We start from the raw sequence: 72,089 nt of genomic DNA on the forward strand, positions 1-72,089 counted from the left end.
CCATTTTCCTCAGGATGTCTTACCCTTCTGGTATAGATGTGTGGTCATACACAGGGAGCACTGCCAAGCTGGGGTGTTAACCAGAGCTTTGCTGGCCAGTGTTTATTGGGGCTTTATTACATAGGCATGGTTGATTGATTGATTGACTGCCCATCAGTCTCCAGTCTTTTTACCTCACCCTTCCCACCCCAGTTTGGACTGATACCCATGGCCCACGGGGCCCACCAGGAAAAACAAAAACACTTCTATCACTTGGGAAATTCCAAGAATTTAAAGGTTACTTCTCAGGAGCTTTGGGTCAGGCCAGTCTTTTTACTTTACAATCCATCACAGAGTAAGTACTCTCCTAATGGGTATGAGTATCGTTATTGATTATCATTATTAATTGTTCTCTTTCTTCTGTAAGAAGATCAAAGAAAAACACTGTTTCCCCACTTCTTTTCCAACTTTTTATTATGAAAATATGCAAGCATACAGAAAAAAATAGTACAAGGAGTTCCTGTATACCGACCACTAGATCTGACAATTAATATTTTGCCATGTTTGTTGTATCTACGTAGATGGATATATGTATACATATGTGTGTATGCATCTGAATTATTTGAAAACGTTGCAGTTATCACAACCCTTCATCCCTAAAACACTTCAGAATCTATTTCCTAAGAATAACTATAATACCATTTTACACCTTAAAAAATGAACAATAATTCTGTAAAATGCATTGTCCAGACTATATTCCAATTAAAGGGAAAATTTGGGGTGATTGAGGAGCCCAGTGAATTGCCAGACTCCTCTTCCTTGGACACTGTGCTCATCCCGTCTCATCTCTGTGGAAGAATCCAGGGTGGCTCCGTGTTTCTTGCCGAATCAGGTCCAAACACTGGTGACTGCCATTCAGTGCTTCTGTGACCATGCAGACCTCACATTCCTAGCCTACAATATCACATTCCCCCATACATTTACACCACATTTCCTGAGTTGTTACTGTGTGCTAGGCACAGTGCTGAGTGATTTATGTTCCTAGTCTCAGTTCTCTCTGCTTCCCACCATCAACCTTCTACTCCAGTCATCATGTATCCCTGTCTTTCTGCACAAACTGGGCACGTTGCCGGTTGGGAGGAGGAGTCATCTGGTCACCCAGGCCTTAGGAGATCCCCTGGTTCGATAGTCTTCAAATAGTGTTCCATGGGCTCAGTCAATGAACATTAGGAGCTGCCCCAAGGGATGAGGTGATGGCCAAGAGGGTGAGTCATACACCCCCTGCAGTTTCCCCCACCACTATCAAGAGAGAATTATTGGTATCTTACTGCTTTAAAAATGGCTTTATAAGCTATTAATCAAATCTAACCCAATCATTTTACAGAAGAAAGGGAGCAGGCAATGGCTAATCAATTTATTCAGGTATCCGAAACATAGTTTTGGGAGATGAACCTACTCCAGATATATTTGACTCTAGCCTTCTTCAAGGCTGTTCCCTTGTCTGACAGGTCCTTCTGCTCCTCTCTGGCTCATCCAGGACTCCTTAAGAAGTCAAGAGCCCTCTGCTTTTCCCACCATTGAACCTTCCCACGGCTGCTCAAGATAGTTCTGAACTGAACATGTTTAACCCTTAATATTGCATGCTAGAGTCTTTTCCTCTTTTATGTGCCATAGTTTTGCCTTCCTTTGAGGTCAGTAGTACTTTGAAAGTGCAGAGAGCAGTTTGGACGTTTAATTTAGTTCACCTAAACATTTCAATAAACATTCATTAAGTATCTACTATGTACTGAGCACCAGTTAGGTGCTTTGGAGAATAAGGATGAAAAACTCCCTGCCTCCAGATGCTCAAGTTCTACTTGAGGAAATAGACAAGGAAACATCATTTTACAGTAGCAGACAAATAAAATAAGTATGGAATATAAATCAGGAAAGGTGCTATGAGAATGCATGGGAAAAGCAGCGCACTGTGACAGGAAAGGTCAGTACAGTTTCCTTTTGTTGCGATCCACCATGGGACACATTGTAGACATTCAACAGTTGTTGATTAATGGAGGATTTTACTGAAGCTCAGTTTTGATGAACCAGTATTCAACTTCTTAGAGAAAAAAAAAAAAAACCAGCAGAAATGCATAGCCTGTTTTATCTCTAAGAGCAAAGCCAAAATTCACATCTCTTTTTGGGTTTGTTAGTACTTCTGTAGCAACGTTCTCAGAACACGGTAGTTGCGTGACGGTTGCTAGGTCAGTGCAGCTCCTGGGACTCTGTATGTGCTCAGTAAACCAGTTTTTAAGCGTATCATGAATTACCAATTCCTTTTGTAAAATTTCTTTAGTTTTTTTTAGAGGGGGAAAGAGAGGGGTGTGGGAGAGAATCTTAAGCAGACTCCATGTTCAGTGCAGAGCTCGATGTGGGGTTTGATCTCATGACCCTAAGATCGTGACCTGAGCTGAAATCAAGAGTTGGACACTTAACTGACTGAGCCAACAGGTGCCCCATTCATCACCAATTTCTTAAATTGAATTCCATCACAAAAAGTAAACATATATTTTTAAAATCCCCTTACTCTGATTTAGAGCCTACTATTAAAAGACCTCAAAAACTGTGCAGAAAAAAAAAAGCAATATTTTTAGAATTCAAAGGAGACTTGGCTCTAAGAGGAAAGCTACATCAGATGCTCACAAAGGTCAATCCAGTTCTGTGATTCCCCGCTCTGAGGCCACTCTCCTCCCATCCTCTATTCCTTCAAAAATCTGTTTCACCTGTAGAGTCATTCAAATTCCCCCAGTGATTTGTGTGACTGGGGTCTTTGAGTCAAAAAGACATCAGTGGAAGAGCCATGAGAAGTACTCAGGACCAATTATTTCCTGGAAGAACAACTAAATATTCATTATGCCAAGCCCAAATTGTTATTTTTCACAGGCACTTTATAGCAACCAGGTGAATTAATACTTTAAAGATGCTATTCAATAAGTTGGCCTAGTTTCTTGTGGGATTGTTTGCGGCTAACATCTTTCTCAAAATGGAGTCCATTAGAGGAACTACATGAAGGGTTTACCATGAGGAGATTAGAACTTTGTAATGGCTCTTGTAAATACACATTTATATGTGTTACTAAGTAATTAATGTTGGTTTCCACTAGATTCTAAGCTCCTTAAGAGTAGGGACACTGACCTTCTCACCACTGAATCCCTAGTGCCTCGCAAAATGCCCAGCATTTAGATGTTGAATGTATTTTTGATGAATGGATAAATCTGGAAGACACTATTTGGTGCAGTCCCAAAGTGCTCTTTGCCCTGTAAACATTCTTATTAGACATCAGGATGAACTCATTAATCAAGCTTCCAAAAGGGGGAAAAACTGAGGAAAAGTATAGGTTGAACCATATGGAATCACTGTTTTTGAAGGTCTGTAGGACAGGAGAAGATAGGCATTTCATATAGTTCAACCTAATGTCATTGTTTTGAAAATTTTCTGCTTGCATTTCTCAACTATCTGAATTTATGAGACTAATTTAAATGCATTATATTTTTAAAAAAGGTCTATGTCCTCTGACCATAATCCCTAAGGATGTGTGAGAGAGACCGAGGTGTTTCTGAGGCAGGGGTGTTTTCAGATGTTTGAGGGATTGCTGGGTGAAGAATTAATTAGTTCTGTGTGTCCCTGGACCTGGTGAAATGTACAAGGAGATGATTCTTGGCTCAACAATGAGAAAGTACTAAGTCTTGGAGATGTTTGAGGGATAACTCTTTTATGACCAGATGTAAGTCTGAGGAACTCTTTGTTGGTTCTGTTATAAAGGGGAATCAAGCCACATCGGAGAGGAGCTAGATGACCTCAGGTATTCTTCCCATCTTCAGAGTTGATGATTTGGCTTCAAGGAACTCAACAAGACCCATTAACCTAGGTCCAGGTGTATTTACCTCTAAGCGAGTATTCCCTGTTTAATTGTTAAGTGCTTTGTGATCTGGAAATAAAGGCATTACCTATTGTAGTGTATTTTTCTAGAAAAGTGAAGTTGGGTCTAAATTAAAAGTATGTGAGTATACAGCTTAAATAGGCATTGTTATAAGAATAATACCACAACCAACAGAAAAATGTTCTTTAAGTTATGGTATTGGTGTTTTAAAAGGCGTTAGCTTAAATACAAACTAAGTGAAATAAAGATGGTTTAATTTTTATGTTAATTTCAAGGAAGACTGGCCCGAATTGTGTTTTGTATATTTGAGTTAGACCATCCAATTAGCTTAATTTGGAGATGGACATAGCAATGGTAACAACCCTGAACTTGGTTCTTCCCTGTCTCTGGAAGACCACATCCATTAGGCCTCTACTATATGTCGCAAAGGAGAATGAGACAATGATCCCTTCTTCCAGGACCTAACATCTCATCTGCTTCATGTTTCGACCAAATATAATACTTCCTGAACACTTACTTTGTACCATTAACATATAACACCCTAGACAGTAGGTGCTATTTTTATTTCTGTTTACAGGTGAGAACTCTAAGATCTACCGAGTATAGAGAGACTGAGTAATCTGCCCGTGGTCACACGGCCAGTAAGTAACAACGAGGATCTGAACCCAGGCAGTCTGATTTCAGAGTTCATAAGTTTTACCATTACACTATATTGCCTTCTAAGTGGAACACGATTCTTCCTTTTGCACTATTCAAAGGAGACTGACTGGAGGCTGACTGCCTACAACGAACATACATGATATACACTCATCTATGCCTACTCGGCTCCTTTGTATTCACCCAATTTCAGTTCAGTTGGCATCTACGGAAAACCTACTGTATTTTAGGCACTGCGCTAAGTGATTTCACAGTGACCGTCTCATTTGATCCTAACAGCTTTGTCAGACAGATATTAATTCTATTTTGAGGATGAGAAACTGAGAGGCAGAAGTTAAATGACCTGTCGGGTTTCACACAATTAGTGAGAGAGAGTGCTGAGATTTAAAACCAGACCTCCTGATTCTAAGTCCTGTGCTTACAGTAGCCTTGCAAACGTCAGTTTTTAAGTGTACACGTCTGTGGGTTTTAGTATATTTTCAAGGTTGTGCAACCATTACTACTATTCCAGAACATTGTCATCACTCCAAAACAGAAAACTCTGTACCCATTGGCAGCCATTCCCCACTTTCTCCTCCCTCCAGTGCCTGATAACCACGCATCTACTTTCTACCACTATGGATTTGCCCATTTGGGACATTGCATATATATGACATCCTATAATCAGTGGTTTTGGGTGACTGCCTTCTTTCTCTTAGCATGGTGTTTCATCCATGTGGTAGCATATCAGTACTTCATTCCTTTTCTTGACTAATTTTCCATTGTATGGATATACTTACTATATTTTGTTTATGCACTCATCAATTAATGGACATCAGGATTGTTTCCTGATGTTTTTGGCTTTTTTCTTTCTTAAAATTTTTGTGATGCTGATTTTTTTACTTGGTTGCTTGTACTTTTGGTGTCATACCTAATAAACCATTGCTTAATTCAAAGTCATGAAGTTTATATATAAATATCATTTTAAAACTTGGATTTCAAAGACTTTCTCTTCTCCCGTGTAGGAGAGATAACCACAAAGTTTCCTTTGCAGTTTTAAATTAGCCTGAGCTCTATTTGGCACTGGAAAATTGGGTTCATTTCACTAGGGGATGAGAACATTAAAATACAGAATTCATAAGTTTTCTCCCAAATTAATTTACATAAAGTACTTATCACAGGGCATTAAGTAAGTTATAACTATTATCTTAATCATTAAAATTTTTCTGGGAGATTTAAATCAACATTCTGAATAAAATAATAAATAGAAAATAATAATAAAATTTTGGAACTCATGATTAAGTGAAAAGCATTCCGAAGACATGTTAGCATATGTGACAGCTAAAAGTGGAGATGACTTCCCTATGCCTGCTGGGTTGGCAAAAGGGTAGTGCTTGTACCTCGAGCCAAGAGTGAAGTCCCCTAAAATTTGGGGACAGGAAAAAAAGCCTTTGTTTGAAATTCCTTAATTATGTAAATGTACATTCAAGATTTTATGGGACAGTTCATCTAGTGTTGGACTTGACTTTCAGATTATCTTTTCACATGACTTAAAAATGGGAATTTCAGGGCCACTTGTCTCCGAGCCCGCTCTTATCCCACCACAATCCATGGGGCCAACTCCAGGGAGAATATTAGGACTAGCATGTATGATTATACAAGCAGCGCATTGCTTAACTAGAGGGGATGCCAATGACTCAGTCATCGTAGATTCATAGGGTTATGATTTTTCCATCAGATTAGCAGACAGGTGTTTTGGAGAAGGAGGCCACTTTATAACATGTATAAGTTCACTGCTGGGGTAAGCAACATGGCAGTCATGGGTATGACCAAAATTTCCATCTGTTTGCAGGCAGTGTATCCATCAGGTCAAATTATGGGGAACCAAACTTGGGCTCTTATGTTATTTTGGTAGTTGTCTGCTCTACAGTATTCCCTCACTTTGTTAATATGGTAATGATAATGCCCATAAACTATTTATTTTTTAAAAATGCGGGGCTTGAACTCATGACCTCGAGATCAAGACCTGAGCTGAGATTAAGAGCTGGATGCTTAACCAACTGAGCCACCCAGGTGCCCCAATACCCATAAACTTTAGTAGACACATACTAATGACTTAAGAATCCCTGATCTTTGTGTATTGGAATAAAATAGCTTCAGTGGTCATTGTGAATAATGATATTTTTTCACGAATTATTAAAACATACTGATTCCCTACAGAAAAGTAGTAAAACCTCATAACTCACAGAAGAAATTCAAATGACCACTAAATATATGAAAAGTTCAATTTTACTGGTAATAAATCTAAAATTAAAGCAGTGAGACATTATTTTTCATTTACTAGGCTGACCAAAATAAGACTGCTGGCAAAGGTAAGAAGATGGCATTTATATGCTGTTGATGGAAGTGGATGGGTACAACTTTTTGGCAATAATCAAAATGTCAAATGTACACTTCTTTTGATCCAGACATTCCACTTCTAGGAAATTATTTAGTTGAGTAGAAATATCTAAGTAGGCAAAAGGTTTGTGCCTAAGAATGTTTATTGCAGTATCATTGGCAGCACTGCAGTATTAGAAATAATCTTTATCTCCAACTATAATTTATTGGTTGAATAAGTTCAAAATAGAATGTATATAATACTCTCTCCTTTAAAAATTACATGTGCATATGTGTGTGTGCATGTATGTTCATATATATATGTGTGTGTGTATATATATATATACAGAGAGAGAGAGAGAGAGAGAGAGAAAACGGTGTGCGGTGTTCCCTCTAGGACACAAGAGTGGGAGAAAGGAGGACTTTGACCTCTCTCTTTATGTACTATTGTTATGTCTATTTTAAAAATATAACTTGTAGCACTTTTGTCATTGTTTAAAAAGTAGACCTGTGAAGTTTATACTGCATTTGTGAACTGGAAGCAAGCCAGCAATATAGTTCAACTGTGTACTGACTGCACACTGAAAATATTTTCATACAGCATTCACAGGGTACAGCTATTTTCCTTTGGGTAAAAGTGGTGTTCAGCATGTCCAACACGAATTAAGGTGCATTTTGTAATGAGAAGCCAAAAACAACTATGAATAAGACTAGTCTGTACATAATATGGCTGGTAAAGGCAGTTGATTCACAACAGACTTGGGACAATTACACAAGTTCTGAGCCCTCCACTATAGGCTAAGGCCCCGAGGAACAAAGGGCTTGCTGCAAGAGAGTCCTAAACAGTGCAGGTGCTACTTTCCATCTTAAAAGATTCAAGTCTTCATCTAAGAGGACTCCCTAGAATTCAGCTTTCCTGGGGTGCTCATGCAGTCTCCAAACTTCTCAGGAACGCAAAGAAATAAAAAAATTACATTGACAAAGTAATTCCTCTGTCCCTGGCACTCCTATGTCCTTCCAGAAAGAGGACCCCGGTATGGTCTGAACGCCTGTGATCCCCCCAAGTTCCTATGTTGAAATCCTACCCCCAGAGACGATGGTATTAGGAAGTGGGGCCTTTGGGAGGTGCTTCCAAGAGGGTGGAGCCCTCATGAATGGGATTACTACTCTTAGGAAAGAGATTCCAGAGAGCTCCCTAGCCCCTTCTGCTAAGGGAGGACATAATGAGAAGTCTGCAACCTGGAAGCCAGCCCTCACCTAACCATGCTGACACCTTGAGCTTAGACTTCCAGTGTCCACAACAGTGAGAAATAAGTTTCTCTTGTTTATAAGACAACATGTAGTATTTTGTTACAGCAGCCAAACAGACCAAGACAGGCTATGTTTAAAATTCAAAAGACCAGGTTCGAATCCTGGTTTTGCTCATTCCTGAAGGCATATATATCCAAGTCCCTATTTCTTAGCCTAGAAAGGAGCTCTACCATTACCTGTGCCCCCTCCTTTCTTCGGTTGATGCAAGGCTAAAATGTGGTCATGCTGGGTAAAGAGTTTCAAAGTGATGAAGTCCTCAACAAATGCGAAAGTATTTTAGTAAAATGTGATTTAGTGTATTTTGAAAGTGACAGATTTTTTTCTTTTTTTTTAAATTTTATTTGACAGAGAGAGAGAGCACGTGCGCATGCACAAGCAGGGGGAGCAGCAGAGGAAGAGGGAGAAGCAGGCTCCCCGCCTAGCAGGGAGCCCACTGTGGGGCTTGATCCTAGGATCCTGAGATCATGACCTGTGCCGAATGCAGGCGCTTAATGACTGAGCCACCCAGGCGTCCCAAAAGTGACAGATTTTCAAGGTTCAGCCCTCGTTGATGGTTTTTCACCAGCTCTGGTTTAACAGAACTCTATTCTGTTTGTTAAGACCTTTTAAAAAGTAGTGTTTTGTTAAGTTTATTATATGGTGACCATTGCTGACCACTTCTGGCAAGTGTTTTAGATGTAATTCTTCCACGCTAGCACTCATAGATGGCTTTATTAAAATAATAACATTTTTAAAGGCCCAACAATTAAGAAATAATCCTGTTTGACTTATTAGAGATACCGTTATGGCACAAACTGTAACTATTCTTCACATCTTCTGCAACAACAAAGTGAAACACTGCCCAAGTTTAGTAAAGACACTAAAGAGGCAGGTATTTTGCAGGCAAGAAAACCTTTTATTTTAAACCACAAATAGTCAGCAGGTGGCCACAACTATCCACGTTTCATTAAAATCACATAAAACCTAGGTACAAAAGCACCACTGATTATTGCTCTAGAAAAACTGCGTGAAAAATTTAAATACGCACAGAAAAAACACCACAGTATGCACAGGACTCGATTTTTAAAGCAAGCGCATGGAATGCTGAATCAATCTTACACACAGCTTCCAATATCAAACTGGTATTTATTTCACTTGAGGATGATGGAAATTTCCAAAAAGCACGACTATGAGAAGATAAAACGTCCATCCTTATATATTTTTGTATGCCAACTAGTAGAATCCTAAAAAATTAGCATTTACAAAATACTTGGTAAAAATAGCTTTTAAAAGTTGCCCCGAGAGGTACATAAAATCAACCCCAATTTTTCACGACAATTCATTCTCCCTTGTTATCTACAGATTCAGTTTTCTGTGCCTGTGAAAAAGAAAGGGAAAAAAAGAGACACAGTTACTATTAAAGCTACTAGAAGCCAAGGAAAAGTCTACCCAACCAACACACACACGCTTTGAACATCTGTTTTTTAGCAGCTCTAGTGCAAAACCTATTTCAGCTCTGGGTGTAGAACAGACAAGGCGGGAATACAGTACGCAAACGCTCTGCGGCATTGATTGCTTTCTGCTTTTCAAACGGCCGCAGAAGCTTTACCTGCAAGCTCCCACTGCTCTTATACAAAACACCACACTACTATGTGCTTCTAGTCACTGCAAACATGCAGAATTTTCTACTGTACCCTTAACTCTCACTGTTTCGATCTGCCCCTTTACTGACAGTGTGCTGGGTGGGGCACCTCTGGAGGCTGAGACATTAACAGTTGAGCGAGAGATGAGGATCTGCAATAACATTACGGGCAATAAAGAGAGACATTATGAACGTGCTATCACCGGCTGAAGCGTTGAGCAGTTTCCTTTAAGACACTGAGTCAATCAGTGGGAGGTATTCATGGAAAGTACCTCTTCAGCTTTAGTTTCACCATTTTCAGATGGTGCAGTACCTTCCTTTCCAGCTTCTTGCTTTTCCTCCTTCTTCCCTTTAGCACCTTTGTTAACCTTTGTTCCCGGTTCTTTCTAACAGAGGGTCAAAGCACAGGGAAACAAAGCATGTTAGCCAGGGTGTGCGGTCAGTGAAAACCCGCCGGCCTCGTGCAAACCCAGGGTGAAGCGGAGCCACGGCCCACGGAGGGGGGGGAGGGAACCGATTCCGCGGGGCTTCAAGTGAGTTACACCGGGGCTCTATGAAAATGCTAACGGGCTGCTCAGACTGTCCACTGACGTTCTCTTCTGGGGAAAAGAGGGGGGTTCTCCTCGTGTATTTGCTCCGTGGGCCTCCTCTCTCGCTACAGAGAAGTGGTTCTGCCGCGGAGAGCAGCAGCAGTGGGGACTGAAGGACGAGGCGGAAGCCAGGGCAGAAACCAGCAAGAGAAACTCCTCACGTCGGGCCGTGGGGCTCGAGGGACCAGAAGGCTGAGAAAATGCTTGAAAATGAAGCCCCGTGTGAAGAGAAGTTCTTGTTTTTAAGACGAAGCCACAGAAGTGAGTTCTGCGTCAGAATCATCTACTCATGCCACAAATACACGTAGTTTCTTTTTTTAATGAAGATTTTATTTATTTATTTGAGAGTGCGCACGCGCGCGAGGGAAACAGAGCCAGAGAGAGAGCGCACGCGCGCACGAACAGGGGGAGGGGCAGAAGGAGAAGCAGGCTCCTCGCTGAGCAGGGAAGCCCAGGTGGGGCTCGGTCATAACCTGAGACAGAGTCAGACGCTTAACCGACTGAGCCACCCAGGTGCCCCCCATTTTCAAACAATTCACAACAACGCTCTGAAGGGCAGAGCACAGAAAAACTATTTGGGATACGTTTCTTAATAATTCTGTGCTTGTCTCCTCTTTTTCAAAACCGGATGTGTGTACCTACCTCAGTAGGACTGATGTGAGGGCTTCATAAGAAAAGCAATTAGAACAGGGTCTAGCATAGAAGAGCCACATAAATGTTTGCTGATGTTAATTGTTTGCCAGTATTAATTATTGTATGATGAGTCATCAGCCTAGCCCAAGACCAGTTACAGGAAGTCAGATCCCCTCCCCCAACCCCTGGAGCTGCTGGCCGCTGTGCTGCCAGGGCCCAGCCTCATGCCTTCCCAGCCACCATGTGAGCTGCATGCTGCTACCAAAGCCCTCTTGGACGTGAGGCTTCTCGGAGCAACACGCTCTGACTTCCTTCGCCTTTATTGACCGAATGGGAAACACACTCCAGGTAAAGCATAAAACCGTGCTTTATGTCTTTTGAGAAAGACTGTTAACAATGGCGACAATTTTCTAGTCATACGTTTAGCCTGAATCCATAAATGTGATCTTTCCTTGGATGAGTTTTAGATATGGAATCCTAATTTATTCATTGTTCAAAAAGCCAACGTGGGGGAGGGAGCACCTCTTACCTTAGCAGATGTTTTTCTTGGTTTAGGTTCAGGTTTGGGTGGAGCAGGTTTCTGCAAAGATAAATTATACAAATACTGAAAAAGACAACCCTCAGGACCAAAAGGAACGCAGCAAGACTGCAAAAACCAACAGTCCATTTTTTGACTATGATTCTGTTCATTTAAAAATATTTCGTTCTATTTTCAGCATCAGGTAACAGCATAGAGATCTGTGCATTTCATAACTATTTTCATCCTGAGTTCTCAAGTGAACAGCAGGTGAGATTTAAAAGCCGACTCATTATTCCCCAGTCCAGAGTAGCTCTCCAGGAACAGGCTTAAGCGTCCGTCTCTGATGTCTCTGTACTTCCTTTGATCACAGCACAGCAGCAAGAGGAATGACTCAGGCCCTCGGCCAAATGACTCAATGAATTCGGTCATACTAGCCTTCCCAACAGTCTAGAAATCACAGCACAATCGCAGGCAAAGCCCATCCGGTAATGAAGACTGCTGCCTGTGAAGTATTTCAAAATCATTTCCACATCCTTCCACCTCTGATGTCGATTTCCAGTTCTGTAGCCAGGCTTCTTCCTACTTTCATCCTCTCCAATGCCAGCTCAAGGTGAGAGAAGAATCTCTCACCCACCCAGACACTGACTGGGCTCACTTGCCCCTAGAGCTCTTTATTAAGATCATGATTATAATAATAAAATGTCCACTGTTAGTTTCCAAAGTTTAAGATTTTTCTTAAACTTAGCCAAAGAGTCCACGAAGAGACTATTCTCTTGATTCCTGTGGCTCTCTTCCCCATTGCCATGAGTGGTGCCTGCCCTGTGGCCAAGGTTCCCTCCACACCAGGCTTCAGCCCTCTCCTGCTTTCCAGGGCTTCTAGACTGGGGGGAGGGGCATGGGGACACTGGGGAAGATACCGGGGTTAAGCCTCTGATTTTCTATAGCTATTTCAGGGCAAATATTTCTCTCATCAGGCTAGAAAAAAATAAGTGTACTTCTCTCGGAGCACTAGGGAGTATGTTTTTTGTTTTTGTTTTTTAAAGATTTTATTTATTTCTTTGACAGAGATAGAGACAGCCAGCGGGAGAGGGAACACAAGCAGGGGGAGTGGGAGAGGACGAAGCAGGCTCCCAGCGGAGGAGCCTGATGTGGGGCTCGATCCCAGAACGCCGGGATCACGCCCTGAGCCGAAGGCAGACGCTTAACGACTGAGCCACCCAGGCGCCCCGGGGAGTATGGTTTTTAAGCAGAAAACACTGTCCAGGGTCTCCCCCTCTGGAGAAAAATACGCGTTCCTCCCCAATGCCTCTGGGTGGTTCAGGTTCACATTGAATATAGCCCTGTTCGTCACGACATAAAGGAAAATCGTAGATAGTGCAATTCCAGAAGACTGGCTGTTAGACATGACTTTCCGAATTAAAAAACAAACAAACTGGGCTTGAGAAGTAAGGGATGTTTTTATTAATCTGAGCACCCTAAATCTGTAGTCTGTTTCCCAAATACAGCAGCTTGCAGAGCTCCTAAATTCTCAGGATTTAAAAAAATTTTTTTTCAGGCTTTGATATGTGGTATTAACATATATTTGTTTTCACAATTTACAGCAAATCATTTTCTTTTATATTTTCTGTGAGAGACCTCTCCCCGATTCAGCATTCAAGTGTGTTGAATGGGCAGGAGAGGATGAGGTTCTGTAGCCCGTGGTCCCACTGGCCACTGAGGACGCTCTGTGTCAGCAGACGGGCAATGAGCTCAGTGGAAGGTGCTTATACTGCTGGTTCATGGTGCTCAGGAAAAGCCTGGTTTTAAATTTTGGCTTTTATTTGATTTATGAGGTCTATTCCCATAATGGGCTAGAGACCCACGGACTACAGCGGCTTGTAGTATTATCTAGAGTTAAGCCTACAGAAGTTAAAATATAACTACTGAACCATGGTGGAAGTTAATATTGGACAGAGCACACCACCTTGAGGGGGCTTAGTTTAACTGTGTACACATACATGTCCCGGCTCTTAATCCTTCCGGTGGCTCGGATGGCTCTTCCTTAGGTTGGGGTTCTCGTGAAACACTGCCTCACCCAGCCCACACACGCCTATACTTCTGAACTCGTCAGTGCCCTAAGAGCCATTTCTGCATTGAGTCCCTGCTCTGTGCCAGCCACAGGTGTTGGCCGAGGATGAAACCCGCGCTTCCCGGAGGGCCAAAGTAGCGAGCAGCTCTTGGTGGCCAAGACTCCAATGCCTTTCTCCCTACATCTCAGTGCCCAGCATGGGCTGCAGCTATTTTAACCAAATTCCTCCACCAGAGCGCCAGGCGACCACCTGTCTTGGCAGAATGAGGGCTGGGCATCGGCAGGGCAGCAAGGAGCACAGCACGGTGACAAGGGCTGGAACGCATTCATGGCAAGGCTTGCACCTAATGATCTTAACCCCTGTCTTTTCCCCAGGCCTCAACCACAGAGGGAGACTCTGAGTGGCAAAGTGGAATCATTCCTTTCCCAAAGATTCTCTGGTTCTGAAATGAGGCTACAGCACATGGATTCCGATAGCTTTCAGCACATTCTGATGGAAGCTTGCACCGCGGAGACTCCGAATTCTTGTCCACTTTAGCACATCATATGTGGAATCTGAAGGTAGGACTTGGCTTACTGTGCTTCTTTTGCTGCAGACATCTACCCATATCCGACAACTTCCTGGGCTTTACATTCTTGGTAATGGGGTTGGCTGTGTGACTTTTCACTGACCTATCTGATCAAGTGAATTGCTTGGCAACACTGATCACATTTGCTAAAAATTCTGACCCAGGTAATTTCCAAAAAGGAAATAAAAAAACTCAAGGGAAACAACACCTTAATCTTCCTTCTGCTGCTTTGTCCTGAATGGGGGGGGACATGGACTCACAAGAACTAGCGACAAGGGGGTTCTAAAGTACTTACCGCTGACAATCTGGCAGACCGTCTGGTGGGCTACAAAGGAAATGAAAAAAATTATGTATTCTTATTATACCCGACCAAGTTGGTTTTTAAAAATTCACTCCTGGTATCTGACTTTGCTGAAAGAGTATAATGGTATGGCCCCCATCACCGTCTCCAGGTGAGCACAGGAAGGCATATTTCAAGTGCCCTGGGTACCATAACACTCAAGAGGAAGCTTTCTAAAGACATGTATACGCACTGTTCAAAGGAATGGCCTCTCCTAATTAAGGGTGTAAGAAAAAGAAAGGAAGATGAATTTAGGTTCTGACCCATAATGTACTTTTGTGATAAAACGAACAACAGGAGCATTGAGGAGCTATTTAAGAACTGGTTTCAGTCTGACTCTTGTTCCTTACAAATAGAACAAAAACTTGTACATTAATACAAAAAAAGATGTATGTAATTGTGTAGAAACAAAAAGAAGAAGGAGTTCCCTGATGTGTCACTATGTTAGAAAGGAGAATGATGACAAATCTTAAGCAGTTAACAAGAAAGGCTTCCTTTTACTTGTAACAGGTATTTATATTTATTTATCTGCTAAACGTGTATGCTAAATTAAATATTTAGAGTAAAAAGCCCATTAGTCTTTTTTTAATAAAGATTTTTTTAAAATTTATTCATTTGAGAGAGAGACAGAGAGTGAGCGAGAGCACGAGCAGGGGGGAGGGTCAGGGGCAGAGGGAGCAGCAGACTCCTGGCTGAGCAGAAGTGGGGCTCCATCCCAAGACCCTGGGATCATGACCTGAGTGGAAGGCAGATGCTTAACCAAATGAGTCACCCAGGTGCCCCCAAAATTCACTCATCTCTTCTTTTAATTTGGAAGTTTAGAAAATTTAGAAAAACTGGGTTGAGATTGGTATTTTTCAGGAAATCTTTTTCTCTTCAAGGACGGTGCAAATTAAGCAAATGAGACTGCAAAGAAAATTTAAAATAGCCAAACTGTTGTAGGCATTTCAGAAAGAAGCATGCAGAACTGATATTCTACTTACCATCAGTAAAAGATGGCTCCCCAAGGGATCTCCCATTCTGAAAGTACAACCGCCTTTCCCTAAAAGTGTTCCAGAAATAAATACTCCATCCTTTTGTCTGTTGTACTCACTGCTCTGTCTCTGGCAGAACACCTAACATATAGTAGATTCTCAAAAGGAATGTGCTGAAAAAATGAACCCGATTTTTCCCCTAATTCTTGCTGCCTTATGCAGACGCTGCCTCATTACGAGAGCTTAAATGTTTCAAATAATTGTCTCAAGGGGGTCAGCAAAAATGGTCAGTAGGAACCCGTGCCACAACTGCAAGGAATTATGGAATTCTTGAAGCTGTGCTTAGGTCAGCATAGGTCAGCTGGTCAGGCCAAACTGGAAGAAATATTTCTTGCCATCTTCACATCTAAGAACTTTCTTCCTGAAAATAGCCGGAGGAAGCTAAACTCATCTTTCTTTAAACTACAGAAGGAAATGAAGGGCCAGAGCCTCCATGAATAATTTTAACCCTGGGGTCTCAAGGAAAGAAATCAGAGCTGGACTTAAGGCCAGCTAGCAGAATGTGCAGAGACCAGGAGACGGTGCCGGTGAAGCCGTGGCCGTGATGTATTCACTGCACCGAGGAAGAGGATGGCCAGCTCGATGCTCAGTATGGGAGGAACGCCTGTATCAGATTCGCCACAGTAAAAACACCACGGTGACTGCTAGGATCAGCACGGGCACATTCATGACAGTGCACCCAGGAGTCACAGGGAACCAGAACCCAAATCCCGCGATGCCTTTCTTAGGATGGTTAGTTGCAACGAACTGAGTATCACCAAAGAAAAGACAACATCAGCAATTAAACCAGGCAGAAGTAACTCATGCTTCTTCAAAACGCTCTCGGAGCATCCACTAATTACCAAAGAGAGCTCAGCTGTGACTTCTGTCTGGCCTCAAGAACCAGCCCACCATCTCCCAGGTGAAGCAGAGCTGGCAGGAGAGTGTTCAGAAAGAGACACTCTGGGAGATAAAATGGCAGCCTCTATGCTCAAGAGGGGTGCATGGATCTTATCTGAAATCCTCCTCAGTTGGTGTCAACGTATGTGTACCACATCGGCCTTCCCTCACTGTTCACCTCCTCCGTCTCATGTCTGTACCCCTACTGCACGAGACCCTCTTCTGCTGCAGTTCTGTAGCTCCAGTGCCTAGCAGGGGTCCCCAATAAACACCGAGGTGAAGGGAACAGGTAAGCACCAGACATGTGTCGTAGTGTGAACTTGAGGGGAGCCGTGCTGAGGCCACTGCTCAGTTACTGTCCAGGCTGGGATCTGAAAAGAGGCCAAATATATTAACTACTGCTTATAACTGCCTTCCTATCCCCCAAGTAGTGGTCGGGAGTAAAATCTCATTGAAGCGAGGCCAAAGCACACGAAGAATTTCCCAGCTCTGGTGCTGTCGCTCCTTTCCTCTCTATGTGAACCCCTAAGCACACCGAAGAGGCAGACGTCAGAGAGCCCTCTGGGATTTCCAGATGTACTCCAACCCCAAGCAAGCACTATTCTTCAGGGCCCAAAAGCTGTTCTGATCCAAAGGACTCCCTATCTTTTTATAATTCAAAGGCCCAGGACAAGAGTTTCAAAATAAAAAGCCTAGGAAATTAATGCAAAAACAAGGTCTGCCTCTCCAGGCTGTCTAAACCAACCGTCTCTAAAAAGCACATCTTTTACTGTAAAATCATTTTATGACTTTCTGTCTAAAATTTACCAGCCCTTCTTTCTTTTACTATAAAAAAAGGACTTCTCTTAAATTTTCCTTTCCAGTAACCATCATAAGAGATTTTCTTTTTCCCTGCTAACAGTGGAGGCTGAGACGAACCTTTCACTCACAGGCAGAAGCACAGTTATGCATGCGAGTGTGTTCACCTTCCTGGAAAGCTCCATCAGCTTGCACAGTCTTAAAATCTATAAATGATCGGGCTGTTTTATTAGATATAAAATGGACGAGACTGCCATTTTTTCCTCCTTAAAGCACTAGAATTTTAAGTATTCATTTGAGACTCGGACCGTTGGGCAGGACCAGTATGAAAAAAAAAAAAAGACAATAAGAATTTTTCTCAATTTGTTGACTGTGAATCCTTGGGACAAGTGGCCAAAAGAGTGGTTCTCAGAGGAGGAAGGAAGACTTTCAGAATGACACGTCACCAAGAATTAACAGAGACAAGAAATGGGAGGGTTTGTCACTGTGTTGTGTAGGGGCTGGGCACAATGAAATTTTTCAATGAGCATTTGATTAACTGATCATTCCCTGGGTTGGAGTAAATTCTGGTGAAGGCTACTCTGAAAGACAGAGTCTTTTACTTTAGCATCCTGGTGCAAAAGAACATGGAAGTCTAATTTCACTATGACAAAGTTCACCGGGTAGCTGGGTTCAAGTAGAATCACTGGACTTCGCTGAATACTACTTGAAATATATGGGCCATTCCAATGGGATCTGGAAGTATGTTTAGTTTTATAAGATTTCTTAATGCTCCTAAGCCTGACCATGTACAGATCTTCCTCAACTTCCAATGGAGCTCCATCCTCATAATCCCATCGTAAGTTGAAAATATCCCAAGCTGAGAATGCATTTAATATGCCCAACCTCCCAAACATCATGGCTGAGCCTAGCCTCCCGTCAGTGTGCCCAGAGCACGTGTATTAGCCTACAGTTGGCCAAGGTCATCTAACACAAAGCCTGTTTTATAATAAAGTGTTGAATATCCATGTAATTTATTGAATACTATACTGAAAGTGAAAAACAGAAATGGTTGTCTAGGTACAGAAGGGTTGTACACGTATCGGCTGTTTACCCTCGTGATCACTGGGCTGGCCGGGAGCTGCGGCTCACAGCCACTGCCCAGCGCCACAGCGGAGTATCATTCCACAGACAGAGCTAGCCTGGGAAAACAGCAAACTGAAAGCATGGCTTCTACTGAATGAGTATCGCTTTTGCACCACAGTGAAGCCAAAAAATTATAAGTCAAACCATCACAAGTCAGGGACCATGTGTACTCGCAAACAAAAGCCAGAAGTCAAGTTGCTTTTAATTTCCAAAGACAAATGAGGAGCCAAATAGAAATTACCTCTTTGCAAAACTGGGAAGTGGGGAAAGATGGATATCAGTGCCTTGGCTGGGGAATGGAGAGGACAGAGAAAAGGCACAGGATAACCAGATTTATGATTACCACAAAAGTGGCATGAGGATAGAGGATTTTGAATCAGGAGACTCAGATATCTTTCCTGGTTCTGCAATACACAAGTTGTAACATCTGTGAAAAATAATGTATTTTTCTCAGGACCTTGTTTCCTCTAGTAAAGCTGGAAATAATAATATCTGCCTGTTATCAAAAATAGCATTTCTGGGGCGCCTGGGTGGCTCAGATGGTTAAGTGTCTGCCTTTGTCTACCTTCAGCTCAGGTCATGATCTCCAGGTCCTGGGATCAAGCCTCATGTTGGGCTCCCAGCTCAGCGGGGAGTCTGCTTCTCCCTCTGCCTCTCCCCCCACTTGTGCTCTCTCTCTCTCAAATAAATAAATAAAATCTTAAAAAATAATAAAATGAATAGCATTTCTCTGATGTTCATTATTACCTTTCCTGGCTTTATTTTTCTTCATAGCAAATATCCAGTGACTTTTATTTTACTCTCCTTCTCTTTCCACTAAAATGGAAGTTCCATGAAGGAAGGGATTTTGGCTTCTTTTGCTCACTGTGGAATCTGCAGAGCCTACGACAGTGCCTGGCACATTACAGGTGCACAAAACATTTCTGCTGAGGAATGAATGTGCTCTGCCCTCACTTCGGGGCTGTTGCAATGATCAGATAAAATAATGAATGCGAAAGGCTTTGTAAGTTGCATATTATTATATATATATAATATATATATTATATATATAACATATATAACAATATATAACAATATTAACATATTGTTGTGGTCTCTTATTGTCCAAAAACTATACTTTGCACCATGCCCTTCAAATATCATGGCCGTGGAAGAGGATTTTCAAAAGAGGATCCCTCTTTGTAACTGATATCTATTCCCTATGGTCAAGCCTATGCATATGCAATGACATAACTAGAAAATTCAGTCAATTCAGTGGGGAAAAAAATCAATCAATATACTGTCTGACAGTTCTTACCTTAACCCACCAGCTAACTGACTGACCTTTTCACTTTTCACACAATTGTGTTGATGTCCTGAAGACAAATCATAAGTTTTAATCTGGTCTTGGCTTAAATGACAGGGAAAGAGTTTTTTTCTAGGAATGATTTTTGTTTAGCAATAATAGAATACATATAATAACATAAAGTAAAATACTAAAAATAATAACATAAAATATATAAATAACACAAATAATTACAATTCTGAGGCTAAAATAATATGTATAAGGCAGCTGGAAAAGCAAGAATTTCTTACATATATTCTAACCAGCTTGACTGCTCTGTGCAGACGGATCGGAAAGACTGTTTACACTATCCAAGATCTATTGTGTGTAATGGTTTCTAGGTTTTCTGACTGACAGATCAATTTAAATAGCAGTTCCTAAAGAAAAATCCAAACGCATTTTGTGTCCAAATCTAAAAATTACATTAAGATTTGTTACACTTAGCCAACTGTCCTACAAATTACATTTTGCCATTTTCAAGAAAATTCATGCATTTATCATTTTTTGGTTGATTCTAGTGTTTGTTTAGTAACTTGACATGGGACTGTAAACTTCAGCTCCCAAACTTTGTTAGACACTGAATGCTGGGTAAATGGATGGTGGGGCCTAGGTTACAGGCAGTTTTGTGTGTTTTGCTTTTAAATTAATTTAGTTATAGATTCTGTTAAAGATTTTCCATTTGGCAGAACAAATTTCCTTGTACAAATTTTGTGGAGGGGTTCTGCTATCATGACAAACTCCTCTGAATTTTTAAACCACACTATGGAATCACCCAATCAGAGAATCTGTAACCAGATACTGTTGCTGTCTCTCACATGACCCCTTTTAGTTCATAAGTTCAAGGGGAAGAGCTGCAGTTTTTCTACACACTGTAAAGCTCTGTGCCAAAGTGAATGGCTGTCATCAGAGTTAGCATCTAATCTGCTACTTTTTCATCCAACTCCTTTTTGAAGTTCATGATATGACCACGGTGGGTAAAGGCAACCATCTCTCTCGATTTCTTAGCTTTTTGGAGGTTTCTGTACTTTAATATAGAGCTTCTTTGAATTGTTACCTAATTAATTATCCTCAGCCCTAAGAATTCTCCTGATTAAAAAAAAACTTTAATATTTTGACATTTTGTGTCTTTTCACAGTTTTTTACTTTAGAGACGACTCCTTTTAGGCAAATATTCAGAACTAAAAAAAGAAATTTATAATTCACTCAGTGGAGCAGAGAATTTATTAAGTCAACAGTCTTTCATGTCCTTGCTGTGAAAGGCAGCCTTTGTTCTCCTTGATGAATTTACCTATTATCTCACTCTTTGCCCAGAAGGAATTCTCAGTATCCACTTTAACAGACAGCAGGACCGACAGGTAGAAACACAAACAACAGAGTAAGTGGAAATGCCGCATCAGTGTACCCGACTGAAATTTACCGAGGCCCAGATACACTCCACAGTGACACCTGGATCTCTGGGTTATGTAGTCTCAACAATCTTATTCAACACTGCATTCACTCAGACGTAGACAATCCTAACACTATTAAAAAATTCCAGTTAAAATAACTAAATACAGGATGTGGAAGATACACTTACCTCCTGTTTAGTTCCTTTGGATCCATCCTTGCCATCTGTATTCTCCGGAGACTAGAAAGAAAATATTTCAGTGAATTGTATTTAAGAGAGAAAGCACACATTCGAGGCAGATTTGAAAAAAAGAAAAGCTATTTCAATTTACAGGACCACATGTCAACAGGTATTTTGTGGAGAAAAGGTACGTTTCTAAGAGGATACGCTTTACACACACACACACACACACACACACACACACACACACACAGCATTTGTCTGCATACCTGCTCTAATTTTAAAACAGGAGTGGTGCAAGAACTGATAGGAACCCCTGTTTTTATTGTGCACTCACCCTGAGCCATTTGCATTCATTTTTGATGATTCCACCACTAGTTAATGAACAGGGACCCGGGAGCCAGAGGCGGCAGGGCCAGGACTCCAGCCCACGTTCCAGTCACTTTGTTTCTCTGAGATGAGGGCACGATGGTAAGAAAGCTCAGCCTGAGCACAGGAGCGTCGTTTTGTCCCACACTCGCCTCGCTTTGATTTCTAGCCCACGTCTTGATAAGACCTGACAAATGTGTCATGGATTATTATCCTTCCATTATCAACTGCGGCATCTCTAGCGAACTCCCAGCCGGAGCGGGACAGCCCAACGCCCTGCCACCCCAGCTGACTTGTTTCCTGATTTTGATCCACCCCCGGGGCTGCACCTGCCCACTCTGGTGACAGCCCAAACCTGACTCCTTTATGGGAGCACAACAGTGCACACAACTGTGGGAAAAATATCCTTAGATTTGGGTGACACGGTGCAGATCCCAATATATTTTTATTGGCTACAGGCAGTAAATAAGATGGAAATGATGAAACTAATTAGAAAATTAAACTATTTCACACATTTTAAAACCATATAAAGGTGGAAGGTGATTACCCAATCTCTATGACAGGTGGGCAGAAGATATGAATAGAGTTTCCAAGAGAAAAAATACAAATAGCAAACTGACATTTGGTGTAGTGTTTGGCTTGAGCAAAATGAAACACCTACGCGGTAATGCCTATTCTGATAAAATGGGGAAAAAATTTTTAAAAGATCATAAAACCCACTGTTTGATGGGCCTGGTGACACTGTAAATTAATATGATATTTTCAAAGAAATATCAGAAATATCAGAGCAAACTGGCACTCTGACAAAGACATAACAGGACTAATCATATGATGATGCACTAACTCCAGTTTTGGAACCAGGACTCAAAGAAAGACTGTAAAAATACCGTTTTAGTGGTACTGTTTTTAATATGGAGTAAGTGGAAACAACTCATGTGATCAGTAAATAAGAGAGAAACATTTAAGTAAACTATGTAATTCTTAATGTAATGGGATTAAAAATAGGCTATGTGAATACATAGAAAGTCCACATAAAATAATGCTAAGTTAAAAAAACTGAGATTATAAAATAACATGTAAAACACAGATCAGAAGTAGATGAAGTCTTTTAGAAAGTCAAAAGCTTTTCTTCAAGGCAGACGACCTAGTAAACCTCCAGTTCTCCCTGAGGGCTGCCTGTTACCCACAGTCTGTCAGTTCACCTCTCTCCAGAACCTTGCACATGCATCTATCTTGCTTCCTCCCTCACTCCCTCCTTCTTTCTTTCTTTTTAAAGATTTATTTATTGGAGAGAGAGGGAGAGCACGAGTGGGCGGAGGGGCAGAGGGAGACGGAGACAAGCAGACTCCCCACTGAGGAGAGAGCCCGGCGGGAGCCCGGCGCAGGACTTGATCTCACGACCTCAAGATTATGATCTGAGCAGAAACCAAGAGTCAGATGCTTAACCCACTGAGCCATCCAGGCGCTTCTCATGGAATTCTTGTTTCCCAAATGAACCAACCATTTTCCCCTCTTTCCTGAAACCCTCTCTATCATGAAGGGAAACAGAGCTGCTCTTTTCTGTTCCCCACTCTCTTGCACAGGAATTTCTAATTCACAGATTTTGCTGTATCAGCCGGCCAAGTTGGAGACAGCAAAATCTTACAAAGTGTGAGCATATGAAGGCAGTCCATACGTGAACCATTTGGCTTTGCTCAATTCCATGCTACAAACTTGACCCTTCTGGCCACAAACGAGACCCTCTGTTGTCAAGAAGTGCTGGGCTCTTTCCAGGCTGCAGTGCATTAATGATAGCAATACAACTGGGAGATCACTTTCTAAACACTGACGTGTCAGATGCAAATTACTGAAAAAAAAAAGAAAAAAGAAAAAAAGAAACCTGGAAAGATGCCACACACACACAAAACAGGTATAACTGAAGCTGTTAATGACTTCAGCTGAATGAATAGAAGCCTGGAAATGTGAAGAGCTTCAACTCAAGGCAAAGATGGTTTCTTTGGCAATCTCTCCTCAAGTGCTTCCTATTAACAAGCATGTAACAAATTTAGTCAGAAACAAGCCAAATAATCTTTACCCTGGGATCTGTATGGTACTGTAGCATGAGTGCAAGTCAGGACACGGGCTTGAATGCTGGCTCTCGACCTAGGAGCTGCTGTGGTCTGCGCCAGTGAATTATCAGTGGTTCAGTTTCTTCATCCTTGAATGACAGATGATAATGACATTGGACTCTCAAGCATCACGCTTAAGGCCAAGTGAGATGTTAGAGCATTTCATAGATGGTCAGTTCTTATACAGATGTTATGCAACGAAATATGTATCTTATTGAGTCTTTAAATTATCAAATGTCAAATTACATTCAACAGAACCTTAAAGGTGAGCACATCCAGATTCCCAGTAACCTTGTCATCTGTTTTTGTTGAACAGAGTAACATGGAGTAATTTCAGAAGGAATTACCATTTCAGACTGTCTTATCACACACCCTATACACCTTTAACTCTTAGCCATGAGGCTGGAAACAGGAAGGAGGGTACGGTATGAAGGGACTGAAACAGAAGCCCAAAGTTTTTGTCCCAAGGGATTGCGAGGAAAAAAGACAAAGGGGGAAATGGGAATTGGGGGTGTACACTGATTATCTCAGACGTACTTCAACCTTCTAGTGGGCTGATGGGAAGGAAGAGGTGAGTTAGATGGGATTTGAGGAATTCCAAGGCAGAAAGGTTCTCGTCTCACTTCCTAGGACAGGGGAGGCTTGTGCTAATCAAGTTTGAATCCAGAATGGTCAAGAGGGTAGAGAACCATAGTCAAACAAAAAGGTCTCATTCACATATCGGAGGCTACTTTAGCATCCGAGTGGCAAGGGTAGTGAACTGAGAGCCAGGACGGGGGTGGGAGACATACATGCTAGCCGGATGGAAGGCACAGCAGGGATTCCAAAAGTTTGGGGTACCACTGAGAGATGATCTGAGGGCAAGTCAGCAGGAAGGTGGACCACTGAACACCTGGTGACCGATGGAGACAGAGAATCAGCCAAGAAGGCCTGAACTTTGGCAAAAATCAACAGGTAGTTGAACTTTTTTGAATTACAAATTCTGAAAATGAAAGTAGGCTCATTGAAATAAAAAAGAAAAGACCCTCGAAACATAAAGCTCTAGACCAGGGACAGAAAATATAATAAATTGCCATAGACTGTTGAGGAATTAGCACAGAGTGCAAAAAAGAGCAACAAAGGAATGAACACTATGCAAGAGAGGTTAGCAGACGCGGTGGTTAACTGAGAAGTTGCACATATACCTAACAGACATTCTGGGGACTGGTAGGAAGGCAAAGACATGGTGGCTGAGAATTTTCCCAAATTAAAGTCATGAGTCTCCAGATTGAAAACTTACACCAAGGAACAAACTGGAAACAAAACAAATAAATACAATGAAACATGCTGTAGTAAAACTACAGTAAAGTGAGAAAAAATCTTAGAAATTATTAGAATTAAAAGATAGATTATCTACGAAGAATTCTCACCAGCAACTAAAAATGTAAGACATATGGAGTAATGTTCAAATAGTTGAGGATAACTGTCAACCTAGAACCTTATACCCAGCTATCACTTAAGAATGAAGGAAAAATAAAGATATCTCAGAATACAAAGACTTAAGAGAGTTTACCATCAACAGAGCCTCCCTTTCAATAAGGACCTGTTATTAGTAGATCAAATTTAGCAATTAGAAAAATGAATTCAGGGGCGCCTGGGTGGCGCAGTCATTGAGCGTCTGCCTTCGGCTCAGGGCGTGATCCCGGCGTTCCGGGATCGAGCCCCACATCAGGCTCCTCCGCTAGGAGCCTGCTTCTTCCTCTCCCACTCCCCTGCTGTGTTCCCTCTCTCACTGGCTGTCTCTCTGTCAAATAAATAAATAAAATCTTTAAAAAAAAATGAATTCAGATGGAAGCAAAGTATATATGAAGTAATGTCTGGTAAATCTAATTAACTATTATTACTTGTAGATAATAATACCTATTTTTTCTGTGTTTAAAAAAGTATCAATAGAAATCCTAGACCAGTGCTGTCCTATAGAAATATAACATGTAATTCCATATTTTCTAATAGCCACATTAAAAAAGAAAAAATAGATGAAATTAATTTTAATATTTTATTTAACTGAATCTATCTAAAATTGTATCATTTCAATGTGTTATCAATTTACAAATTATTAATGAGGTATTTTACAAAGCTTTCTAATACTAAATCTTCAAAATGCAGCATGTACTTTATACTTAATATAAGCACATTTCCACTCAAATGCTAGGTTTTCACCAGAGTACCTGATCTATATTTAGAGTTCATAAAATTTATAGTAGTCTCACACATCCAGGTCGTTCCAAACATGTTTAAATTTTTTCAGTAACTTAATCTAATACAAGTTTTTGAATTTAAATTGATTTAAGTAGAAATTTTAAAAATTCAGCTCATTCTTTTTTTAAAGAGTGCTTAATTGCCTCATGTAGCTAGGGGCTACCATACTGGACAGCATAATTCTAGACCATAATAACCACAAAAAATGGAAGCAGGATGGATAGATGAGAAGTTAAAGCATGCTAGGGTCTGGAGGATGATACAGACACTGAATCATTTTAGACTTTGTTAAAATAAAATTTAAAAGATAGCCCTTAAAATTTTTACCATAAGGAACAGGATCTATAAACTTCCCAAATCAGGAGGGGTAGAATAAAGCAAATTCTAACAAAAAAAGTAAGGAAAGAAAAGAACAAATAATAAATAAAAACTACAAGATAAGTCCTTAGAAAAAGTCCAAATACATTAGTAATCACAATATACCTAAACAAATTATACTCATCCATTATAATGTCAAGTGATGGAGAAAAATAGAATAATATATGTGTATGATTCCACTTTTACAAATTTTAAAACATGCACAAATCCGTATTAAGGATTTACATATGACACATACATCATAAAAGTATAAAATCATGGACTGGAAGGATACACAACAAATTCTTGATAATGGTTACCTCTAGGGAGGTTGATAAGGGAAGGGAACGAAGAGGATGTTTCTAAGGAAATTTCAACTTTAATGTAACATTTTATTTTGCTTATAATAAAATTTGTGAATTTTGAGAGCTGGGTAAATGAATATTATATTATTATACTATTTTCTGGATTTTTCTGTATTTAAATTTTTTCCAAAAAAAAATTTTAGCAATATTGAGGGAAAAAAAGACTAGAAGCAAACTTGTTCCATTAAGTCTAGTTAATGGAACAGTGCCCTAACACAAATTCCAGGACTAGATTTATCCATAGCACTTTCTGCACTTCTTAAATGACTTATAAATCTGGTTTATATACTGCCTCTTTCTTTTCTCTTCAAGACATACATTCATAATTGCTTCAGCTGGGTTCATAGGAAGGCCCTGGAGTGGGCAAGGTGGGAAGCCAAGAGCACAACCCCATGGATGCAGAACGCTCCTTGGGCTAGCGCAGGAGGAGAGCTGACAGGCGGAGGACGGGTTCCTTCAGCAGCTGACCAACTGTACCATCCCCATTCTTTGCCTACGAAGACATGCCTGAGCCTTGCAACGAGGATGCAAAAATGCACTAAGGGGACACAATTGCAGAACCAGCCGTCCTTATCAGGAAACCAAGAAAAGAAACTTGGAATTTTTATTCCACAGATGATCCATAAGGAACCATCAGGAAAAACTACCCAATTACTGAGCTGCTTTCTCTTCCAATAAATAGCAGTTATCACTGGATTGAGGGGCACTAGGGTGGCGGTGGTGATAGGCCTGATTCTCTCCCTCCAAATTCAGGAAGATATCAGAGAAGATGGGAAAATCCTTATACCCTTCAACAGTTGCTTGGGAACAGTTCAAATGGCATGAGCCTGTGGATTTATAAGTGCAGAGAGATACTGACGGTGCTGCCCACAGCTGGGACGTGCAAGGCTAGCACCTGGCTTGTGCCATCGTTCTAAGCCACACAAGATGAGAAAGGGGAGGGCTCAGGATTCTCAGCAACAAGGGCGGGGCCTTATATTAAACTTCCAAAAAGTTTTTATTGGTAAGTGTCAGCTCTTAGTGATTTTCTTCTAAGATTGTAAGTGACAAGGGATATTGCTTTATAAGTTAAGTGAATTACTTGAAAGCCTAAAGTGTGTATGAAATTCAAGCAACCGTTTTCCAGAACAAATCCAGTCTCAACTCCTGGGTTGTCCATGCCAATGTGGGAAAGCTGGGAACGGATGTAACAATGCAAATAAACCAATAATTACTTCTTTTAACCTGGGTAATGTATTACTTTGAGGTGATTCTTCTCTAACTTGCTGGCCAATATTTTTTTAAACTTCTTATTACTTAAAATTTCTTTAAAAATTAATTTACATTTTCTGTTACAAACCAAGGCTGGAGAAAAGAAGCAGTCTAAGAGTGAGCTGGTTAGCAGAGAAAATTCTGGGAGAAAAGATCCAAATAACCCACCCAGAGAAATGTTCATATAACTAACTCTCTTGTTGTTCTGCTAAAATGAATATGTAACTCAACTATTTAACACAATGTTAATTTCCCCCCCAAATGGGGGCACTGCCCATAAAGTTCTTGAGGTTTTTCAAAGAAGAGGTAGTTCTCTTAAATACAAATATTCCTATGACACATGAAATAGACACTAAAATTTTTATTTAAGCCACAAGGATCATTACTTAACATTAGCATGGTTGTTTTTCATTCATTCTGTAGCTCTATGTTTGGGATCTGCCAATACTGCATTACTTTTTAAAATAATCTTTAAAAACCCAATACTTAGAAATGAATCACATTAAGAGGGATAATAAACTAATGTTAAATTTCTCTGCCACCTCCTTCCTTATGTCTATTAATTTCATCAACTTCTATAAACCTAAATTCATTTACTGAGGTCATGCCAGGCTAGCATGTCTTCCCAAAATGTTATTTTGTTGTTAGAGATAAAAGTAATTGAGTTAAAAACCTGGCTGTAGAAGACTGGATGAACGGAAATAAATAGCAACTACCTTTTTTCTGAGAGATACTTTCAGGGTATTCAGGTATAAAAGATAACAGAAAATAAAGAAAAAGCCATGTTCTAGGATGTTCAGTGAAATTTTATTAGCATAAATATATATAATGCAATAATGGAAGCATATCTTTAATATGAAATAAACAACCTTAAACATTTCACACATCTCTTTGGTCTGAATCGCCTCTTCCACCTGAGTTACGTTTTTCATGTGAGTGGTTTTGTACAGATGGAAAAGCACCTGACTGAAGTCAGAAGCCTGAATTCCAGTCTGGCTCCCATCTCCCTTCCCTCTGCCTGCGTTTCTTCATGAGTACAACTGAAAGATGATGGGCCTAAGATCGCATTTTCCTGACTTACTTAGCTGCTCCTGTACGTATTAACCACACTACAGAAGTGTCACTATGTATATTATAGGGATGCCTATAGGTACTGGGGTTTTGGAAAAGGACAAAACAAGGGACCCTGAATAATAATAATAATAATAATAATAATAATAATAATAATAAATAATAAACGACATCCATTGCACTTCCATGCAAGGCAATGAACTAAATGTTTTAATCCTCACGACAATCCTGTGAAGTTGGTAAGGTAGCATCATGTCCATTTTATAAATGAGAAATTGAGACCAGAGAGGTTAGTTAGGTAACTTGCTCAAGATTACCCAGTTGGTAATCTTGCTGGTAAGTGGAGACCTGGGATTCAGACTCAGGTAGGCTGGCTCAGATTTCACTCCCTTGAGCATTACACCTCTCAGAGTGGTATGTGTTAGTTTTCTGAATTTCAAAATTGGGTGCAGATCTAGGATTGTAGAAGAGCAAAAGGTTTCCAGATTGGGAAATATTTTAATCTGTAGATCGAGCCGAAGAGCACATAAAATGTAGTGGAATGTTTCCTATCCCCCTTCATTGGTGAGCCTCTTGGAATGAAAATAGACAATTTCCCATTAAAAATGCTGTATGTTGAGATGCACAAAATGTGCCAGTCTGGGTTTCCGAATGGTCACATACACAGATAAAAGTATTTTCATCTCACTATTAAAACTAAAGACAAAACACCAAATCACTTCTATCAGTTTTTATAGCCCTTGACAGTTTCCAATGACATTTACATTGTTGTTGTATTCGATCCTCTCAATAGCACGGGAGTATACGTGGGCAACCTTAACATTCCCATTTTACAAAGAATAAAAGTTCAAAGAGGTCAGGTGATTTTCCCCTGGTAAAGAGTGGTAGAGTCCACTAGATCCACGTTTTCCAACTTCTATTCCAGGGATCTTTCCTGATGGCTATTTTGTTTCCCTATTTGCCCAGATATGAATTAATTACTAGCAAATGGTAAACACAGTTATGATGTTCCTTGTATTTTTGTAAAACTGATAATCAGTTAGGTCTGATGTGATTGACATGTGACCACAAAAAGGGGGATAATAAAATTAAAAATTGTAATTAAGAGGTAAAAGAAAGCAACGAAAAGTAGAAAGAATATAGTTTTAAAAACTGTATTCTACGGAACACATACAGAACTTCAGAACGAGTCTTCAAAGCTTCACATTTTGATCACCTCAAATCTTTGGTGTTTATCTCCTACATACACTATGCTTAATACTCATGACTTCCCACAAAGTAGAATTTAACTAATTCTGTGCAGTATTGTAAAAAAAACACAGCTTATACCCGAAAAGAAAAAAAAGAAAGAGGAAGAGAGAAAAAAAAAGAAATAAGAAACCCAACACCTCTCAGGGTAGACTTCGTATTTACCTTTGCATGGGGTCACAATAATCAAAATATAATTTTAAAATAATATCACCTTACAGTAAACGCCTTAAAAATAACTTTCGTAATTAAACATTAATCTTGGTAATCCAGAACCTGAAATAAAAATCCATTCAGTCCTAGGTCCAAAAGATTTTCCAAATTATAAAGCTTTTATTCTTATTCAAAGAGTTCCAAAAACAAAAGCACCTGCTCATTTTTGAAATCCAATGCCTTAGTAATAGTAACATAATACTTACATTACAGTGTCTCAATATATTGTGTACTATGCCACATACTTATGTGTTTCTGATCACAAGGGAGTATCCCTATTATTCTATATAGAACAAATTAATGAAGACAATATATCTTGGAAACAGTAAATCCAGCAGTTTATGGTAACTGGAGAAAATATTGATTCTTAGACTCTCGATACTCAAAGATACCAATACTTGGGTGAGGACATTGGGCATATGCACATCTTGTATATGACCCTATGGTCCATTAGTTAACTGAAATACCCAGAAGGCTTCATGGCAATGTGCCTCTCCCAGAACCAGAGGCCTGGACCCTGAGACCCACCTTAGGGCATGATCACAGATAATGATGACTTGTTGGGTAACTTGGAAAAAATGGCATCAGCCTAGGTCTTAATAAAGACAACATTTAACCAAATGGTTGCTCGCGTATTTATAGAACTCTTGATTCTCCCTTGTTTCATTCACTGGGCATCTTAGTTTAAGTAAAAATACACGAGGTTCTCAGAAATAAACATTTATGGGAAGTATTGTGGTATAATAGTTAAGAGCAAAATTCTTGGGTTGAAGAGGCTGGCTTAGAATTCCTGGTTCTATTACCTTCTTGCTGTGTGACCTGGGGGGAATTCCTTCATCTTACTAAATCCTAATATTCTCTCATGTGTATGAGAAAGGCCGTGGGGCTTGGCAGTTAACAGCACAGGCTCTGGGGCCAGACTGCCAGGACTGCAGTCCCAGCTGCGCCATTTCTTATCACTGGGGCCTTCTGTAAGACGGCAGTTGGAAGAGTGCATATACCTTACTGGGTGGTCAGGAGCATTCCATTCATTAATGCAAAGTGCTCAGAACAGGGCCTGAATTACAGGAAGCCATCTAAATGTTGCTTATCATGGCCGTCATTATCATATGTGTGAGATGAGAATAGCTCCATATAACTGTTGTGGGAACAACATGAAATAATACGAAATTACACCATAATACTTCCCATATGTGCTTGTTTCTAATAGCTTCACATACTTTGGTTTAAAATAAGATGCCTAATGAATATAAAGCATATAATAGCTAAGGTTTGGTACATCCAGGCATTCGATAAACGGTAGCTATTTAAATTTTAATAGTAATAAATATATTTATATGTCGTTACCGATATGTTTCCCTTAAAGTATTAAATTTTGCAACCAATTTTGAAATTCAAAACGGTTTTTCCTTTTTCCCTGCTTCTGAATATGTGTATCATTTACTTTATGTGTGATCAACTATGCATTTGCCTTTGGCACGTCTAAATGGCCCTATTTCTGGATGTGTCCACAAGATAAAATAATAATGGACTCAATAAATATCTTGACCAGGAACCAATGCTTGATGTGACTGAACTCTTCTAAGACAGTGAAATGGGCAAAAAATAAGCAGCCAGTGAAAAAGGAATTCAACATTTTGATTTGGTTTGTTATCTTCAACACTGATTTTTAAATTACTCAGGAGACTAACATCATATTTCAACATACTAGGTACTGTGAAAGCAGACAGCTAAAATGGTGTTTATTTTAGTCACCATTTCCAAATTGTACCCTGCAGGAAAGTGGAATATATTTAACTTCGGTGTAAACAAAAGCGGTGTTTTAGGTAGAAAATACAGGAAAAGAGGATCGTTTGATAACTGATTTGCCAAGGGAATTTTAATGTTATATGGAGATATTTTTAAACATATTTTTTCTTTGAGAAAAAAACAACCTTGTAAAAATGCACCGTGTTAAAGCTTATGTTCCTTCAAAAACACTACATTTGTTATTCAGTTGTTGAACACCTACTTCTAGAACGGCAGTTAATTAAACATGCAGGGTGAAAACTACCCGCTCCCTATCCACTGCGTGTGCCGTTTGTCCTTCTACGAAATGGAAGCATGGTGTTTATCAAATAAGCCTGCTATTGCACTATAGTTCTCTGAATACCTGAAAATATCATCGTTCCAATAATGAACACCCACTGACTGTTTTACACACGCCAGGTGCTATGCTAAGTACTTTGCGTTCACCATCTCATTTAATTCCACCGACAACCCAATGGGGTAGAACATACCTGTATCCCTGTTTTACAGACAAGAAAATGGGAGTCTTAGAGAATTAGGAACTTGGAAGTTTAGGCTGAAGTTAAGCAATGTCCCCTAAATCATATTAGTTAGTAAACAGTACACGTCAGAACCATACCAGGCTACCTCCTCACCAAGTTATGAAGTAACTAAAGCTACTAGTTGCTTCCCTTGAAAACGATTCACTCGTGCGCGTGTTCAACGAATAGTTCTACCACCTGTGCTAGGGGCGTGGGATGTTAGAAACACCACAACCATCAAATATCTCATGCTCAAGTCAAATTAGGAAGATTACGAAGTTAATTCTAAATTAGGTAATCAAATAAGGTGTGCTAATTTAGAAACATGGTGCTTGTCAGACAACCACCTTTAAATACAAGAGGGTGGTTGGGGCGCCTGGGTGGTGCAGCCATTAAGCGTCTGCCTTTGGCTCAGGGCGAGATCCCGGCGTTATGGGATCAAGCCCCACATCAGGCTCTTCTGCTAGGAGCCTGCTTCTTCCTCTCCCACTCCCCCTGCTTGTGTTCCCTCTCTCGCTGGCTGTCTCTGTCAAATAAGTAAAATCTTTAAAAAAAAAAATACAAGAGAGTGGTTAAAAAGAAAGGCATAAAGGCCACGAAGTCACTTAATCTTTACTAATGAGGGAGGGCTATTATCGCACACAATGTAATCTCAACTGCAAACAGGCCTTGACTTTAACTTCCTCATACTTCAAAGAAAGCAAGACTTCACAGAAAATCCAGTGACAGAGCACCTTTAATAACAAACTAGCACTGATCTCCTGAGATTTAAAAAAAAAAAGAAAAAAGCTATAACCTCCAACCCTTTTAACCAAACAACTTCTTGTCAGTGTTTTTTTCTTTGGACATGTGGTCTGGCCAAACCTTCGAATTCTCATAGCCTTTCTTGTGGCTCATTATCATTTCTTGCCATGAATTATAAGTACTTACATATGTATATTACCTGCCCTATCAGATTAAAAGATCCTTAAAAATGAGGGCATCTACTTATTCACTTCAAAAAGGGTTGGGAAAAAACACAATTCACTTATTTTCCCAACAGGATGGTACTCTGCATAAAGGTGATGCTCAATAAATGTTTATTTAACATGAAATAAATGAATCAATGAATAAAATGTACAAGCCTGTCATTTTGCAGCCTTTACTCAAACATAGGTACCATATCAATATTAACTCAATTAAACTCAGCAAGCATTTATGGATGGCATACTACATGTACTTAGGTCCTTTCATAGTCATACTGGAAAACTCAATATGGATAAGAAGGCTATTCATCCTAAATTGATTGACAGCTTCAATTCAATCCCTATTAAAATCATGGGAGGTATTTTTGCAGAAGTTTATAAGCTGATTCCAAAATTTATATGGAAGTGCAAAGAATGTAGTAGACAAAGCAGTTTTGAAAAAGAACAAAGGAGAAGAGTGATACAACCAGAATTCAGATCTTACTATAAAACCATAATAATCATGATAATGTGGTACTGACATAAGGGCAGACTTATAGACAATGGAATATAACTAAGAACCCACAAAGAAACCTTTACATTTATGATGAACTGGTTTTTCACAAAGGTACCTAAGCAATTTAGTGAGAAAAGGAGGGTCTTTTCAACAATTGGTGTTGGGAAAACTGGCTATCAACATGCAAAAACAAAAAACAAAACCAACGGGACAGTGACTTTAAACCCTTATCTCACACTAGATACAATATTAACTCAAAGTGGATCACAGACCTAAATATAAGAGTGAAAACTATAAAACTTCTAGGAGAAAATATTTGTGATTCTGGATTAGGCAAAGATTTATTAGACATGACACCAAGTGGATTTTTATGAAAAGTAAAAAAAACTTCTGTTTTTCAAAAGGCATCATTAAGACAAATTATTTTAAAAAGTCACAGACTGGGAGAAAGGATCTATAAACCATACAGCTAATAAAGGACTTGTATTTAGAACACTTAAAGAACACTAACAACTCAATAAGACAAACAACCCAATTAAAGAATGGGCAAAATATCTGAATAGACATTTCACCTAAGAGATAGATTATGCTGGTAAGTCCATGAAAAGATGCTCATCATCATTAGTTATTATGGAAATGTAAATTAAATTTATTAGAATAGCTGTAAGCATAAAAAGTGACAATACCAGGATGTAGAACCCTGGAACCCTCATCCATTGATGGTATGTACAATCACTTTGGAAAACAATTTGAAGGTTTCTTAAAATGTTAGAAACAGACTTTCATACCACCCACCAGTTCTGTGGTTAGGGAACTTCCCAAGAGAAATGAAAATATGCCCATCAGAGACTTACATATCAATATTCACGGTATCGTTATTCATAATAACTGAAAACCAGAACAATCCAAATGTCCATCCATTTGTGAAATGATAATCAATGGAGTATCTTTGGGAACAGCAAAGAAGGAAGTACTGATTCATGATACAACACGTATGAACCTCAAAAACATTATGCTGAAAGAAACCAAACACAAAAGGCTGCGTATTGTTTGATTTCTTTTATATAAAATTTCCAGAAAAGGCAAGTCTATAGAGTCAGTAGATTAGTGGTTGCCTGGAACTGGGGTGGGAGCAGAGACTCGACGCAAACAACTTGAGAAACCTTTTCATTGTGATGGAAATGGTTCAAACTGGATTATAGTAATGCTATACAACTCTATAAATTTATTTAAAATTACTGATTTGCATACTTTGAATAGATGAATGGACATTATAGTAAGTAGATCATACCTCAAATATGGCCTTTTTTTTTTTTTTTTTTTTTAAGGGAAATTAGACTCCCATCCGCACTGCTTGATAATTGCTAGACTGTCAGTGTCATCCAGCACTTGGCAGGATACTTACAGTCCTTTTTACCAGATTGGCTTTAAAAAAATCACATCTCCCTATTCTTAATAGTATACATTTCTTTGATCTCTAGCAAAACTGAACATTTCCTCTATTTGAGTCTGCTATTTCCTTATAAGGATACACATCTTTTCCATAAGGACATGGGAAACTTTTGTCTTTTTAAAATAGCAAACTTTTTTCAGTGATACGTGATACAAATACCTTTTCCCAGTTTTTCATAAATTTTTAGATTGTGTTAACAATGGGTTTTTGTCATACTGAAATATTCATTTTTATGCAGTCACATCCATCTGTATTTTCATTTACAGAGTCTGTCTCTGGTGTTATGACATGTGATATTCTTTTGAAACATTAATCAGAAACCTTGAATATTGTTAAGCATCCCTTGTGCCAAACCCAACATTATTGGGCCTCTTCACTTTAAGAAAAGAGATAAAACCTAATATCAAATTTCAAAGCTAGAGGCAGACAGCCTTTTCTTCCTTAAGCCTTTGAGTGTAAAGAGATACTAATGTTTATACCCCAAATTCATGGAAAATTGCCTCACTGAAGAATTTCTGATGTGATACACTAGACATTTCCAATAGCTCCAGTGATGAGGTACGGGGAAAAAAAAAGAAAAAGACGTGAAAATGTTTGCTGTTACTAATCATGCCAGGACCATGACTCTAGGCCTCGCTGGCTGATTCCTCTTTGTAGAATATCATATCATCACATCATAACGTGACCACGGCAGGCATTCATGGATGTCTGACCAGAACAGCCTAGAACTCAGTCACTCATGATCTCACCACCACCTCCATTCATGCATATTATCATTTTCCCTGCTATTCCACTCACTACTAAAAAGTGGTGGGTGAGCCACCACTTAGCAAACTCAGAGATCTAATGCTAACTAAGGAACTCCTTACTGTTGAGTGCATATTGCTTCAAAAAATTCTACCACAGTTATAAAAAAAAAAATTGGTTTAATATAACTATCATATGCAAAGATATAGATAAAACAAAGATATGATTAAGAAATAAAACAACATTTTATATTAATGTGGATATTATGGCCTTTAAGTTGTATAACTGAGGCCTGCTTATATTAAGATAGAATCAGAAGAGGCATTCAAATGCCTGACAAAAGAAAATGACTGTTTTTCTCTGTATATATTCGAGTCCTAGCTACACTTGCAAGATCAGCCCAAATTCAACTTTCTTTCCCTATCAGTCCTATTGCGTTTAGAATCTATACCTAAACTGTATATTCTGGAACACACACATACAGTCTTAATGTTGATTCAAGTGCTTTGTGCCTGCTACTCTTAACACCTTCAGCGAATTAAACATAAGCTCCATGAGAGCAAACTATGCATCCCCATGACACTAAAGCAGTGCTAGGATTCCAGCTCTTACTCTGCAGAACCTGTTTAGGCAAACAGGGGTTCATTAAATAACTTCTCTTGATTTCTGGAAAAAGTTGAAAAAAACGGGCCAAGATGGCACTTAAAAAAAATTATTTTAATGTAGAACAGGCAGTCCTTTAGTCAAGAAAAATAACGCGGAGAATGTAAATGCCTTAGCAGGTACCCTAGCTTTATAGCTCTCGAGTGCTAGGCACAGTTCGCCTTCAGTTCTTTTCTTTGCATCTAGGCAGGCTTTACCTAATGACAGGGGTTTCCAATGTAAGCTCCAGTGACCTCCAGGATTCCATGAGGCAGCTCTAAGGTGTGATTGATAGATGGGATGGCCGTGGTAACTATGTTAAATTTGTGGCTGCTTCTGTCCAGGTATCAACTTTAGGCTCCAGGTATAAATGAAGAGCTTTCCTATTAATCAAGGACAGGTTTTCCATCTCTGAGGAACACGCTGATGTCCTGAGGGATGACATTCAGGTGCTTGGACGCAGGCCTGCCCCTAGTCCCAGGATGCCTGGCTAGCTTCTTCACAGGAACTCCCGCCTTCCGGAGAAATACAACAATAACCAAAAGCCAGTACTGTTCTTTTCTTCCCTTCTGTTTCCTTAAGAGAGGTGGACAATGAGAGCAAGTAAAAGTAATGGTTTCACCAACTCTGGCCCTTCAACAACAACAAGGACTCCCGCAGATCAGGGTCTATTGTAATAATGGGTTTGTGCACACCTAACTTACTGTTCATTTAAATTTGTTAATAATTCTCAGGAAAAGGGATGGCACGAATTCACTCTATAACTCATCTCTTGATGATTGATTCTTTTGACTCTACTAGAATTCCCAACCTAGTCATTAAACCTCAGATAAATGGTGAAAATGGTGTCATCATTTTAAATACCTTCGTTCTAGTAAAACAGGCCTGGAAAGCAATATCATAAACAAATTTAAATAATGAATCTCAACTATTACTACTTTTAATATGCCATCCATCTTCTCAGGTTCCTAATCTCTTTGCATTTCCTACATTCGTCTTGACCCACCCACCACTCCATCTTTGGTACTAGCTATTGGTTGGTGAAACGCTGGGTGACTCAGGTCTTTAAACCCTAGTTCAATGGCGTTAACGCCTCTGAAGGTGTGCTGAGGAGTAAATGAAATAATACAAGTCAAACTCTTCCCACAGTGTGAAGCACACAGTATGTGCACAATAAACCCTAAGATTAAAAAAAACAACAACAAACTTTTGTTGTATTTTTTAAAAAGTGGAGGAGACAAGTTCCCATCAAATTCTTAGTAATGGCAGATAAGGCAAAAGCTTCCGTATTTTTAAAACTTCAATATTTTAAAATAATGCATTCAGGGACACAAATCAGGCCGTAGTCTTTAACTGACAAAGCAGGATATTATTTGTAATTTTGACTCAAATTTAAGACACTCACTGGTTTACATTCCTGGCAGGCAGTGGGAGGGTGCAAAGCATTTTCTTAGTTACAGCCGCCACACACCGGTTTTCTCAGTGTGGAGAAAAACCTTCCCCACTCTCCCTCCCCGGGACAACTACCAGTCGCGGTCGGACTCCGGGGGGAAACATGCACCGCGGAGCGAGATACTTCGTGTCCCGGGCCCGCGCGGAAGGGGACGTAATAGTCCTCAAGGAGCTGAAGCTGAGACGAAAATGTGCCCAGTTCCCTGTGAGTACCGACGGACGCGGGAGCACGCGCACCCCGCCTTTCCCGACTGAGTGTGGGCTTGGGTCGCCGGTGTGGACCCGGTGGCCCCTGCCCTTGGCCGCCACAGTGGGCGCCACCGGCGCTGTCCCGTCCTGCGCGTGGCGAACTCCGCCGCTCCCGCCGCGAACTGCCAGCAGGTCCCGGCCGCCGGGCCCCGCCTGCGCCGTCCCCAGCCCTGATTGACACGGGAGTTGGTACATACGGGTCTGCAGCGGAGGCGAGCAGGGGGTGAGTGCTATTTTAAACATGGCTTTCCCTTCCCTTGGCCTCAGAGCCAAGGCGGCGCGCCCAGCCGTGGACTAGGCCCACCTGGGAATAACCCCAACATCTGCCCGACTTATTTATTTTTTTTATCTCCTCGGCATGGACTTGTTTTTCCCCCAGTCACTGCTTTCCCTCCACACTAATCACAACCCGGCAGTTTCAAAGAGGAAACTCCCCTCCTGGAAGGGGGAATGGAAAGCTCTTTTGCTTCTTGTTGTTCGAGGTGGAAACCATTCCAGCTAGCATGAGTTCAAAAAGAAGGGAAGCCGCGCCGCTGGAGAGAAAGTAACAGTCAGAAATCGATGAGGACAGAGGGAGGGAGAGAGGGAAGGAGGAATGTCCGCAACAGGCATCTGAAAACAAGCGTGGAGAAGCCAAGAGATTCGCCGCAAACCCCTAGTTACTACCAAGCGCATTCCGCGCAATCCACCGCAATGACAAGATCTGCTATAAGCACAATTTGAAGGCCTTTGAAATCTTTTTTGGTAAGACTTACCTTTCTCTTCGGCATAATGACTACGTTCGTGCAGCTAAAAAGTAAAGCAACGGGCTGGAACTGCAGACGCCGCCGCTGGATGCCGCCGCTGCAGCTGCTCACGCGCAGGGCACGGCGTAGCCCGGCCTCTCCGACCTGCACCTCCGCGGCTCCCTCCAGGGGCCCTCTACTCGCTCGCCTCCCCGCTCCTCCAATGAGGAGCCCCGGCAGCCGGCCGCGAGGCCCCATTGGCTGCGGCAACATTCTAAATTCCACGAGGGCACGCCCACCTCAGCGCACACGGTAAGCGCTGTTGTAGTTTCCACTTCACCGAAAAAAATCTGCCTGGTGACTGAGCATGCCCAGTTCAACTAGTAACCGCCAAGCCACACGGTCCTGGAGTTTCATTGTTTTGCTGCTCCCTGTTTGGATCCTGTCAGTAGGAACAGTGTGGGCCTTTATAGTCAGGAAAAAGAGTAAGATTGGACATACCAACTTTATAGTGTAAGTATATGCACAGCAGGCACCTGATACGTTTCCTACCCTGTAAAGGCTTGTAATGAATATTAGGTCATGGAGACCTTTAAGAGTGAGAAGATATCCTGTTCTGGGAGAGTGTGGCAATTTCTAAGGGTCTCAGTTTCCCCTTCTAGATATCTAGTGACAATAATCTCTAAAGTTACTTAGCTTTAGTTTCCTAAAATCTGTGATTACAAATCACTCACTAATTCAGCCAACTTCAAACTAGGCTTGAAGATGAATAGGATATGTTTGTTATGGAAATTAGAAAAAGAATGAACAAGGTCAGAACAGATTATTTTATATTTGAAACATATATTTAAATAAATACATTTAACATATACATAATTTAATGTTTCTCAGAGTTCTGCAAGGCATTAAGCTGACATTGCAGAGACACTTCTGAATTTATTTTATAAGATCAGTTTTACCCTGATAACAAAACCAGTGTAAAATCTCAAAGGAAAAGAGAGCTATGGACCAATATCCTTTATAAACATAGACACAAAAATCTTGAGCAAAATTTTAGTAAATCAAACCCAACAACATTTAAAAGGGTAACACATCATGACCAGTGAGGTTTATCCTAGGAATTCAAAGTTGGTTTAACATCTGAAAACTAACCAATGTAATTCATTATATTAATAGAATAAAGTAAAAAACCAATATGATCATATCAGCTGATAACAGGAAAAGCACTAGTGAATGCGTAAGCAAACTGTGGTAACCATTTACAATAGAACAATACTGAGCAATAAAAAGGAACAAAATATCCCTACATGAACGAATGCCAAAAACAAGATGCCACATGAAAGAAGTCAAGTACAAAAGACCATATTGAATAATTTCATTCTTAAGAAATTATAGGAAAAGCAAAATTAGGCAAGCTTAGTTTCATAATCATATTAGAAGGCAAAAGTTCACATCATAGGAAAATATATTGAAGTCTTACACCACAAACATGGTTAAATCCATTTTGGTCATGCAGAGGCTGCAAATATGCATTAAATAATGTCATCAAGTAGTTAATTTTAATGCTTGGCTTTTTTCATTATTAATTTTCAAAGTAATGAATTGACATCCTAGCAAACTCCTGAAGTGGTCAATGACTTCCTTTTTGTAATATCTTTAGGAACTCATGGATTTTTATATATTTGATGTGCTTCAACCCTATTGCCATTATTACTATTTTTTTATGCTCATATTGCCCTAGTATGAGATCTTTTTCAAGCTGATGTTTTTGACAGATTTGTCTTTGATAGATTTATTGCTTTCAGGCATTCAGTGGATCACAATATACTCAAAATAACTTGGATAAAACCAGTTCTTTGCTTGAGAATTGGATAAAAACTTTGAGGTTAATAATTTTACCATAAAAATAATATTTATAATGGAGTTGTCCCGGAAAAGAATTCATTTGCAAAATTTTTGGTGGTTAAAAAAAAAAAAAAACGCCAGTGAAGACATTTTTAATAAGATATGTGTGCGAAGGATGCTGGGTAGCACTTGTAATCTGGGTTGAAAATTTTTTTCTTCCCCCTGTGATGGTAAGCAGCTCACAATTTGGCTTCTTCAGTTTATATTTTTCAAGGCTAAACAGTCAACAGCAAACAAAATTGTGAATGTTTTTACTGCACATAATAAAATAGTTGCAATGAAAATGAAACTTGCTAGTTGGATAAAGAAAATTGATTGTGGGAACCTTGAGTCATTTGAGCCTCTTAGTTCATTTTCAAGTGACGAAAATAACAGATTAGTTTTGAAATGAGTAACAACATCAATTCTCTTTCCTTTGAAGTGGATTGCACCTGCCTGAGCAGAACACTCCAGAATGAGGGTTCTCCCTGTAACTTCAGTAGCTTTAAGGCCTGAGAAAATAAGCACGGACCTGTGGAGGAAAGAGGAGTAGGCAAAGAGAATGGTTTAGTGGGTAGCTAGAATGCCAGGTTAGGAGATAAAGACACCTGACTGAGCAGAAATGAGCACGCCTCATACAAGACAGTGAGGAGGCAAGGTCCACCTGGTAAGTAGAAAAGACTCATTTGTATATCAATATGTTCTGCTGAGTGTTTCACTTGCTTCGAAACATCAACCTGTGAGCCAGTAAAGTCTTGTCTACAAGATGTGGAGACTGTCTTAGCCAAGATAGACAATGGACAAATGAAGGGAGTTACTGCCTGTGAAAGAAAGAAAGATTAGCAAACAGACCTCTTTTCCAATTCCAGTTCCAATTCCTCTTCCCTTCTTTCCTACTCAAAACAGCTGGACTCTTGGACTCTTATTACCTACCTCAGCATTTTTCAAAACAGCAGGGCAAATCCATTGGTGGTATCGTGACTATCATTAAGGAAGAGAAAGAGAGAGAAGGGAGAAGAAAAGAAAGGGCAGAGCATGGAAAATGTCAAGGTGCATTTCACATGGCAAAGGTAAGTAGTGTTTTCTAAAATGTTTCCATTTTTCGTACATTCCCACACAGACACACACCACACACGTACTTCCATGGTTGCCTGTGCTTGCGCGCGTGTGTGCAGCCATGTGTGAGTGTTCTAGGTTGTGACTTGAAATGTATTTTTACTGTACGTATTGGTGAAAAGACTTTAAAGCTACTTCACAGTCCTAATGAATCTGGGGGGTTCCAGCAATTTCTTCCTCTGAAGAAGGGTGCTTAATCTTCAAATCTTGAAAGGAAGTTTTGAAGGGAAATGATCATCTCCCTCTCGATCTGTTCCTTCTTCCCTCTTTCAGGCAGGCACAGGCAGAGTTTTGCTTTATTTAATGGCAATTTGCTGGAGAATTAGTATCTAGAATCTGTATACTGTTGCTTCCAATAACTCTAATTCTGGAATAAATTGTTCTTCAGCAAATTGGCCAAAGAATTCCAGGGGTGAGTGAATTCGGGAGTGTAACAGAACATCAAAAACAACTGACAAGAGGTGGCAAAGGAATCCTGTATTTTGTTCGTATTTTTATTAGTCAAATCTCTAGTTTGCTGGATGCTAACTTTTGAAGAGACCGTGTTTAGTTTTTACAAAGTAACCGGGTCTGAGAGCCACCAGCCCCAAATCACAGCAGCTGCCTGATGCAGGTTCCCAGGCCCTAGGCCCAACTTACTGAAGCCAAATTTTTAATGACTGGACCTACTTACTGAAGCCAAATTTTTAATGACTGGACCTGCGAGTCTGCACTTCAAACAAGTATCTCCTATGATTCTTTTATGTATGTATGTATTTACGAGAGAGTGAGAGTGGCGTGCACAACTCGGAGGGGCAGGGGGAGAGGGAGAGAGAATCTCAAGCCAACTCTGCATTGAGTGCGGAGCCCGACATGGGGCTGATCTCCCGACCCTGAGATCATGACCTGAGCCAAAACAAGAGCCGGACAGGTAACTGACTGTGCCACCCAGGCGCCTCTCTCCTACAATTCTTATACTAGAATTTGAGAATTTTAGGCTAGGCCTTAGTTCTCCACAACCATTTGCCGAATGCCAGTACTTAGATTGGAATGATGTAAAAGCTTGCTGCCTGCCTACTCAACACACTTCCAGAGAAGGAGCATAATTCTGTGGGTGAAGCTTTCCTTCCATGGACCTCACCTTGTGCTCGTGCTCCATCTCCCCTCAGTTCCAGCTTTGCTTGGCATTACATGCTTCCTTTGCATTCTTCTTCCTCCTCTTCTCTACTTGCAAGGCCTGAAGGGTCATTAAAAACTGTGCACTTGGAGATCCGTAGAATAGTACCGCCTCCCATCTTGCCTGGCAGTGCTCTAGGCAGCTCCTTGAGTCCCTGACAAGATTAAATTCCCTGGCCCCACATCCTCAAAGGGAACCTAACCTGCCCAAAGCTCCACAAACCACACACTTTCAGTGTTTTATTATTGCAGTGATTGTACAAGCATACCTTGTAATTGCATTAACAGCAGGGGGGCCAAGACATTCTGTGATCTTCTAACAGGAACCAACTTGTCGTTTTTCCCAGCTTTGAATCAGATTTAATCTGTGTGCTGATTCTTTACCCTATGTATGTTCTCCACAGTTTTCCCACCCCCAGTCTTTTTCAGGTTCAATCTCTGCGTTATTTACCTCTCCTTCTTCTTGCTGCTGCTGCTTACACTCATTGGAGTATAATTAATTTGCTCTTTGTAGCTCCCAAAGGACTATTTGGGGATGAATTAGCCATGCTCAGTAGCTAGAACCAGGGATCGGGCTACATTTGTTCAGCCATCCGTTTCTGCTGGTTTGGTAGCATGTCTGGTGCTAAGAGCCAGCCGTGTTCAAGGAGGTGAAAGTTAAGGGAAGGGACTCCTGAAGCTTTATGGTGAGGATGCAGCAAAGTAGGGACACCACTCATCCCCTTAGGGGAAAAGCCACAAGCTGCAAAGTGCTAGAAGCTAGTTAGGGGCTGTTGCAGGTCTCCCAGACGGAGTTATGCATTCTTCTAGATCCTGCCATTGGCAGTGCATCTCAGACAGGACCGCACCCTGCCTTCTAAGCTGGGAGCTTGGCTACCTATTTCTCATGTCTTCTGCATTTCTTCAAACCTCAGGATCCTTGGGATCTTGCAAGAAACATCCAATAGCCCCATTCCTGTCACTATGCACGGGGGTCCTGCCTTTCAGGGCAGATCGAACCATTTACTTTCCTCAGTGAAAACAACCAAAATCCAGGCTTAGGGAGATGAAAGTCAAATGAATCATTCTGGAAAACACTGTATGGCAATTGGTGAAGATTTTTCAGGTTAACTTGGTTAATAATGGTCATCGCTCTCAAGGCAATACATTTTTACCCAGCAGTGGAAAAGTAGCCTGAAAAGTGCCATGCTCTTTAAGGCTGTTTATACACCGAGTTGTTATTGTTGCTTTTTTTGAAGCGTGGAATTGTGTTATTCCCACAGAAAATCTCATCCTTTCCCCCTTTCTTATTCCTACTCCCACTTCTGGTTGTTGGAACCTTTAACAAATTTTTAAAAAATTTTTCCTTCCAAATAATCCAGTTTACCTCTTTATATATAGGATATGTCAAAACTTTTCTGAAGTTTTAACTATTTTTTAAGTAAATGCTCATCAAAAAGCCCTGACTTTGGAGCCATGAGGCTTGAACTCAAATCCCAAGTCATTGAACTGCAATCCCATGACTTAACCTCTTTGAAATCTGCTTTTTTTTTTTTTTAAAGATTTTATTTATTTATTTGGCAGAGAGAGAGATAGCCAGCGAGAGAGGGAACACAGGCAGGGGGAGTGGGAGAGGAAGAAGCAGGCTCCCAGCAGAGGAGCCTGATGTGGGGCTCGATCCCAGAACGCCGGGATCACGCTCTGAGCCGAAGGCAGACGCTTAACGACTGAGCCACCCAGGCGCCCCATGAAATCTGCTTTTTTTGTTGCTGTAAAATGACAATGATGATGTTGATCCAAGGCAGACACTGCTAGTCACCAACCCAATACTCACACTAGTCTTCGCTCTCACTGACAGACTTCTGATTCTTGGCGATAGGCCTGGCCAAAGCAAAACAAAAACTTCAGTTCTCCACTTCCCCAGCAGAGACAGGTTGCTACCTGACACTGTTTTGGTGAATGAGATGTGTGCAGATGTCACAAGGTCATTGTGTCAACACCACCTGTAACAAGGCAGGGGCGGACCCAGTCCCACAGCTGCCTTCTACCCCTTTGCTCTTCCCCTTCTTCCATCCCAGAAGTTGATAATAATGGCTAGAAGTAGAACATTTATCTTACGTCCAAGAGGATGAGAGGCACAAATCAAGGATGAAAGAGAAAGACAGGGATGTGGGTCTCTGTGCTGGCCCTGGATTGTACCACTCCACTACTTTTTATGCATGGAAAATAAGCACCTGCTTGATCAAACCATGGTAGGTGGGTGCCTGTGATGTGCAGCTGAATATAATCCTTAACTAATACACTACCTCATAGAATTGGTGTGAAAAGTGGAGACAATAAACTATAGGAATGCACATGTGCCTGCAGCATAATACTTAACATATTTCGTTTGAGGAAAGTATATTAGTGTTGTCATGAGCACTGGGTATTATGTAAAACTGAGGAATCACAGACCTGTACCCCTGAAACAAATAATACATTATATGTTAATTAATTGAATTTAAATTAAAAAAATAAACTAAATAAAAATAAATAAATGTTTATTAATACAGAAAATAAAGAAAGTATATTATATTCCCACATAGATTATAAAATAGAACACAGAAAAATTTTAACTTTTCCTGAATGCCCAAGGGCCTGCTTATGAATGTTTAGTGTAAACCTCTTAAAATGACTTTAACATAGGCAGGGATAAGCATTATAAACAAGTTTTATTGTTGCTGTAGAATGTGCCACCCTCCCCTGTGGCCTGCTGCCATGGGTTAAGGGGTGGCTATGCTGGCTTGTTGCTCAGCTCCATCTTTGTTGTAGTATGCCTCCCTGTGCTGTAGATGCTAGAATCTGAAAACCACATCTCAGAGCCCACTGCAGCTCGGGTTCTGGGTGTGATTTGGATTTGGCCAAGTAGATGCACTAGCATGAGATTTGGAAAGCGGAGATTAGGAGGAGGCCACACTAGGCTAGGTCTGCTGTGTCTGCTGCTTTCTGTTTTCCTGCAACAATATCAGCAGAGATCCCAAGCACCGGCTCTGTGGGTTTTGCTAGGCAGGACTCCCTGCATCCACTCTGTAGACATAGACTGTAGAAGGTGTGGTATGGTCTGGAACTGGGAGCAATGGTGGCTTCCTGATTGAGAAAGTACTTTTATTCTCATGCAGTCTTGACACCAGTGGAGTCCTGACTTCAGAAGAAACAGAGCTCCTTTGATGACCTGGTTCTGGGGTGTGACTTTGTGAGTTTTCTGAAAGTGAAGGGTGGAGTGTGTTTCTTTAGTCTTCAAAGCTGTCCTTAAGCCATTGACTCCTTGAATGTATCTCTTCCTCCTTAAATTAGATACAATAAGTTCTGTTCCCTGCATCTGAACTCAGAGCTATAGAGCTTCTACTAGTGTTGTTTACAAAATATTTCCAGCTTTAAGGGGCACCCCTTCTTCCTTTTGAATCTGTGATTATGGAAGCAGATGTTGAGATGCAGACTGTGTGTGTCCCTGAGTGACCACTGTGAACAGAACCCTTTGAAGTCCCCTCCAATGGATATGGTACACAAGTGAAAATAAACCTTTTATTTAATCTATTGATATTCGGGGGAAATTTGTCATCACAGGATTATCTGTCTTATTCCGAAATGACATAGAATTTAGAACCTAAGAGCTTGGGATGCTGTTTTAATAATAAAATAAACCCTAAAATATGTGGCATTGGCTTAACAGCTGGTCAGAGAGAATCATAATAAACTATTGCTGAAGACTGGAGGAATGGATTTTCTGGTGGATTTTCTGAAACATTTGGAAAAAGTGTTGCCTGCAGTAAATTGGAAGGTAAAAGGCATACCTAACTTTAGGGAAGAGATTGAAAACATTAATATTATCATTTAATTGGCTGCTATCACAATATTACAAGAAAGAGATACGTTTGGAGAAGAATCAGTCAGTTTGCAATGGTAAATAGAAGAGACTAGAGAGGCTACAAATTCAGGGATTCAAATGCAACTGCTTCTCAACCCAAACAGTAAAGGATAAAATTGATACTTTGAGCCACAAGGGACTATTAAAACTCAGCTTTGTAACAAGAATCGTATCACTGAGCATGGCCTGAAATTCTTTTCAATTGGACCAAATGGCTCAAAATAACATAAAATTGTTCGGGGGAAAGGTGTTCTCACTGCTAGGCTCAAGGAACCTACAATTAGGAAGGGAAGGAAGGAGGAAGGGAAGGAGAGAAAGAGAGAAAGAAAGGGGTAGAGACAGAGGTGGAGACAGAGAGACAGAGAGGGAGAGGAGGAGGGAGACAGGTGTTGGGACAAGAGAGCACAGAAATATGACAAAGTCATATGTCTAGGAAGGAAACATGGGAGTAGGTAAGATGTCAAACAAGTTTAAGTTTGGAAGATGGTTTCACTGCTAAAAGAGTCACCAACCTGGATTAAATGCCACTGTGGCTGTTTGAGACCTAAAATGACCCTTGGGCCCTTGAATAAGAAGTATGCTGAGAAAACTGTTCAGTCTCTAAGGCAAATATATTCTTCACTGCCTACTTCAGACAAGGTCAAGAAGAAAAATGGAAAAGGAGGAGCCTCCCAAAGGGAAAATCAATGACCATGGAGATAAATACAGAGGGGCGCCCTTCCTAGGAAACCTACATGAAGCCTATTCAGGGAAATTCCTCACCTTTGGGGTAGGAGGCATAAAACTTCTGCTCAGTCTAATATCAGAATGTAATTGGCCGGTGACTGCCACGTGTTTCCCATTCTTCCTATTTTTATTAAAGGATTAGTTTATTAAAGCATTTATTAAAGTCATGCTGATGCTGCTGCAGCACAGGGAGGGGCAGGTTCTGGATCAAGAGGAGATGCACGTGGATCTGGTGTAGTCTCTGATATGAAGACGGCCATGCATCACCCAAGGATCCTGGGCTTTGATCTTGATGTCATCACTGGGACTTTCAAGTTCTCTTCGCTCAAAAGGAATTGAGTAAATGCATTTTGTTTGCAGGAAGGAGGGTGAAAGAAATATTTCATGCCCGGAAGAGAAGACTAGGGTAATAGCACTGTTCATCGAATGTGTCGGCTTTACGTCTAATGGGATTATCCTCCTCCTCCCACCTTTTAATGTTAAGTCTAGCTACGTAACTTACTCTGGCTGATTAAATGTGAACATAAGTGATGTTTGTCTTTCCCGAGCACCATTTTTTTTTACTGTAGTAAAAACCACATAACATAAAATTTACCGTCGTAACCACTTTTAAGTGTACTATTCTATAGCGTTCAGCATATTCATATGAATGTACTTACAAAACCCAGAACGTTTTCATTTTGCAAAACTGAAACTCTGTACCCATTAAACAATTTGTCTTTTTACCTCCCCTCCCCCCCACCCCGTGACCACCATTGTACTTTCTGTATAAATTTCACTACTGTAGGTACCTCGTATAAATGGAATCAATCACAGTATTTGTCGTTCTGGACTGCCTCTTTTACTTAGCATAATATCCTCAGGTTCATCCATGTTATAGCATGTGACAGGATTTTCTTCCTTGTTAAGGCTGAATAATATTCCATTGTGTGAGTATCCTACATTTTGTCTGTTCATTCATCCGCCTTTGGACATTTGGGTTGCTTTTACCTCCTGGCAACTGTGAATAGTGTGCTATGCTGAGCACCATTTTTTAAAGTCAGTGTATGATTCACCATACTCTCTCTTTTTCCTGCTGTCATGAACAAAGGAGCAGACATTAAGATGAGCTTCTCTCAGCCTGGATCCCTGAATTATTGAAATGAGCAGTGCTCCCTGCTGGCCTGCATTGAGCATGTAGGTAAATGAGAAATAAGCCTTTGTTATTTTAAGCCACTGAGATTTTGGGGTCCTTTTTCTCCCCCTAGGGAAAACTGATAAGGTTTTAACTTTTAAAATTAAAATTTGACTCTTTCAAAGTTTACAGGGGAAAACTATGAACAGAGGCTCTCCCAGTGGGAAAGGCTGTTATGTTTGAACCTTATAGCTCCATTGCATCACATTGGTTATACCTTCTTCTTGAGGGTTTTTGTTTGTTTGTTTTGTTTTGTTTTGTTTTGTTTGTTCTTGTCTTGTTTTCTATGGCCATATCCATGACTTCTCTTTCTTTAGCTGGCCAAACCCTGGAGAAATCCCAAGTCCCCATTTCTCATTCCTTATCTATTTGTCCTGTTTTCTATAATTTGGATGGTCAACATCATTGCACCCTATATATTTGATAGGAATGCATTTGAGCATCAAAATCCCCTAGTAACAGACGTTAGGAAGATAGATGTTAATTTTCTCCTTCACATTAAAATCACAGGGTTGAGCAGCGCCTGGGTGGCTCAGTCAGTTGAGTGCCGGACTCTTGGTTTTGGCTCAGGTCATGATCTCAGGGTTGTGGGATCAAGTCCCACATCAGGCTCCAGCTCTGGCCTGGAGTCTGCTTGGGATTCTCTCTCTCCCTCTCCCTCTCCCCCTACCCGTGCTCGCTCTCTCTCTCTCTCTCTCAAATAAATAAATCTTTAAAAAAAGAAAAAATAATAAAATCACAGGGTTTATATGGCAGCTCCATGACCAACTGGGATGCAGTCTCCAATCTCATTATTCTGTCATCCTCATTATGCAGCTTCTGTGTCATCTTCCAAGATGACTGATCCAGCTTTATTCCTCATGTGTATGATTTGGCCAGCAGGAAGGATAAAAGAGAAAGAGAAAGAAATGTTCTCTTTCTTTAAGGCAACTTCCAGAAGCTGCATATAGCACTTCCACTTATATCCCATGGTAGAATTTAGTCACATCAAGCATATTAAAGGAAGCTGGGAAACATGGTCTTCCTTCTGAGCAGTGATGTTCCCTGCTTTCAGTAAATAACATGGAGGTTCTACTTTTGAAGAAGAGGAAAATAGATATGGAGGTTTAACTAGCTATGGCAGGCAGAATAAACTGTCCCACAAAGATATCCGCATCCTAATTCCCAGGATATTCCTGTGAATATGTAAAGATGGAAAAATGACTTTGCAGTGAGGACCTTGAGATGGGGAGATTATCCTCAACTATCCAGGTGGGCCCAGTATAATCACATGGATTCTTAAAAGGAGAGAACGTTTCCTGGCTATGGTCAGAAGGCAAGCGTGACCACAGAAGGAGTGTCAGAGAAGTTCCATGTGAAGAGGACTCAACCCACCACTTCCGAGTTTGGAGAAGAAAGGGGACCATAAGCTAAGGAATGCAGATGGCCTTTAGATGCTGGAAAAGGCAGGAGAACAGATTCTCCCCTTGAGCCTCCAGAAAAGAATACAGCCCAGCCAACACCTTAATCTTAACCCAGGGAGACACGTTGGACTTCTGGCCTATGGAACTGTAAGACAATAAATGTTTGTTGTCTTAAGGCACTGTTTATGATCATTTGTTAGAGCAGGCATAGAAAACTAGTACACTAGCATCTCAGCCACAGTGCCTCTCTTTAGCCACCCAAATATACGTGCACACTTTTTTCTTCACACACAGAATAGACTCACTTTCTGGCTGAGGGAAAAACACCTTAAGTCCTGTCCATCTCTTTCATTTACTAGAACCCCCCTCTAGATCTTGAATCTAGTCTAGTGTTTTACACTATTTTGACTAACATGTCTTGCTGGACCAAAGAGAAAAGACTCTAATGAGGCTTCATGTTTGCTTTTCACCCTATAAGGAAACCATGAGAAAATTTTGTTACAAGGTGAGGATCAATTGACTTGACTTAGGAAGGATTTGAAGAGCTCATGTCCCAATGTAAGAATTAGCATTGCCCCCAGCATCGCAGCCCATTTCTAAGAATTTCATTTTGGCTACTTCCCTGTACTGAGACCCCTTTCAGAATATATAACCTAGTGTGTCAATGTCTTTAGACTGGAGAAGTAATCTTCATTTCAGATGCTGACATGCCCCTCCTTCCTTAAAGGTTTAAATCAAACATAAAAATCCCTGTATACTCTTGATTTTTCCCTTTATCAAAATGGCAAAATTAAAACAAATGGCATTCTGTTCCAGTTAGGATATAGGAAGTGTGACAATCACTTCCATCCTTAAATGGAAAAAAAAAATTACATAAATTTAGAGACTCATATTTTTTTTTTAAGATTTTATTTTATTTATTTGACAGAGATAGAGACAGCCAGCGAGAGAGGGTAACAAGCAGGGGGAGTGGGAGAGGAAGAAGCAGACTCATAGCAGAGGAGCCTGATGTGGGGCTTGATCCCAGGACTCCGGGATCACGCCCTGAGCCGAAGGCAGACACTTAACCGCTGTGCCACCCAGGCACCCCTTAGAGACTCATATTTTAAAAGAGAGAGCTATTAAATGCAAAAAAAAAAAAAAAAAAAAAAGCCAAAGAAACTAAATTCCAGAGAAGGGTCAATTCCTAGCAATACATATAAATATATAATAATGATAGCAATGTAGCTGAATTTTTTTCAGAAATCCTTCAGAAGTGTTATTTTCCAGCAAAAGTAAAACTATTGAAAAATTTAAAATGATTCATTATTTTTAGTAATCTAAACTTTAGGCTTTCATTTGATGTGAAAATGTAACTTTTAATTTAGTTGTTAAATTATGCAGTTATCGTTGAGTTTTCTTTTTAGCACTTGACATGACTGATAACATATCAAATAATTTTTATCAAGTTAAGCAGTAAAATATGAACTATTTTTATTTAATTTTCAAACTCCACCATACACCTGAAAAAGTGAGGAGAAACATCACCAGGCCAACAGCAGCCCATACCTGTATGCAGGCCACCTCTGGAAATGTGACTTTGAGATCAAACAATTGAGCAAGAGAAAGTCCTCGATTCACAGCCTTCTATTAGCCATAGTTTTGTAGAACTGACCTGGCATACATTTGGTACCTTCCATGAATCCAAAGTCAATGCTGCTCATGTGATACCCCTAAAAACCCAAAACTCAACAAAAGGAATGAAATACTAAGGAATAATATTTTATTAGGTAGAGTTGCACTTTAGAGAGCTGCATTCCATTGTAATACTAAGTTTTTTCCTAACACTCTCCAAGGAACAATTTTTGTTCTGTTTGGTGCAACAGTGCCCCACTGAGAATGCATAATATACATGAATTTAAAACATTGATAGAAAATATTTATGAAGTGCGTACTTGCAAGAAAAATATATTTTCCCTTGAATTATATACTTTAATTTTTTTGTCTTCTTACATGTAATTTTATATGTACAAGGGTTACTGCCCCCCTCCAAAAAAATTCCCTAACTTGAATACAGAAGTCAGTGATGCCAAAGTTGGTTTAAATAGAAATTCATTTTGGAGTGCACTTTTTCTAGAGACTTCAGGGATCATCTTGTATGGTGTGTCCAGTCTAAGATCTTTGAATAATTACAAAGGTAATAATGAGATGTTGTGAGCTATTTTCAATATTTCAAAATGCCTTGACAAAATCCTACTTTTGCTGGGCTTCCCCCCTCCCCCACCATAATGTGCTCAGATTTATAGGTCTTTGTTCTATAAAAACAGGACATCAAATTGGTGCTTAATTACCTGATGAAATTGACATCTCCTTCTGGCCCAATCACCTACACTGCCCTCTGCCTCCCACAGCTTCCTCCATCTGTGTGGCCACCATTCCTAATCCCCCTTAGAGATTTGTCAGAATTTTTAACAAAACAAAAAAATGAAACAATTGTTGCTCACCAAGTGACTTTTGCTAGACATAATATTTTGAAACACAAGGTCCATGGTTAAGAATTATTAGCAGGAGAGTTTAGTAGTGAAAATGTTTCAACCTCTCATCTGGTTTAATGTTCTACAAAGGTCAAATGAGGTCAAATGCATTTTCCAAGGTCATGCAACTGGTTAATGTTGGGGATAGGACCAAGTCCCAAATTTCTGACTAAAACCTGTTATACTATTGACTATATTAATGCTGTCATCAGCATCAACAGTATTAAACACTTGTGCCATAAGTGGCATGAAGGCCATTTTCTGTGGATAGAGGTTAGTAGCTGCCTTCACACCCTAAGGCTTATAAGATCTACTTCTCCCTGCCTGCTTGTATGCCAGGGTATTGTCGTCAGCCCAGACACAGCAGAAGGCTGGGAGGCAGAATACTGGTGCAGCATTTTTGACAGATCGCTGAAAGCAAGCTCGTGTTGTCTGTGACTGCTGAGTTGCTCTGTGATAATTGTGGTTTGCAACAATGTCCCTAAGGCACTGCAGGTTCCCAGGATGTGATATGAAGTATCAAAGAGTTATTATATTTGGAACAGTTTTAGCATTTACCATATTTGATAGTATTCTAAGGTCACAATATGGCAACTCTTAGTCAAACACAATTTGTTTAATTGGACCTTAAAATAAGATTTCTGGAATACAATTTAATAGAAAACTCAAGGTCTAGAGTCATATTGCTTATTTTTATAGTTTATACTTGCTATTATAGTTTTACTTTTGCCTCATCAAGTCTTTGCTGACAATTATGGTATGGGTCTCAATGATTTTTTTTTTTTACTTGTTCAAACTACTTAACCTTTTGAGTTCTTTAAAACACAATTAACTCATCAATTATGCATTTGTTCAATAAACTATTGAGCACTTAGTATGTGCCAGATTTATGCTAGGTACTGGGGAGATACTGGTGAAAATAGATCTAAAACTTAGGGACAGTGATTTTTAAGGAACAAATGAAATTATAATTGTGATGAGTGTCACTGAAGGGAAGGAGTGGTAGTGTTACAGTTTATTAAAGGCAGATTTGATAAAATTGGGAATAACAGAAAATGATCCCTTGAGGAAGGAATGATTAAGCAAAAGTCTCAAGAAATAGCCTTTAAATAAGCAAAGAAGGCAGAGAAGAGTCTTCAGGCAGAACAGCATGTACAAAGTCTCTGTGGCAAGAGGGTGGTTCAGTGAAATAAAGGGCAGTGTTGCTGGTGTGGAGAGAGGGTTGGAGGTTATTATATGAGATGATGTGAACTAGGACCAGATCATGCATAATTTGTACGCATTGTTAGGTCTTTTTGCTTTATTTGGAGAGCTGCTGAAAGCATTGGAGGAGGTGGGGTGATTAAAGTTTGTTTTGGAAAATCATTCTTACAGCTTTGTAAAGAATAGATCAGAGAGGTAAGAAGGAGGTATTGAGGGCTATTAGAAGATTATTTTAAGAATACAAGTGATAAATCCTGATTGTTTAGACCATGGACTCTTTTTTTTTTTTTTAAAGACTTATTTATTTATTTTAGAGAGAGAAAGGTGTGTGCCTGTGAGTGGGAGTAGGGACAGAGGAAGAGAGAGAATCCCAAGCAGACTCCCCACTGAGCATGGGAACCTGACACAGGGCTCGATACCACAACCCTGAGATCATGACCTGAGCCAAAACCAAGAGCTGGATGCTCAACCAATCAAGCCACCCAGGTTCCCTAACCATGAGCTCTTAATAGGGGTGATATCACCCCCAACAGGGAAAAATTGGTTCATTGGGGTCAAAAAAATCTTAGCTATCATTATTATTATAGTTTGTGACCCTCAAACTCAACTCTGGTTGATAAAATCTTATTCCTCTGTATTTAATATCTCTCATTGGGTTTTAGTGTTGTTTTGAGGTATCACATGAGCAACATTGGCATTGGATTTTTGGATGATACACAAAATGTATGCAAAATCAGTGCTACATAACAACGGAATAGATGGCTATAATTAGGACTTTCTCTTGCAGGATTATTTGATCTTGAATTCATATTACAAGAGATGGTCTGAGTATGGGGATGGGCTACTTTTGGCTACCTTAGATGTTGTTTATGTTTGATCTTAATGCTTTTGTGTATGAGTTGGGCTTTGAGAATTAAATGAAAGCAGTTTAAAATTTGTTATTTAATTTGACAGAAGGTAATCAACTCATCATTCATCTTATCAAATGTTGAAAAGAAACATGTCAACAATATCTGAATTGGTATCTAGCAGCTAATTGAATTTTATATTCTAATATCAGGCAAAAGTCAAAGTCAAAACTAAAATAACTTTAAGAAATTAATTTAAAAAAATTAATTCAGTTTTTAATAACTATTGCTGGAAAATACAATTTTATTTATTTATTTGAGAGAGAGGGAGAGAACGAGCAGGGGTAGGGGCAGAGGGAGAGGGAGAAGCAGGCTCCCCACTGAGCAGAAAGTGGGACAGCAGGCTGGATCCCAGGACTGTAGGATCATGACCTGAGCCAAAAGCAGACACTTAACCAATTGAGACACCCAGGTGCCCCTGAAAAATACAATTTGTTGATTGTTTTAAGAAAAACTTGACTACATGTCTATTATTAGTATGTATTTATATAAATTTCTCATTTGCATTTATGCATATATTTGGTACATTGCAACTTACATAAGCATATAAATTATATTAAAATTTACCTAGTGTAAATTGGGAAGGGAAGGGATAAAAGTAGAGGATTGCTATTTTCCACAGTAAGCTTCATTTAACATTTAAAACAATGTACATGTACAACTTTGATAAAAATTAAAACTTGTAGAAAAAAGGTTAAATGACATACTTTATTCAAAATCATCAGTCAGACTACCTGGTTTGTAATAAATAGCTAATAATTTTTTTTATCCATTAGAAAAGAGTTACACAGCAAATACAGTTTTAAGGTTAAGTTAAATGTTGTTAGCTTTCTAATTTACCTTTTAACTTCAAAATTTCATTTAGCTATTCTTAATCCTATAGTGAATAAAAAAACTTCTTTATTCAATATACTTACTCTTTTTGTATATAAATCGCAACTATACAGTGTATTTGTGGTGTTTATATTTTGTGGATAGGGCAATTAAGAAAAAATGTCTAAAAAGGCTTCTTAGGACATAATAATGAGGAAAAGATTAGTAACAATTATTTAGATTAGGATGATGGAAGTAGAAATGCAGAAACACAGAAAATCTGGGGGGAGGTAAGTCAACTAAGATTTGATAATGAATGGGATTTGAAGAGTGAGAGAAAGGAAGTTGTGAAAGATAATGCCTAAGTCTAGTTTACACAATAACAAATGATTCAGCCAGGCACTGAGATATGGAAGCACTGGGAGAGTACCAGGAGTTTTTCATTTCCTTGTTTATTTTGTGGAATCTATTAGTGTGTATGTGTGTATTTGTGGGCAACATTTAATGAAAAGGTTTGCAAATACTGACTTTTAGGTGCCTATAGTAGGCAGAATAATGGTTTCCTCAAAATTTCCACATCCTAATCTCTGGAAACTGTGAATAAATTGTTACATGGTAAAGAGGAATTAAGGTTATGGATGGAGTTAAGGTTGTTGATTAGCTGGCCTTAAGATATTAATGGTAATCCCCAAGGAAACCAATAAGAAAATAACTGAGATATATGGTAAAAGATAAATTCTATAAGGGAATTAAAATAGAACACTAGAAAGTATTTAACACAAAGTAAGGCAGTAATTGAGAAATTGAAGAATGCAAAAGACACAAAACACATATAAAACAAACAGCAAAATAGAAGAATAGAATAAAATTTATCTGTAGACCTAATGGATGTCTATAGATAGAAAATCCTAGCTTATCAATAATTACATTAAACATAAATGGATTAAATTCTTGAGCTAAAAGACAGATTGGCAGATAGATTTAAGAACAAAAAAACAAATTAAAAAGACCCCAATGACCCAGCAGTATGTGCCTGAGAGTCACTTAGGATCTAAAGACAAAAACATGTTAAAAGTTAAAGGATAGAAATGAGATACTTGTAACCAAAAGAGAGTTGTAGTGGCTATACTAATACTAGCCAAAATAGACTTAAAAATAAAAATTAGTTTTATAATTTATAATACTAGAAAGGTGAACATTTTATAGTGATATAAGGTTAATATGCTAGGAAGATACAACAAATATAAACATCTATGTACCTAGCAGAGGCTTAATATGTATGAAGCAAAAACTGACAAAATTGAACAGAGAAATAGTCAATGCAACAATAATACTTGAAGACTTTGATATCTCACCTGCCATATGAATAGGGAAATAGAAGATCAACAAAGAAATAAATTTGAACAGCATTATAAACCAACTAGACCTAACATCTATAGAAAACAACCCAACAACAGCAGAATATATATTCTTCTCAAGTGTGCATGGAATGTTTACCAGGATAGACCATTATGTTACACCATTATGTTAAACACATTTCAAAAAATTTAAAAGAATTGAAATCATACAAAATACGTTCTTTCAACTACAATTGAGGGAATTTGGAAATAAAAAAAACAAAAGGAAATTTTGAAAATTTACCCAAATGTGGGAATTAAACAATACACATCCGAAGAACCAATGATTCCAAGAAGTCACAAGGGAATTTAGAACATATTTGGAGATGAATGAAAGTAAAAGCATAACATACCAAAACTTATGGGAAACAGAAAAAAAAAAGTAATCAGAGGAAAATTTATAGCTGTAAGCTCTGAGAATAAGAAGGAATATTTTAGATCAACAATCTAAACTTCTATCTTAAGATGTAAGAAAAAGAAGAGCAAATCAAACTCAAAGAAAGAAGAAGGGTGGAAGTGATAAAGACTAGAATTGAAATAAACAAAATAGAGAAGAGAAACATGATACAGGAAATCAGGGAAACTAAAAGTTAGTTCTTTGAAGAGATCAATAAAACTGACATATTTAACTAGACTGACCAAGATAAAGAGAGAAGATTTAATTACTAAAATTAGGAATGAAATAGAGGACATTGTTAGCAACCTTACAGAAATAAAAAAGCTTGAAATACTATAAATAATTATATGTAAACAAATTTGATTGCCTAGATAAAATGGACAAATTCTTATGAAGATACAAATTGCCTACACTGACCCAAGAAGAAATAGAAAATATACATTGATCTATAATAAGCAAGAAGGTTGAATAAGTAATCAAAAACCTTGTATCGAAGAAAAGCCTGGGACCATTTGGCTCCATTGGTGAATTCTACAAAGTATTTATAGAAAAATTAGCACAAATCCTTCAAAAACTCTTCCAAAAAATAGGAGAAAAGGAACACTTCCTAACTCATTCTGTGAAGCCACTATTACCCTGATACAAAAGCCAGATAAGGACAACACATGAAAAGAAAACTACAGACCAATATCCCTTGTGAATCTTCAACAAAATACTAGTAAACCAAATCCAGCAATGTATTGAAAGAATTACATAAAATGATCAAGTGGGATTTGTTCCAGGAATCCAAAGTTGTTTCAACATAAAAAAAATGAATCAATGAAATATACCATATTATAGAATAAAGGGGAAAAAAAACCCCTCAACATGATCATTTCAATAGAAGCAGAAAAAGCATTTCTGATAAAAATATTCAATAAAGTAGGGGCAGAAGGGAATATCCTCAAAGTAATAAATATCTATGAAAAACCCATAGCTGATATCATACTTAATTGAAAAAGGCTGAAAGCTTTCCCCCTAAAATCAGGAACAAGCAAAGAATGTCTGCTTTTATGACTTCTGTTCAATGGGAGGGGAAGGGGAGAATCCAAGTGGAGTGAAAGAAATAAAAATACCTCTATATTATAGTTAAGTTCAACAAGTTTGCAGGATACAAGATCAATATACAAAAGTGAGTTGTGCTCTATACATTAGATTAAGTAATCCAAAAATGAAATTAAGAAAATTATTTCACTTATAAAAGTATGAACAAGAATAAAATACTTTGGAATAAATTTAGCCAAAGAGGCACAAGATTTGTACACTAAAAATTGACATTGCTGAAAGAAATTAAAGAATGCCTAAATAAATGGAAAGACACCCAGTGCTCTTGGATTGGAAGACTTACTATTGTTAAGATGGCAATACCACTCAAATTAACCCACAGATACAATGCAATCCCAATAAAAATTTCAACTGTCTTTTTTTTAAACAGAAATGGAGAAGCTAATCCTAAAATTCATATGGAATTGCAAGGAACCTCAAGTAGTCAAAATAATCTTAAATAAGAAGAACAAAGTTAGAGGACTCACACTTCCTGATTTCAAACCTTACTTCAGAAAAATCAAAGCAATGTGGTACTGGCATAAGCATAAATCTATAGGTCATGGCATAGAATCAGAGTCCAGAAATTAACTCATACATCTGTTGTCAATTGATTTTGGACAAGGGCGCCAAAACCATTCAAATGGGGGAAGAAATAGTCTTTTCAACAAATAATGCTGGGACAGTTTGATATCCACATGCAAATGAATGAATCTGGACCCCTTTCTCATACAATATGCAAAAATTAATTCAAAAGGAATCAAAGACCTAAATGTAATATCTGAAACTATAAAACTCTTAGAGGAGAACATATGTGTAAATCTTTATGACCTTTGACTAGGCAATGGCTTCTTAGACAACACCAAAACCACAAACAACCAAAGATAAAATAGCTACATTGGACTTCATCAAAATTAAAAACTTTGGGGTGCCTGGATGGCTCAGTCGGTAGAGCATGCAGCTCTTGAACTCAGGGTTGTTAAGTTCAAGCGCCACCCTGGGTGGAGAGATTACTTAAAAATAAGATCTTTAGGGGCGCCTGGGTAGTGCAGTCGTTAAGCGTCTGCCTTCGGCTCAGGGCGTGATCCCGGCGTTCTGGGATCGAGTCCCACATTGGGCTGCTCTACTGGGAGCCTGCTTCTTCCTCTCCCACTCCCCCTGCTTGTGTTCCCTCTCTCGCTGGCTATCTCTCTGTCAAATAAATAAATAAAATCTTTTTAAAAAAAATAAGATCTTTAAAAAAAAATTAGAAACTTCTTTGCATCAAAGCACATACACATCCAGAAAAGTGAAAACCCAACCCACATTATGGGAGAAAATATTTTATCATAAATCTGACAAGGATCTAGTATCCAGAATATATAAAAAATTTTTAATTCAACAATAATTAGAAAGGGGCAAAAGATTTGAGTGGACATTTCTCCAAAGTAGATATATGAATGGCCAAAAGGCATATGAAAAGATACTCAACATCATTAGTCCCTAGGAAAATGCAAATCAAAACCACAGTGAGATACTACTTCACAGCCATTAGGATGGCTATAGAAATAAAAAAAGAAAAGAACAAGCATTAGTGAGGATTTGGAGAAATTGGAATCCTCTTACTCTGCTGGTGGGAAAGTAAAATGGCCCAGCCACTTTGGAAACTGTTTGCAGTTCCCGAAAAGGTTAAATATAGTATTACAATATGATTTTACCCCTGGCTCTAAAAACACACGTTCATACAAAAACTTGTACCTGAATGTTCATAACAGTATTATTCATCGTAGCCAAAAGTTGAAAACATCCCAAATATCCATAAACTGTTATCAATGGATAAACAATGTGTGGTATATCCATACAATGGAATATTTTTCAGCCATAAAGATCATGAAGTACTGATACATGGCACCACAGGGAAGAACACTGAAGTATTGATACATGCTACCATAGGGATGAACTAAGTGAAAGAAACCAGACACAGAAGGCTATATATTGCATGTTTCCATTTATATTTCCATAATAGGCAAATCCTAGAGACATAGAGTAAATTAGTGGTTGCCAGGAGCTGAAGGAAAGAGGAATGAAGAATGATTGCTGAGGGGAATAAGATGTCTTTTTGGGGTGATGGAAAAGTTCTGGAATTAGCAGTGATGCTTATACGACTTTGTAAATATACTAACAACGATTGAATTTTATGCTTTAAAATAGTGAATTTTATGGTATGTGAATTACATCTAAATTTAAACAAACATGAGGAAGGAGGCAGAAGAGCATCGAAGAAAGAGATGCAATGTTGCTAGCCTTGAAAAGTGAGAAGGGACCATGAGAGCAGGGAAGGTGGAAGGAGTGAAGGTGAAGGAGTGTAGTGAAGTTAGGGGTAACAGGAATGGCAGCCACAGCATTGAATCCAAATTTTTTGAGGAGAGTGAAGAAATCTTGAATACTCATTTTGGAGAATGGGAGAATAAATTGACCAGTGGGATATAGTAGTATTTTTGCCCTTTTCAAGAGCCTATTTAAGGATTTATCTGTAGTAGTTTGCTACTGTTGTCTTAAGTTGTTCACAAATTATTTTATGTGTCTTAGACTTTTCACCCCAAATTGTATTTTAAAACTCTTCTGATTTTCTCTTGATGCCTAGAACAGGGTTGAGAAAGCATTTAGAAATATTTTTGGGTTGATTAACTGGAGTATTCAATTAATCAGAATATCATAGTTCCCAACCTTTCCAAATAAAGGAGGTTTACTATAACATGTTTGTAAAAGGCAAATAATCTAGATGTCTGTCCCCAATTCTGATTTCAGTAGAAGGCTTCCATTAAAAACAGGCAAACAAACAAAAGGTCAGTTACAGAATATCTGTTTTAAAGTTCAGAAGAAAAAAACAAAAAGACTTTATCCCACAAAAGCTAGAAGAACTTTTATTTTGAAGTTAACAAACCTCTTTATTTTTTAAGTTTATAGATTCTTTACCATTGGAATATACATTCACACTGGTGTCGAACAGTGAGAAAGCAAAATCCTTTTTGAGGAAGCAGATGGTGAAATATGACATGAAGCGTGACTCTGGGCAGAGATAAGGAGCCTCCTTCTAACTCCTTCTCTACCTGTTAGAGCCCACAAAAATGTGTGTCTTTGAAATTGAACTTCTCTGAGACCCTGTTCCATTCAAGAGGCTGATGAAAAATGTGACCATATAGCTACAAATGGAAGTCTCAGAGTATGTGAAACATAGCAACCAGGAGAAAGTTCCAAGGAAATCACCCAGCAACAATCAGGAACTTGAAAACAAAGCAATCCAGTAACCAAAACATAACCCAGACCTGCCAAGGAGTCAAGGAAAAAAAAACAACAACACTCGATGCAGCGTGGAGATGCTCTGTGTCAGGTTAAAGGCAGCAGAGTAACAAGACTTGTACTTGCTTACTCATATTTACTGTATGCCTACTACGTGCCAGTGCTTTGATGCAGGAATTCTGATTTGAACAAGAAACAGTCCCTGTCTTCAATAAAATAATAATAATAATGTATTCTTTAAACCCCAACAACACAGTGTGGTAAATGCAAAGGTAGGTCATCAGCAGAGTGCCATGGGAACACAGGGTTGGGGAGTTAAGAGCCATGTTTAATTTGAGGTGTCTTTAGGACACTCAAGTGGATCTACTCATTTGGCAGTTGTATTTACAGGTCAGAGGTTGGAGCAGACAACCTGAATGGTGATGCTGGTGATAGGAATGTGTATAGATTGTAGTGGAAGTTGTGAGTTTGGAGAAAACCACGGAGAAACTCATGAAAATGAACTAAGAGCTCTGGGGAGCATTGGCATTTAAAAGAGAAGCCAGAAGAAAGGAAGATGGAAGGAGGTAAATAGAAATCAACCGGAAAAAGAAGCAGCAGGAGACGGAGGGAAGAGAGGGCACCAAGAAGAAGTCAATGTTGCACAACACTCCAAAGTTTACATTGAATTTGAAACCGAGGAGGTCATTGGTGACATTCATCAGACCAGTTTAGATCAGTGCTGGGTGGAAGCCAAGTTACTGTTGTTGAGAATTTATGCTGGTTGAGGAAGGAGGGGAGCAAACGTAAATATTTCCATGGTATTGTAAAGAAGAGTGTTACAGTGTTTACATTTGAATGGCACCCTTTGACACAGACCTGCTAGTGGCTATTAAAGTTATCACTCTAGGCTGTATAAAGACTCCTCCCTCACTTAAGATCTGTGATCAAACCCTGAGAAGCCAGGAGAGAGTGCAAAGTGAACTGACACTTTACAACAGTGATTGAGTGCAAGGTCCTATAAGTACATGATTTCATTTAATTCTTACAAAAACCTTACAATAAAGTTATGTTAGCTTAAGAGTCAAAGTAATAATAAAAGTGACATGTAAGTTAAATAGCGTTCCTACTAACCTCAATGATCATCACTTTGCTTTGATTTAATAGCCTCAGAAAGACCTTTTATTTCTCTTGCTCATGGTTCTTTCAGATTTTGAAAAGCCTTTGGCCATCAGTTGTCGGAATATTGCATTTAGGGTTTGTCCCACCTCCTCTTGCAAGCTGCATCATGGGATCATTGCCTACATCAGAGCAACTTGCTGTTGGGGCTCAGGTCTGCTCACTTGGCTGATTCATCTTCTTCCCAGGTGATCCTCAAACTACTGTTTCTTTCAACCTCTATTTTTCCCCCTTTTGGTCTTGATCTGAAAAGATTGTGTTGTGTCTAGAAGCTGTGTCCAATCCTATGATGATTTTCTTCTCCTGGAAAAATGTACTCTGAGGATCTAGTTTAAATTATTCACCTGCTACTTGTATTCCGATTTCATATCAGGTTAAGCTGTGTGAAACTGCTGTTTTGGGAGGTCAAAAAAATTAAATGCCAGAAATTCCCCGTAGGCTTTTGGTGATCACTTGAGCTTCGTGGAGGAAGTGATGGGAATATTGATTCTTGGTATCTTAATTTTTATGCAATTTTTGTGTATTTAGCTTCTATTTTAAGATTTGTGTTGTTTACATAATTAGTAAGTTCGGTCTATTATTTTAGTGCCTAGGGGGTACAGTCACTTTCATAGAACAGGACCTCAAAATGGAATAGGTTAACTGAGGAATTCTGTTTAAAGCTCTCTGTTGTTTAGAGAATGTATATCCAAGAAGCTGAGTTTTTATAGCACAGTTTTTGAAATAAGAAACTATCAAGAACTGGTCTTTCCAGCCCACCTGTGAACAGCTCTAGGCACTTAAATCAGGTCTTTGTGTTGCTGAGTAATGTACCTTAGACAAATTCAGATCTGAAGCTAAACCTTACCCCATTTTCAATTTCTCAAACAACGTGTGAACAAAACCATATTTACTTTAAGTATCAAGCTGTGTGTTTATGTTGACAAAAAATATTAAGATGAAATCACATAGACTAAATACCTACTTGTTATTTGGTTTAAGAATTCATTTAAATACATTCTTATTTCCTTGAGGCTTAGACTCTTAGATCAGAAAGCCTATTTATGTTACACTTTAAAATCAAGCTATTAAACAATTCACTGAACACAAGCAGAATTCATCACCTCCTTCAAATCATTCTGGAGTAGAATGAAAGAACCTCAAAGTGGAAAGTCATCAAATCCAATCCCAATCCCTTATGTTTGAAGAGCCTATAAAACAGCTTCCATATAAGAGTTAATGAAGATATTACTTATACTTTAAATAAATATGACTTTAACTTCAATCCATTTGTCCTAACTATAATCTCTGGTTCCAACATAAACATATCTAATCCACTTGTAAGTGACGATCATTCTGATCTTTTAGGAAAACTATGATACCCCTTCTAAGGTCAGAATTATTGTGTGATTTTGATATGTAGTGTTGTTTGGGGGGGAAGGGAACACACAATATACTTCCATTCTTATGTTTCCAGTCATAATTTCTACCTTGCCATGTGATAGTGATATTTGTGTGCCCAAAAAAGCCCCAAGTTCAGTTTGTGATGTTTGAAAATAGACATATATTTAATATCAAACAATAATATATAAAATAATTCATATAATTGATTCCTATACTTACTAGTATCTTTATTTGGGAAAAATAGTACTGAATCTAGAAGAAAAGAAATGAAAGGACTAGACAAGTGGTCCCCAAATCTAAAGAAGTGTTTAAGAAATGTTTTCTTATTAAGGAATTCAGAGAAAAAAAAAAAAGTTGGAAATAGAAAAGGTATAATTAGCCCTGAAAGCGGTCATTTGTTAAAAATAAGACAAACCTTTTTGGGAAGAAGAAAGGAAATGGTTGCCTATGGGCTAATATTGTTGTAGGAAAACTCTCAAGTATTGCAAGGGCAGGACTATGAAAGTGTGCATAGCCAGTTTTAAATTAACTGTGCTAAGTGAAGTCTGAGGGGTTCCAAGCTATCAAAGTGTGTAATGGTTTAGGAATGGAGTTTTGTCTAAAATCCTTAGTAAATTACCAATATGGAGAGTGGGAGAAGCCTTGGTGTTGGGCGCTGTTAGTTGAGGCATAGAAGAAACACAACAAGGTGAAGTAGAACAGATTCCAGAGGCATAAAAGGAGAAACAGGGATGGCAAGTCTTGGCCTTTCACACCTGTGACCTTATCCTAGTGTGGTGTAGTCAGAGAACGTTAGAGCTGGAAATGACCTTGAGAACCTCAGCTTCTACTGCTTCATTTTCAGATGACAAAATTGAGCCTCCGAGAAAAGCTATATGATGGTAGACAGGGATTTGAACTGAGTAATCTTGTTCCCATTCTTGATGAAAAAATTATATTATTTAATATCATCTAAGCTGTTCTCATTAGTTATTGCTAAGGTGTTATTATAATAAAAGTGATGCAGTGGGTGCATGTAAGTGGGAATGAGCAGTGGTATCATCATTACTATTTTCACTGAGCTTTTGAAAATGAAACTCTCACATCCACCCTAGATCAAATATTTGAATAATCCCCTAGAAGCCTAAAGACCAGATTCTAGATCAAACCTCTAAACTGCTTTGTTTGTCCAATTTCTGGCCTTCAACATTCTTGGTGGGAAATGATTATCGACCCTCCTCAAAGAGGGTATATTGACAAAGCACAGGTTTTAACGCCTCCATTGGATGTTGCATGGAGAATCAGAGCTGATGCTCTTCTTTGCAAGTGAGAGGCCATGGTGGGCAGATAGGTCAGAAAACCCCAAATCTTTGGACTCATCATCCTTCATCATCATCCTTCTGTAAGCCACCCTCATTGGTGGGACAGAGCACTACCAAATGTCTTGACAGAGCTCTCGTCAGCAGAAGTGTCCAGCTCCCAGAAATGAATCCAGTTCATGGTGTTTGCTCTTTGCTCCTGGTGACAGGCCCTTCCAGGGGCTGCTCCACTTGTCAGCCACATCTCCTGAGGAGAGAATGCTCTTCTAGAGTCTTCCAAGTGCCAAGCTCGAGCTCCTTCAGGAACAAGACAGCTCTATTATTTTTTCTAAAGGCTTCTCATGTTGCAGCTCCTGTTTTATTGCAGTATTTTCTGAACTTGGGCTTCAGATGCCTGAGAAGCCATTGAATTACCCCAAGAAAATGTGAATCAGTATTTACATCAAGTATGTCTGTAACTAAAAAAATAACATTAATTAATGGTTATTGTGCTTAATATCCTGCACTGTGCCAAGCCCATTGTATACATTTTCTCATTTAATCTTCACAAAAATGCGGGGCACCTGGGTGGCTGACCTGGTTAAGCATCCAACTCTTGATCTCAGCTCAGGTCTTTATTTCAGGGTTGTGAGTTTGAGCCCTGCATTGGGCTCCATGCTGGATTTGGAGCCTACTTATCAATAAGTAGATAGATAGATAGATAGATAGATAGGTAGATGATAGATAGATAGATAGATAGATAGAAAAAATCTTCACAAAAGTGCTATGAAGTTGATAGAGTGGCTACTTCTATTTTGTAGATGAGGAAACTCGGCCTCAGAGATGTTAAATAAATTGCTTAAGATCACAAAGCTAGCAGATGGACAGTAGTCAAACCCAGGCCCTCGAATTTCAGAGTCTATAGTCTTAACCATGGTATATCTCTTACATATGTGCAATTACTTTTTTACAAATATCTGTATACATTTTGATTAAAAAGTTATAGATTTAAAAGCATTATACAATTTATAGTAGATGTTTGTTATTTTGTCTTTTCATTATTTTTCTACACTGAAAATTCCTCAACTATTAATGCTTGATACATGGTATATTATTTTTTAAGAGCTTTCTTAAGAGTCTTGCTCAAAGCCTTTTAAAAATATAATAGAGAAAAATAACTTTGTAAGTTGATGGAACATCACACTAACCCTAATCTCTTTTAGCAGCATTCTGCTGTACCTTGGGAAGGGACCCCACCACTGATTATGCCCTTGACTGAAATGAGCACCAAGACACCTTTCAGTAAAGACCTTGAGTTACATTAATCACCAACTCTGACACAAATAAATTGAAATAAAATAAGGAGAAATGATTTTAATTGACTAGCTATTTTATTCATTTGTTTATTCAGCCTTCTAACAAATTTTTATTGGCTCCTAGCAGTCATTGAGTTAGAAACTAACTCAAGAAATGGTCTTGGGCAATTGCAAGACAATATGATTCCTGACTAGTTATTTTGCCTGTTAAAACTCTTTCCTTATTTTTTGTATTTATATTCTATCTACTCTCACTGAAAAGAAATCACTTAGCAAATGGAAAACTTAAGAAATACAGATGTTAGAATTTCACTTCAAAGAATCATCAGGTCCCACTTTGCCTGCTCCCCAGGCTTCCAAAATTTCACTGGCTGTGGGTTACTCTACAGGGGTGTTAGATATGCTAGCTGCTAGCTACATCTTTGAATCCAGTTTGGCACATACTATATGTGTGCTCTGTTCAGGTGCAGATGGGGATTCCAGGAAAAGTTCTCAAAGAGCTTTTACTTCTGCTTTTGATTCTTTTTTTTTTTTTTTAAGATTCTATTCATTTATTCGACAGAGATAGAGACAGCCAGCGAGAGAGGGAACACAAGCAGGGGGAATGGGAGAGGAAGAAGCAGGCTCATAGCGGAGGAGCCTGATGTGGGGTTCGATCCCAGAACGCCGGGATCACGCCCTGAGCCGAAGGCAGACGCTCAACCGCTGTGCCACCCAGGCGCCCCTTCTGCTTTTGATTCTAAAGAGAAATCCTGAGTAATAGATTTTTAGGAAATTCTATTTCAAATTTTTAAGTTAGAATCAGGAGCCAGGCCAGACAGAAAGAATTTAAGGAGCTTTTGATTATCTAGAAATCTGCCTCAAGACAGATTTGCTATCCCAGTGACATGGCCCACATGTAAAAACTGGGTTTGCTACTACCTCTGGGCTTGAAGCCCATTGTGAGTAAACTGCCAGGTACAGCATGCTTGTGAGAACCCTTCCTTGCTTTTTAGGACTCCTCTTTCCCACAGTCTGTGTTTCTATCCTGAATGCTTTGACAGTGTGGAAGCCCTGCTACTGGCCAGCAGACTTGCTTGGTACTGTCTGCTCAAGTCACCTGTCCCAAATCCTGCAAAATCCTTCCTACCTGTTAGGATCCCTATTAGATGGTTTGAAATACCATGGCTTATCTTTCACCTGAATGTTGCTCTTTCCATGGATAATTATTTTCATTAATTTGACAAATATTTATTGAGTGTCAGGCACTGTTCTAGGACCTGGGAATATAATAGTGAACAAAAATAGAACAAAACAATAAACCCCGCCTTCATGGAATATTCTGTAGATACCAAATTCTGGCGAACTGGGTTCCTTCTTCATTTGCCACCACTAAATACTTTTCCCTGTACCTGAAAACCCTATTTCTAGGTTGTAATTCTCTATAGTCTGCTGTCCCACTGCAGTAAAGAGATTCCATCTTTCTATAAAATAAGAGTGTTACATGAAAAAAGGGTACACAACCAAGAGCAAGTACATAGAGCTAGCAAAAACCTGGAGATCAAAATGAGTTAAGGTTTGCAAAACTGTGGGAAGCAATAAGTATAACTTTTAAAGTTTTCTTTAAAAAAAGGAACTAAGAGGCAGTAGGCCCGTTGGGTGGCATCAAGGCAGCAGTGATCTATTGTTGAAATAGAAAAAAACCATGCTATTAAAGCTCAGTTTTACTTCTGTCTCCTTACTGGAGAAAGGAGAGACACATTAGCAAAAGAAAGGGAAGCCCAAGGTGGAAGAACTTAGTTACTTTAAATAGTCTCTTAGTTCTAATAAACTGCATCCCAACGTTTTGTGAAAAATGTGCAAATTACATTGTTGATCCAATCTGAAAAGTAGAACTCTGAAGAATGGTAGAAATGCCACTTTACTGGAGATGCATAAGTACTGTCTCTATTTTTAAAAAGTAGAAGGGAAATTTTTCATAATCAATGCCAGTGACTTGATGTTGGATTTTTAAAAGGTGTATAAACTATTGACTAATAGACAAGGCCCATAGACCTTTTTTGTGTGTGTGTGTGGACTTATGGATCACACCTGTGATGTGGCCACTGCCAGAGTGGTCTTCGTGTGTTGGCCTTGGGCATGAAGGCCCCAGGAGTGGCACCTGAATCTTCTTCAGTTGCTCCAGGTCTTTACAGAGCTTGTTTTCCAGACCATTAGCCAGGACCTGCATGTAATTTTCATCCTTCATGTCATTCTGTCTGTTCTAGAAGCAGTCTGTGATCTTGTATTGGCTTGGATTCTGCATGAAGGTGATCACTTCATCCTCAGTGACCTCTATTTATGAATTAAAGTGTATGTTCCTCAACCCCACACAAGAATGTCTTTGTCCCACAACCTTATTGGCAATGATGGCAAAAGCTATTTTCAGCAGTCCAACAAATGGTGGTGGTGAGTACTCAGAAAATGTGCAGGAATTTCTGAGTTCCCTAGTAGTGTGGTGGTAGGCAGGCCTCCTGTGGAAGGAGATGTTGGATTTTAAAGAGTTGGTTTGGAAGCTTAGGTCAGGAGTGGGCATACGATGACCCACAGTCCAAATCCAGCCCATTGCTTATTTTTGTCAATGAAGTTTTATTGCAACAAAGCTATGCCCCTTTGTTTATGACTACTTTTGTGCTCTAAGAGCATTTTTTTTTTGAGAATTTGCAACAGAGACCATAGGACTTGCAAAAGCCTATTTTTACTAAGTGTAAAATTTGCTATATTTACTATGTGTCCCTTTATAGAAAAAATTTGCTAATCCCTGCTCTTGGTAAGGAAGCATGGGAACTAGAACTTGAGTTTGCTGAGAACTGTCTAATGAAACAGTTGGGGTGGGGGAGGGGTCAGGTTTACTGGATATATAGATCAGAGAAATGCTGTTCACGTTGAACACCCGGTGTTCCTGAAAATTCAACCATCATTTCTAGAGTATTTATTATATGCCAGGCACTGGGAATGTGACTATGAATAATTGTTGGGTAGAGGAGACACATCTATAAAGGAATAATTCCAAATAAAGTTGTACTTGTTATGAGAGGGGTGTGTTCAGAATGATGAGAGATCTCTGAGTGGGGAGTTTATTAACCTTAAAGAAGACAAAGTGCAAGTTGAATACTAAAGAATGAGTGGGAATTAGGTCCTTGGTGAAGTAAGATATTCCAAACAGATCTGTTTCAGCAGTGGTACAGAGCACAAGGTAGTATGTTTAGTGGGAGAATAGAACTCAATGTGATATTGTTATAAAGTGCAAAGTGAGAAATGGCAGGTGATGGAGGTTGAGGCCATGTTCAGAGAAGGAATTTTTGCCGAGTTGATGAACTCGAACTTTATTATAGAAGCAAAAGAGAAATACTGAAGTGTTTTATTTGCTGGAGTAAAATCGTCACATTTGCAAATTAGATGAGCCTCTTTGGCAATGATGTAAGTAAAAATAAGAACCCAGGAGCCTGGCTTAGGTGACATTGGTAGAATGCAATCAAGAAGAGGTTAGTGCCTGAACTAGGGTAGTGATGATATGGGTTAAAAAGAGGAACAGATGTGAGAAATATAGGATGTCAGACAGACACACTTTAGGGATGTTTGATTTAATGATGCAAAAGTACGATAAGTCAAGAATAATTCATAGATTTCTGGTATGGTACCTAGATAAATCATGTTATCAATAGCTGATATGGGAAAATTAAGAAGAGAATCAAGTTTGGGCATTGGAGAGATGATGAACCAGTTCTGAACATGTTGATGTGAGGAACTTGTAGGTTATCTATTTGGAGATTTCTAGCAACAGTTATATCTGAAGCTTAGGAGGAAGATGGGACCAGCCAGCCATGTGTAGAACTAGTGGTTGAAAATATACTGGAAAAGCATGTACATTAGAAAAGCAGGGATCCCAGTGGAACCATCAAGAAGTCCAACATTGTTGAGTGATGAACAGAGGAGAAGTAACCTGTAAACAAGACCAACAAGGAACTATTAAAAAGTCAGGAAGATGGATGGAACTAGAGGGTATTATGCTAAGCGAAATAAGTCAATCAGAGAAAGACAATTATCATATGATCTCACTGATATGTGGAATTTAAGAAACAAGGCAGAGGATTGTAGGGGAAGAGAGGGGAAGAATGAAACAAAATGAAACCAGGAAAGGAGACAAACCATAAGAGACTCTTAATCATAGAAAACAAACTGAGGGTTGCTGGAGGGGAGAGGAGTGGAGGGATGGGGTAACTGGATGATGGACATTGGGGAGGGTATGTGTTGTAATGAACACTGGGTATTATATAAGACTGATGAATCGCAGACCTGTACCTCTGAAACAAATAATACATTATATGTTAATTGAATTTAAATTTTAAAAGAAGAAAACAAAAGTCAGGAAGAGGGCTCATTTTCCACAAATCCCTTATGAAAAATGGATAAATGTGGTCTGGATAAAAGTAAAATTAGGCAAACTGAAACTATT

The 72,089-nt window shown here is 39.3% G+C and overlaps 1 protein-coding gene across 5 annotated transcripts; it reads right to left on the bottom strand.

The window, feature by feature from the left end:
- Positions 1-9,095: 9,095 nt before the first annotated feature.
- On the bottom strand, positions 9,096-39,835 carry HMGN3 (high mobility group nucleosomal binding domain 3). Of its 5 annotated transcripts, XM_008684848.2 has the most exons (7): positions 39,578-39,835; positions 21,299-21,349; positions 14,518-14,547; positions 11,595-11,645; positions 10,115-10,228; positions 9,895-9,994; positions 9,096-9,578 (listed from the first exon to the last, which is right to left on the bottom strand). In XM_008684848.2, the coding sequence occupies exons 1-7, from the start codon at positions 39,818-39,820 to the stop codon at positions 9,565-9,567; spliced, it is 603 nt and encodes a 200-aa protein (XP_008683070.1). In that variant the 5' UTR covers positions 39,821-39,835; the 3' UTR covers positions 9,096-9,564. The 5 variants fall into 5 exon arrangements, with proteins under 5 accessions (XP_008683070.1, XP_008683074.1, XP_008683071.1 ...); XM_008684852.2 differs by lacking the exon at positions 9,895-9,994 and having other exon boundaries at positions 10,156-10,228; XM_008684849.2 differs by lacking the exon at positions 9,895-9,994.
- Between the last annotated feature and the right edge of the window lie 32,254 nt (positions 39,836-72,089).

The sequence above is a fragment of the Ursus maritimus genome, unplaced genomic scaffold (genome assembly GCF_017311325.1).
Source record: "Ursus maritimus isolate PB19 unplaced genomic scaffold, ASM1731132v1 scaffold_29, whole genome shotgun sequence".
Taxonomy (NCBI): Eukaryota; Metazoa; Chordata; class Mammalia; order Carnivora; family Ursidae; genus Ursus; species Ursus maritimus.

What these genes read in the sequence shown, in the direction of transcription:
- HMGN3 (XM_008684847.2), bottom strand. Translation starts at nt 39,820, where the DNA reads ATGTTGCCGCAGCCAATGGGGCCTCGCGGCCGGCTGCCGGGGCTCCTC. An exon ending in TCATTATGCCGAAGAGAAAG is followed by an intron (nt 21,350 to 39,577) that starts GTAAGTCTTACC and finishes TTTTCTTTCTAG; the next exon opens with TCTCCGGAGAATACAGATGG. An exon ending in CCAAAGGAACTAAACAGGAG is followed by an intron (nt 14,548 to 21,298) that starts GTAAGTGTATCT and finishes TTTCCTTTGTAG; the next exon opens with CCCACCAGACGGTCTGCCAG.